The sequence below is a fragment of the Urtica dioica genome, chromosome 3 (assembly GCF_054948205.1).
Source record: "Urtica dioica subsp. dioica isolate 48M chromosome 3, U.dioica_male_clone48M_v1_H2, whole genome shotgun sequence".
NCBI lineage: Eukaryota > Viridiplantae > Streptophyta > Magnoliopsida > Rosales > Urticaceae > Urtica > Urtica dioica.
Genome location: NC_142758.1, coordinates 34,224,436 through 34,296,524, shown reverse-complemented (window position 1 = coordinate 34,296,524; position 72,089 = coordinate 34,224,436). Strand labels below are relative to the sequence as shown.

General features: G+C 42.8%; 3 protein-coding genes across 3 annotated transcripts; 1 reads left to right on the top strand and 2 right to left on the bottom strand.

The window, feature by feature from the left end:
* Positions 1-325: 325 nt before the first annotated feature.
* Positions 326-3,948, bottom strand: LOC149402634 (protein STRICTOSIDINE SYNTHASE-LIKE 10-like). The gene is made up of 3 exons (XM_089610125.1): positions 3,548-3,948; positions 2,127-2,396; positions 326-918 (listed from the first exon to the last, which is right to left on the bottom strand). The coding sequence occupies exons 1-3, from the start codon at positions 3,850-3,852 to the stop codon at positions 399-401; spliced, it is 1,095 nt and encodes a 364-aa protein (XP_089466251.1). The 5' UTR covers positions 3,853-3,948; the 3' UTR covers positions 326-398.
* Positions 3,949-25,210: 21,262 nt separating this feature from the next.
* On the top strand, positions 25,211-25,678 carry LOC149402633 (uncharacterized). The gene has a single exon (XM_089608467.1). The coding sequence runs from the start codon at positions 25,211-25,213 to the stop codon at positions 25,676-25,678; it is 468 nt and encodes a 155-aa protein (XP_089464593.1).
* Positions 25,679-47,042: 21,364 nt separating this feature from the next.
* LOC149402632 (uncharacterized) lies at positions 47,043-53,053 on the bottom strand. Its single transcript, XM_089608466.1, has 3 exons — positions 52,932-53,053; positions 47,318-47,465; positions 47,043-47,213 (listed from the first exon to the last, which is right to left on the bottom strand). Exons 1-3 carry the CDS (start codon positions 53,051-53,053, stop codon positions 47,043-47,045), a joined length of 441 nt encoding a protein of 146 aa, XP_089464592.1.
* Between the last annotated feature and the right edge of the window lie 19,036 nt (positions 53,054-72,089).

Sequence of the window (72,089 nt, the reverse complement as noted above, 5' to 3'; positions counted from 1 at the left end):
CTGTGGTGTGGTCGCCGAGACTCGACATACACGCGAGACCCACGGAGTGGGGAAACCCAAATGCAGAGAGAGAGAGAGAGAGAGAGAGAAATTAACTGAGACTTAAGTTTTTAGAATGAAATTTCCTATGATCTTGTTACTGCACTTATTCTCTTTAATGGCTCTTGAAATTATAGATGCTCTCTTTAATTCGCCTTCAGCTATACTATTCTTGCCTTCGGAAGAACCCCAAATGATCATCTCACCAGCCCAAAAGCAAGCTCAATTTATCTCAAAACTCATCTTACAGCCCTGGTTTTACTTTTTAATTCTTAATCAAACTCCCTTTCGCAAATTTTTTGAATTTTTTTAAATAACATTCATTACAAAAAAAATAAAAATATATATTACATGGATGCCTAGTGAGTCCGACGGATTACACCGACATAGTTCTTGACAGCGGAGCCGAGCCACAAGGCACCGCCGTGCTCGACGACCTCGCTGACGCTCTCGAGCGCGGCGGCTCCGGCGCCGTCCACGGCCTCCACCACGTTCCCGTCCCTGTCGAACTTGAGGGCCACCGGGTCCCTGATCCAGGCGGGCCCACCGGGGCTCTTTCGGATCAGGCTTCCGAGCAAGGCCCGGCCCGAGTTCAGGGCGACCCAGAACCCCCCGTCCGCGGATCGCTTGATGTTGTCCGGTGCCCTCGGCAGCTGAGCGAACAGCTCCGGCGACCCGGCCTTGGGACCGACCAGCCACACTCTGTAGATCTTGAACGTCGCCGACTCCGCCACCAGGAGAAACGACTTGTCGTTGCTTACTGCCACTCCGTCCGCGAACCCTAGCCCTCTCAGGAGGACTGTCGTTTTCTTGCTTCGTGGGTCGTATTGGATTAGCCTTCCCGTTCTGTCTCCGCTCAAGATTGATAAAATCCAATTCCTGCGTGTGTGTGTGCGCGTGCGTGTGAGAGAAGAGTATTATTAGGACGTCGAAGACTATCACGTCTCCAGAATATTTGTTTAATAAAATGTAGGAAAATTATTACGGGAATTTAAAATGTATTATTGCTCGATGTTAAAAAAAAAAAAAGCTACACACACATTACTGTTTTTTACACTTATACGTAGTGGGACTTTCTATCAGGTGAGTACACGACATTGAATACATTGTATAAAGTTAATGATGAGCATAATTTTAAAACTATATATATATATATTGTAGAAGTTTTCAAATCTATGAATGAAGGAAAGGGATTTATCACTAGGCAGTGAATTTACATGCATGCAATGAAAGGTAGTGGGGACTATGTCCAATATATGTCATGACAAAATCGTTACATTTTATCTGATGCATAATTGGGAGTTGTGACCCAACAATATATTCACTGATTCATGTTAAATCCTAAAAAACGATATGTCACACAACTGTCCTAGCTTGACGTACATTTCGCTGGAGATCGTGACCTACCTGTATTAAATGGTGGTATATTAAAGAAAATAAATAGTCGCTATTAAAACATATATATTTCTTAATACGCATAAAGTCTATGAGGGTTGGGTAGTCGGTAATTAAATTGAATGACGTTCTGCAAATTGGCGTTTGGTAATAATGAACGAAACCCCACACGTCAATTATGATTCTTGTAATAATAATTATTGTTATAATTCCTGTGTTTTCTAGACACCGCGAAATGTCAATACATATCACCTTAATTTATCTATTACAAAAAGGGACAGAAAGAAATCGTTAGTTTAGATTTGAATTTTTTTTTTGTCCCCAACGATTTTCAATCTGTGATTTTATACGGAAGTCTTCAATTAGCGAAACATTCCAGTGTCATAATAACTACGTATAGAGTTTCTCTCAAAAAAAAGAACTTCTATGTAGAGCAAAATATAAAATAGATATTTAACTTTTGAGATTTCAACTAACGTTAAACTTCTTAACTTATAAGAGTATTTTAAAGGCAAAAGACAAAATATACTAAACAATTCAAATATACATTTTTAAAAGTAATTTTTTTTTTGTGACAAAATATGCATTTTTTTACTAAAAAAAAAAAAGAAAAAAAAAGACACGCATTTTTGTCATGTCCAATTCTCAGTTACTAGCGAATCAAAAGGAGAAAGAAGAAAGCAGAAATTTACCTTCTTTGGTATTCAGTGCTGCTATCGGTAAAATAGACGACGCCAGTGTCGTCGTCGATGTCCAAAGCGTTTGTGAAACCGAAGGCACTTCCGTCTGCTGACGTGGCAACTTGTAGGGCCACACCTCCTTCTGGGCCCACAGAGAGGAGCCCAAAATAAGCATCAGCGATGTACAAGTTGCAAGAAGTGGGGTCGAACTTTAGGCCCAATGGTCTCCCACAGGCTGGTTCAGCTTCCGGATTTGTGGATCCATCGCACATCTCTCTAGGCCTATCAAGGAAAGAAAGGCCAATGCATCCTCATCACGCTAGTTACATATATATATATTATATATATATATGTGGTAAAATCAAAGATAGAAGACCATATATTTGTCATCTATCCAGAGCTAATCAAGTAATAAAATCATATATATATATATATATATATATATATATATATATTATTTATTGGGCTTGTACCGAGTTGCATGTGCCCTGTTATATACTTTAACTCGTTGAAATAGTTCATATATAATAATAATAAAAAACCTCATTGAAATAGCGAACTACTCTAGTCATAAGTATTAAAGGCCATGTACTTTTTCACAAATATTTGAATCCAACAAAGAATAATAGTATCCAAGGAATTAAACCTAACAGAAACTTCGCAAAGCAGTGAAAATGGAAACATAACATAACATTTAATATCATTTAAAAGTGTAAGGTCAAAGGAAGAGTTTTCCGAATTTTGTCCGAGTTACATATAGCAATTAGCAGCTGGCGTCCTCCTTTTTACACTTAAAAACATTATTTCAAGAAAAACATGCAATGTCTTAATTCATTTATGAAGATTCGTTAGTTGGTATAAAAACTCATTAATTCAATATCTATAAGGCAATAAGCTTCTTTTTTTTTTTTGACAAAATTAAAAATAATGTTCTACCATATCAATTAATTACCACTCCTAAAATTTGTCCTAACTAATCACAATCTCTCAACCTGCAAAACCCTTCGCTCGATATCTTGATCATCAACTTAATTTTTACTCTACTTCAACCGATATAGATTAATATTACCGATGCAAAAATTTCAGCACTGTTAAATCCTACTATTAAAAAGAAGCTAATAAAGCAAATTAGTCCATTCCTTTTTCTTTTTCTTTTCAAAATAAATCCTAGCTATTTAGTTTATGAAACACGTGGTACCTAGGATAGTCTAGTGGTAATTCCACACCACCTCTTGTGTGGAGGTCGTGGGTTCAATCCACACTGCAGCAAAGCTGCCCTAAAAAAAAAAAAAAAAAAAAAAAGTTTCTGAAACACACACACACACACACAATTAAGTAATTAAAATCAAACACAACGTTTACATGCACTTATACACACACACAAATATATATATATATATATATATATATATATATATAATGATAATAATTACCTATTTGCAGTAGTGATGGCAAACTCTTTCCAGCCAGATTTAGAGCCTTCCCATTTGAGGACTCTTCCATCAGAAACACTAGCATACGGCCCTTTTCCATGGCAGTCAAAGGCAAAGCTCTCTGGACCGTTGACCTTTGGAAGCTCAATCTGACCATAGTTCTCAGGGTACACAAGAGACTTATAGGCTTCAACTTGTAATATAGATGGACTTGGGCAGAAAATAGTGGAAGGGCTTATGAGGAAGATGAGAAACACAGGGACAACTAATGGGTGGATATCAAATAACAGTAATGTAGTTCTCATAGTGCTTTAAACTTAATATGATATGAACTTGAGGGTTTCTCAATATATAACTATTTAAATATTAGGGTTTCACTGCAGGATATGTAAATCCATGTGAAGTACTTATAAAACATTTTTCATACTCATCAATTGATGGTGTCCCTCTCCCAACTACTTCTCTGCCCGTAACTACTTGCAGAAATATTACATATTAGCTTTTACATTGGTGGAAAATATTTATTATTGATATTTTAATGTATGTGAGTCCCTGTATTTTTTTTTAATTAAATCCCTGTAGATTAAATGTATAAAATCTAGGAACTTAAACGATAAATTTACAAAGTGTATATATATATATATATATATATATATTTTACATTGGTGGAAAATATTTATTATTGATATTTTAATGTATGTGAGTCCCTGTATTTTTTTTTTAATTAAATCCCTGTAGATTAAATGTATAAAATCTAGGAACTTAAACGATAAATTTACAAAGTGTATATATATATATATATATATATATATATATATATATATATATATATATATATATATATATATATATTGAGATACAACATTTGTCTAACCGAAAATTAATGTATGCCGAACATGATATGCCGAATACATGAAGATTTAGGCCGGATTATCCATATAATAGACGAATCTAGTTACAAGGAGCATAATAAATAAATATTGAGGGTGCGGATGATAAGTGAGAGGCATTGCGGGTCTAAAAAAAATGAGATCGCCATTTTCCACTTTCTTGATGTCTTTATACAGTGCTTGGATTATCTATAACGTGGGTTGATCAGACCAACCCACGTTTTGATAGTTATACTGATAACAATTCATTTTGTGTGTGTGGAAGTTATTTTGATAATTGCTTTGGCTTATGTGATCAATTAGCGATTATCTAAAGTTAACGTTATCATTGTATACATTCTATTTTTACTAGTATTTTAGTAACCACTAATTTCTCCTATTTTCTCGGTTCTATTCAGGGATTATCAGACTTTAACTTATGGTCTGGTTCGTTTCTCATTCAAAGTTGCAGCAACATATCTGTTTGGCATATAATTTGTTATTCTGTATGTATTTGGCTGTTCGATCACTTGGACTGTTATATTTTTCCCTATATATATATATATATATATATATATATATATATATATATATATCAGCTTAAATAATTCAGATAGTTATTTCACTTTTCACTATATTTATATATACATTTTCATTTGATGTATTTATTAAAATTTGGTATTGCTGTTACTAATACTATCGCTATATTTATTCGGTATTGAACAACAATATATTCACTGACATATATATATATATATATATATATATATATATATATATATATATATATACATATACACACACTACAGAACGTACAAATTTAAAAAGGCTTGTGCCATTTTGTGTAAAATTAAACTGTTCCTTCCATAAAATAAAAAATTCAAAAAGTGTTCCCCCGAATTATTATAAGCTAAAAGATTAGAACGTTTGAGTTTCCAATAAAGGGCGCTGTTATTGATGGAATAGGGTGGAGAAATTTCACATAGTAAGCGCTTAATAATTAACAAAATATCATGTTTAGACTCGTTAGTTTAAAAATATCTAAAATATGATTTTTATCTCAAAAATGGACAAAAATATCATTCAGATCAAATGTTAATTAATTTTCTTCTTTTTTTTTCCTCTCATTTTCAATCTCTCTCCTTCTCACTCATCCAATCTCGTGAAGAAGTTTTACGATTTGACGTGAGTTTGACGTTCTCGCGTTGATTGGATCTCGTCCCCCGTAAAATGCCCAAAAAATTATGAATTTCTTTTTTATTTCGTATTCCATTGCTTCTAGATGATTTGGAATGATTTGGACTGAATTTGGTAAAGTTAGGGTTTTTGTTTGAATTTTCGAAAAATTACGATGAGATTGAAGAAAATACGATAATGTATGATGGTATACGATGCTATACGATAGTGTATGTTGATATTCAAAGGCTGAGATTTTTTTAATTTTTTTTTAATTATGATGATGTACGATGATATACGATGTTGTACGATAGTGTACAATAGTATACGATAGTGTACGATGACATTTAAAGGCTGAGATTTTTTTTTAAAACTTTTATTGAATTGTGATAGTCTACGATGATATACGATGGTGTACGATGATATTGTTGGAATTGATCTAGGGTTTAAGAAAAAGTTTAACGCTTCCGGTAAGCGACGGAATTTAAAAATTTTCTTTTTGACAAGTAAAACAATTTTACTAACCTAGACAAAAAGCAAGTACACGTAAATAAAAACTATTATGAGCATAATAAATTTACTAACCTTTTTAGAAGCTTGAACATTGAGAAGCTTTTGGAAAGTTGCAACGTTCGTCTATCCTCGCAGCACGTCTCTCTTCTTTCCTCGGCAACACGACTAACCACGATAGTTTCTATCACAAGAATCACTCGAAAGAAAAGGAATTAGTGAGTGGGCACTTTTAAACACGACGACTCGAGAACAAGTCTCAAAGTCGAAGAGCTAAAACACTAGGTCAAATGTGGACCTAGGTGCCAAAACAAAAACGAAATAACTTAGAGAGAGAGAGAGAGAGAGAGAGAGAGAGAGGATGGGCGGCCAAGCTAGAGAGAGAAGCTCTCAAATCTCTAAAACTTGGAATGAATCAAATGAGAAGAATAAGGCCCCTATTTATAGGAGAGGGATTACCTTCAATAAGGTACTTTCCTCTTCTATAGAATATCACATATTCATGAGCAAATATTCCTTATTTCCCTTTCTCATTTGGGCGTGTGACTTAAGCCTTCTAGAAGCAAAATTGTTTCCTCTTTTGCTTGCCTTGGTCGCCCAACATAGTTTCCTCCTAGAAGAAATTTGTTTCCTCTTTTTCTTTTGTCAAGTATCTTCATACATTAATGAACAAAATACGTAAGGTGTGAAATGGCATGTCTCATTTCAGGATTAAGGTAAGCACGATGCAATTCATACGTAGTGACTTCGAGACATAAGAGGTTAAATGGTTTGTTCTTATCTTGTCTCTAGAAGTGAAATGGTCAATTCAGTACCTTCGGAAGATACCTAGAAGAACTATAGAGTCTCCAACTCTCAATGTCCTATAACCAGACATCATAGATTCTCCTAACAATCGTACTGAGGTCAATAGTCCTTTGACCCGTAGATTGCGAATATATCTTTTTAAGCAAACATATATCAGGTCTAGTGCAGAGCATAGCATACATGAGGCTTCCTACGGCAGAGGCGTAAGGAATTTTCCTCATGTCTTCAATCTCTTGTGCAGTCTTGGGAGACTGGTCCTTAGAGAGTGAAACTCCATGTCTAAAGGGTATTTGGCCCTTCTTGGAGTCTTGCATCGAGAAGCGATCCATCATCTTATCAATATAAGATGCTTGAGAGAGCGACAATGTCCGGTTTTTCCTATCTCGAATGATTTGGATTCCTAGAGTGTACACGGCTTCTCTTAGATCCTTCATATCGAATTGCTTTGCTAGCCAGACCTTAACCTCAGATAACTTACCCACGCCATTACCAATGAGTAATATATCATCGACATATAGTACCAGAAACACAACTTTGCCTTCGTGTATTAACTTGTAAACACAAGGCTCATCTATTGACTGTTCAAAGCCGAAGCTCTTCACAGTTTCATCAAATCTAATATTCCATGACCTAGATGCTTGCTTGAGTCCATAAATGGACTTAAGTAACTCACAAACCTTGGTCTCTTGACCTTTATCCACGAAACCGTCTGGTTGAGCCATGTAAATGCGCTCGTCAAGATTGCCATTCAGGAAGGCTGTCTTGACATCCATTTGCCAGATCTCATAGTCGAAAGCTGCAGCTATGGATAGGAGTATGCGGATGGATTTAAGCATCGCGACTGGCGAGAAGGTTTCTTCATAGTCAATCCCTTCTTGTTACGTATAACCCTTAGCCACAAATCGTGCTTTGAACGTCTCGACGTTCCCATCCGGACCCCTTTTCTTCTTGTATATCCACTTACACCCTACTGGTTTAATCCCTTCAGGAAGGTCTACAAGTTTCCAGACTTTGTTGACATACATCGAGTGGATCTCAACTTTCATGGCGTCAAGCCAAAGGTTTGATTCAGAACAAGCCATCGCTTGGCTATAGGAAACAGGATCATCCATGTCAGAGACGGCTACAAGAGAGCCTCCATAGGACATGTACCTGTCAGGCTTTTGAGTAGCCCTCCCACTACGTCGAAGTACTACTTGACGAGATTCTGATGAGTTAGGTTATGTTTCAGTTGGGGTAAGAACAGTTCTTACAGATGAGGTAGAAGCTTCCTCACCCAACTTTTCTTCAAGCACAATTTTGCTTCTAGGTTTTGCATCCTTCATAAAGTCCTCCTAAAGGAAATGAGCATTCGTGCTGACGAAAGTCTTATCGTCCTCGGGACTATAGAATGTGAAACCTTTGGTTTCCTTTGGATATCCAACGAACATACACAATTCTGACCTACTAGCCAACTTGATAGTCTTTTGCCTTAGCACGTGTGCGGGGCAACCCCAAATTTTGATGTGGACAAGATTCACTTTACGGCCAGTTCATCGTTCATAAGGAGTACCAGGAACCGTTTTGGACGGAACTTGGTTCAGAATATAAGCGGCTGTTTCGAGGTCATATCCCCAAAAGGAAAGAGGGAGTGATGAGTAACTCATCATTGATCTAACCATCTCCATAAGAGTTCGGTTCCTTCTCTTTGACACTCCGTTTTGTTGAGGTGTGCCAGGTGCGGTAAGCTGAGAAGCGATACCTTCTTCTTTAAGAAAGTCATCGAACTCTCCAGACATATACTCACCACCTCGATCGGATTGAAGGGTTTTGATCACTTTGCCAGTTTGCTTTTCCACTAAAGCACTAAAGACCTTAAATACGTTAAATGTCTCAGATTTGTGTTTGAGCAAATAGACAAAACCATATCGCAAGCAATCATCGGTGAAGGTAACGAAGTATTCGTATCCTCCACGTGCCTGTTGGCTGAGCGGACCACATACATCAGAATGTACTAGTTCCAGCAACTCAGTGGCTCTTCGACCCTTATCGGAGAAAGGTCGCTTTGTCATTTTTCCTTCTATGCAGGAGTCACCAGTAGGTAGTGAACCTATTGCAGAGGCTTGGAGTGGAACGTCCCTCCCAAGTCTCTTAATCCTATCTAGACTGATATGACCAAGTCTTAAGGGCCATAGGTATGTTGAATTTGTTAGATCGGAGGATTCAGAAAGTTTGATCCTCTTTGGCTCCCTAATTAGATCATTATCTATTTCGGTGTCTAAGATGGAAGGTTGAGTAGGATAAATGTAAAAAAAAACCATTCTTCATACATGCATCAGTGACAAAAGAATTAGAAAAAGAAATACGAATTCCATTCTTTATAAACTTTAAATAATAATCTTGCTCTAAAAGTTAAGCAACATATATTAAGATTTTCCCAAAGGAAGGAACATAATAAACATTATTCAAATTTAAAGTGCATTATTCAAAAGATAGCGCCACGGATCTTACAGCCTTCGCAGACACAACGCTCCCATCACCCCACTTGAAGAAGAAGTCGCCATCCTCTTAGCTTTTGCTTTTCCTAAAACCAGTTAAGGAGCAGCAAATATGGTTAGTAGCGGCGAAGTCAATAATCCACGATGATACATTATCAGCTACTAAACAAGCTTCAGTAATAAGTACAATACCTTTTACTTTGGTTTTGAGGTAGGCAGGACAGTTCCTACGCTAGTGACCAGGCTCATTGCAGTCGTGGCACTTGTCGTCAGACTTGTACACCTTTGGAGCCTTTGGCGCTTTCTTCTTCATTTGAACCTTAGGTTGGTTCTTCTTCTCGGCCTTGCGAGGTCTCTTCTTAGATCCAGAGGTGGAGGCAGTAGCATGTACCTCTCCTTGAGCCCTCTTTTTCATAGTGAGTCCCTCAGCGGTTTGAAGTTCTTTCATAAACTCGGTAACAGTGTACTCTAGCTTGGTCATGGAGTAATTCAACTTGAAGGTATCAAAAGTTTCGGGAGAGTTTCCAAGATCATGTCTAATTTAGTCTCCCCATCAATCTCAGATCCAAGGATCTCTATTTCGTTTAGATAGCTAATGATCAGCATCATATGATCTCTAACGGGAGTCCCAGCCATCATGCGACGGTTCATAAACCGTAGGACCGCTTGTTGCCTAGCTTGACGTCCTTGCCCTCCAAACATCTCATGGAGATTGTAGAGCATATCAGTGGCAGTTTCGTAATCACGATGTTGTTGTTGCAACACATTGTTCATAGATGCCAAAATATAGAACCTCGCAATCTCATCGGATCGAAGCCAGGCCGCCAGGGTGTCTTTTTCCTCTTGTGTCGAATCTTCATTCGTTTGAGGACAAGGGGTGGTGAGAACCCATTTGTGCTTGTCGACAGTAAGGACTATGTCGAGGTTATGTTTCCGGTCGACGTAATTGTCGCCTTCGAGTTTATTCGAGGAATGAATGGTTGAGAGAGGGTTGAGAGACATTTTGCCTATAAAAGTTGAAACAAGTTTGTGATTAGTCTTTGGTTTAGGATTTAAGTTTTATTTAAGACTTGATAAAATCCAAAGGTGTTATAAACCAAACGATAATTTACTCCCTCAAGAGAAGGCCGCAAAAAATCTCCATTTATAAGTAAATGCACATCATTAATGCTTAGCCAAGATGTCAATACACCAATTTTGATTAGCCACCTTTTAAATTGGTTTGATCACTCACATCCTTTCGCAGAGACTCAAGGGAGGACGACTAGGGATTGAGCCTAAGTGTGCAACCAAGCACTTAGTCCAAAAGGTCAACTTTGAAAAACAATCCCCCAAGGGGAGGCCTTGTCTTCATTGTATCACTCTCGGACATAGCTCATTGAGCAATGATCGAGGCAAAAACGCCTTGGAGTACTCCCATTTAAGAGGGGGTCGCAAGAGCGGCTCTTTGTCCCACGTTAATTGCTTCTTTCATTAGTGTTGGGGATCGTGGGTTACAAACAACAAATATAACCCTCCCACTTAGTTTTTGGAGTTGGTTCATCGACTCTTATAAGTTCGGAAACGGATTTCCTAGTTAGAGAGCGACAGAGCGGACAAATAGAAGAGAATCCTAGATCTTCATGTTCAGAGCAGTGTTAGTGCATAAAGGCACAAGAGACAAATGTAGATTTGCATGAACAAACTCTTCGTAGTTTTCTTAAAACGATATATTCGCAATCTAAGGGTCAAAGGACTATTGACCTCAGTATGATTGTTAGAAGAATCTATGATGTCTGGTTTTGAGGCATTGAGAGTTGGAGACTCTGTAGTTCTTCTAGGTATCTTCCGAAGGTACTGAATTGACCACTGCACTTCTAAAGACAAGATAAGAACAAACCATTTAACCTCTTATGTCTCAAAGTCACTACGTATGAATTGTATCGTGCTTACCTTAATCCTGAAATGAGTCATGTCATTGCACACCTTACGTATTCTCATTTGAGAAAGTCAGAGTTCAGACTCACTATGTGATTCCGAACAAGGCCTATTGGTGAAATACTAAGTTGTGAGAATGTCATGAGTAACTTCGTGAAGTTCTCATAGATATGGAATTCATGTACAGGATTGCTGAAATGCAATGTATATCACCTCATGCTTTGTTCCTTGGAGTGTGAATAAATGAACTGGCCAGTGTCCAAATTGAGTCCTGACTCTTTTGGATGAAACAATGTGACTTGTTAGCTACTCGTCAATACATTGTTTCTAACCTATTCACAAGCGACAAAGGAGTTGAGGAAATAACAGCTACAAGGGTAAAATGGTAATTTTGTAAATCCTGACTAGCTGATGATATTCATGAAGGGTAAACAGTGATAATATTCTATGGATCCACTCATTACAATTAGGTTGAATTCTTGAGTAGAAAATAAATTCATTTGAACTGAGAGATTTTCAGTGTCAACTCTTTAGTGGAGTCAGTTGACATTAAGCTAAACTTGGAAAAGGTTTGTGAACTTTTGAGTCCAAGTATTTAGCTCAAGCTTTGTTCATTTGGATCCATGAGGTCACTGTCACGAATCACATCGAGTAGGAATAGTTAAACTAGAAACTAAGTCAAAACAAGAACGAAAATTGTCAAAAGGGTATTTTTGTCTTTTGAGACATAGGATGAAATGAATGTCAATAAATTTTTTTGACATGGTCATTTGATGACATGCATCCACTCGGCCAAGTTGATTTAATTGGGCCTTGTGGATTAATTTTATTTCATAAGAATTTTATTGAAAATTCTTAATGGCCCTTTTTCATGTTGTCATGAACGAATGGAAAAGCTTCTAGAAGGTCTTACTAGAAAGTGTTGGGCGCCCACTGTTGTCAATAGTGCCCACAAGAAGAGTTGTAATCTTTATATTGTACATTTGATGTAATATAGTCTCATGAAGACTCTTGCTTGTAACTGCTTATTTATTAATAAAAGTTGAAACGTTCATTCAATCTTCATTGTCTGAAGCTTTATGATAAAACCTTAGTCTTTTAGTCCATAAACAAACTAAACAACTTACGAAGAGACAAATGTAGATTTGCATGAACAAACTCTTCGTAGTTTGCATAAAACGATACATTCGCAATCTAAGGGTCAAAGGACTGTTGACCTCAGTATGATTGTTGGAAGAATCTATGATGTCTGGTTATGAGGCATTGAGAGTTGGAGACTCTAAAGTTTTTCTAGGTATCTTCCGAAGTTACTGAATTGACCAGTGCACTTCTAGAGACAAGATAAGAACAAGCCATTTAACCTCTTATGTCTCGAAGTCACTACGTATGAATTGCATCGTGCTTACCTTAATCCTGAAATGAGACATGTCATTTCACACCTTAGTATTCTCATTTGAGAAAGTCAGAGTTCGGACCCACTATGTGATTCCGAACAAGGCCTATTGGTGAAGTACTAAGTTGTGAGAATGTCATGAGTAACTTTGTGAAGTTCTCATAGATATGGAATTCATGTACAAGATTGCTGAAATGCAATATATATCACCTCATGCTTTGTTCCTTGGAGTGTGAATAAATGAACTGGCCAGTGTCCAAATTGAGTCTTGACTCTTTTGGAAGAAACAATGTGACTTGTTAGCTCCTCGTCAATACATTGTTTCTAACTTATTCACAAGCGACAAAGGAGTTGAGGAAATAACAGCTAGAAGGGTAAAATGGTAATTTTGTAAATCCTGACTAGCTGATGATATTCATGAAGGGTAGACACTGATAATATTCTGTGGATCCACTCATTACAATTAGGTTGAATTCTTGAGTAGAAAATCAATTCATTTGAACCGAGAGATTTTCAGTGTCAACTCTTTAGTGAAGTCAGTTGACATTAAGCTAAACTTGGAAAAGGTTTGTGAACTTTTGAGTCCAAGTATTTAGCTCAAGCTTTGTTCATTTGGATCCATGAGGTGACTGTCACGAATCACATCGAATAGGAATAGTTAAACTGGAAGCTAAGTCAATACAATAACGAAAATTGTCAAAAGGGTATTTTTGTCTTTTGAGACAAAGGATGAAATGAATGTCAATAAATTTTTTGACAAGTTCATTTGATGACTTAATGTCACTCGGCCATATTAAAATAATTGGGCCTTGTGAATTAATTTCATTTAATAAGATTTTTGTTGAAAATTCTTAATGGGCCTTTTTCATGTTGTCATGAACAAATGAAGAAGCTTCTAGAAGCTCCTTCTAGAATGATGTTGGGAATACTCAAAGAAAGAGAGAATAGTTTGTGCATAAATGTATCATGATACCTGCCAAAAGAAAAAGAGGAAACGAATTTCCCACACATGCATAGGGAATTTCGGCCACATGGGTCAAGGGAGAAGCAAACAAAAGAGGAAACAAATACAAGGACTTACTTGGTAAGTCTTGACCGTGCACCTCTATGAAGGAAAAGGGAAATTGGCTCATGAATATGTGATATTCTATAGAAGAGGAAACTACCTTATTGAAGGTGAGACCTCTCCTATAAATAGGAGCCTCATTCTTCACATTTCATTCATCCAAGTTTAAGAGATTTGAGAGACTCTCTCTCTAGAACTTGGCCGCCCCTCTCCTCCCTCTCTCTAGTCAATTTGGTTTTATTGTTTTGGCACCTAGGTCCTCATTTGACCTAGAGTTTAGCTCTGCGACTTCAAGACTCGTTCTTAAGTCGTATTGTTTAAAAGTGCCCACTCACTAATTCCTTTTATTTAGAGTGATTTAGTCATAGAAACTTTCGTGGTTGCTCGAGGTGCCGAGGAAAGAAAGAGAGACGTGCTGCGAGGGAGACGAGCGTTGCAACTTTCCAAAAGCTTCTCAAAGTTCAAGCTTCAAGAAAGGTTAGTAAACTTCTATGCTCATAATAGTTTTTATTTACATGTGCTTGCTCTTTGTCTAGGTTAGTAAAAACCGTTTTACTTGAAAAAGAAAATTTTTAAAAATTCCGCCGCTTACCGAAGCGTTAAACTTTTTCTTAAACCCTAGATCAATTCCAACAAATGGTATCAGAGCTATGGTCAAAGATATGCATGTACATGTATTAAAAATATGAGCTTGAAAATCGTTTTCGAAAGTTTACTAATTTTGTGACAAGTTAGAATTGTTTTCTTAGATTTTTTTTAATTTATTGCTCTTGCCTTTATATTAAAAATCATGTTGATTTTCTTTAAGTTTGGGATGTTATTAAAACACATTAGAATCAGTTCTAAAAGTTTTTAATTTTTTATATTGAAAAACGTGTTTTAAAGGTTTGAGAAATTTCGAGTAAATTCTGTGACTAGTTTTCTTGTCTTACTAATTTCTTTTATTTACTTGAATCGTTTTATGCATGTTGTTATTTCTTTTATATCATGTTATTACCTTGCTAATAAAACACCAATAAAAGCTTTAACAACATCCTAAAACGTTCCGTTACACTCGATTCTTTTTCGCACCTAAAGTTTTAATTATTTTTTTTTCTTTGAGCTGGAGTAAAACCCGAATTAAAAGTGGCATAACTCTCTTCTCAGAAATCTAAATTTAATGATTCTTAAATCAAATTAAAGCTCTGTCTGTCCTCTGTCCAATGCCACCGGTTTCAGGTCAAAAGGACATCGGAGCCTCCAGTTATGGCGATTTTACTCCGAGGTGCGCGGCTATTCCGAAAGTCCAATTTTTTTAGAATTCCGGATTTTCAGCCCCACTACCATGAGTTATAGAACTCTAATGAGAAAAATTTCTTGAGAAAAAATGTTTTTCATAAGATTATAAACATGATGTGTAAGATTAAAATGTTTTGATTTTTGAAAGTTTAATTGAAATTGAATTTTTACAAAACTAGTTTGAATTTTGAAAAACCGTTTTCGCTTTCAAACTTGAAAAATATTTTGTCATCCAAATCAAATAAATTTTCAAAATGTTTTCAAAACTATATCTATATCACATATGTTCAAAAATTTTATGCTCTTGAAAATTTAAGTGGGAGGTCACCTTGTAGACAAGCCGAAAAATAAAAAGATGTGTAATCTCAAACTTTCAAGTGTTCGAGTGAGTTGAAGTTCACACTTCTCTCACGCACTTTTCCGAAATAGAAAATATGAAAAGATCGAGTATGTACCTTGTGCCTTTATGCACTAATACTTCTCTGAACATGAATATCTAGGATTCTCTTAGTTGTCCGCTCTATCGCTCTATAACTAGGAAAACCGTTTCCGAACTTATAAGAGTAGATGAACCAACTCCAAAAACTAAGTGGGAGGGTTAAACTTGTTGTTTGTAACCCACGATCCCCAACACTAATGAAAAGTGCAATTGTCGCTAGACTAAGAGTCACCCTCGTGGCCCTCTCTTAAATGAGAGTACTCAAGGGCGCTTTGCACTGATCATTGCTCAAATGAGCTAAATCCGAAAGTGAGACAATGATGTTTTTCAAGGGCGGATTGTTTTTCAAAGTCAATCTTTTGGACTAAGTGGTTGGTTACACACTTAGACTCAATCCCTAGTAGTCCTCCCTCGAGGCCCTGCGAAAGGATGTGAGTGATCAAACCAATTTAAAAGGTGGCTGGTCAAAATTGGTGTATTGACATCTTGGCTAAGCATTAATGATGTGTCTTTTACTTATACATGGAGATTTTTTGCGGCCTTCCCTCGAAGGAGTAAATTATCATTTGGTTTATAACACCTTTGGATTTTATCAAGTCTTAAATAAAACTTAAATCCTAAACCAAAGACTAATCATAAACTTGTTTCAACTTATATAGGCAATATGTCTCTAAAACTTCTCTCGTTGATCCTTTCCTCGAACAAACTCGAAAACGAAAACTACGTAGATTCGAAACATAACCTCGACATAATAGTTACCGTTAACACGCACAAATGGGTACTCACCACCCCGTGTCCTCCTCTAACGAATGATGATTCGACTCAAGAGGGCAAAGACGCCTTAGCGGCCTGGCTTTGATCCGATGAGATTGTGAGGATCTATATCTTAGCATCAATGAACAATGTGTTGCAAGAACAACATCATGACATCAAGACTGCCGATGACATGCTCAACAATCTCCATGAGATGTTTGGAGGGCAAAGGCGTCAAACAAGGCAACAAGCAGTCCGACAGTTTATGAACTGTCGCATGAAGGCTAGGACTCCTGTTAGAGACTTTATGATACTGATCATTAGTTATATGAATAAAATGGAAATCCTAGGATCTGAGATTGATGGGAAGAATGTCATAGATATGATCTTAGAAACTCTCCCTGCATCTCTTGATACCTTCAAGTTGAACTACTCCATGAACAAGCTAGAGTACACTGTTACCAAGCTTATGATGGAACTTCACACCGCTGTAGGTCTCACTAAGAGAAAGAGGAATAAAGGAGAGGCACATGCTACTAAGCACAAAGCCTCCGCCTCTGGAACTAAGAAGAGACCTCACAAGACCGATAAAAAGAACTGTCCTGCCTATCTCAAAGCAAAGGAACATAGTATTGTACTAGTTAACGAAGATTGCTTAGTAGCTGATAATGTATGGATTCTTGACTCCGCTGCTACTAACCATATTTGCTGTTCCTTGAATGGTTTCAAGAAAACCAAAAGCTTAGAGGAAGGCGAGTTCTGTTTCAAATGGGGTGATGGGAGCCTGGTGTCTGCGAAGGCTATGGAATCTGTGACGCTGTCTTTTGAAGACCGCACTTTAAACTTGAATAATGTTTATTTTGTTCCTACTTTTGGGAAGAACTTAATATCCGTTGCTCGTCTTCTTGAGCAAGATTATTATTTAAAGTTCATTAAGAATGGAATTCGTATTTCGTTTCCTGATAATTCTTTAGTCACTGATGCATGTATGAAGAATGCTCTTTTCTACATCAATCCCACTCAACCTTCCCTTTTAGACACCGAAATAGATAACGATCTAAATAGGGAGCCAAAGAGGATCAAACTTTCTGAATCCTCTGATCTAACGAAATCAAGATACCTATGGCACTTAAGACTTGGTCATATCAGTCTAGATAGGATTAAGAGACTTGTGAGGGACGCTCCACTCCAAGCCTCTGCAACAGGTTCACTACCTACTTGTGAATCCTGCATAGAAATAAAAATGACTAAGCGACCTTTCTCCGATAAGGGTCGAAGAGCCACTGAGTTGCTGGAACTAGTACATTCTTATGTATGTGGTCCGCTCAGCCAACAGGCACGTGGAGGATACGAATATTTCGTTACCTTCACCGATGATTACTCGCGTTATGGTTTTGTCTATTTGCTTAAACACAAATCAGAGACCTTTAACGTATTTAAGGTCTTTAGGGCTTTAGTGGAAAAGCAAACTGGCAAAGTGATCAAAACACATCGATTTGATCGAGGTGGTGAGTATATGTCTGGAGAGTTCGATGACTTTCTTAAAGAAGAAGGTATCGCTTCTCAGCTTACCGCACATGGCACACCTCAACAAAACGGAGTGTCAGAGAGAAGGAACCGAACTCTTATGGAGATGGTTAGATCAATGATGAGTTACTCATCACTCCCTCTTTCCTTTTGGGGATATGCCCTCGAAACAGCCACTTACATTCTGAACCAAGTTCTGTCTAAAACGGTTTCTGGTACTCCTTATGAAAGATGGACTGGCCGTAAAGTAAGTTTCGGCTACATCCGAATTTGGGGTTGCCCTGCACATGTGCTAAGGCAAAAGACTAGCAAGTTGGCTATTAGGTCAGAATTGTGCTTGTTTGTGGGATATCCAAAGGAAACCAAGGGTTTAATCTTCTATAGTCCCGAGGACGATAAGACTTTCGTTAGCACGAATGCTCGTTTCCTTGAGGAGGACTTTATGAAGGATGCAAAACCTAGAAGCAAAATTGTGGTTGAAGAAAAGTTGGGTGAGGAAGCTTCTACCTCATCTGTAAGAACTGTTCTTACCCCAACTGAAACACAACCTAACTCATCAGAATCTCGTCAAGTAGTACTTCGACGTAGTGGGAGAGATACTCAAAAGCCTGACAGGTACATGTCTTATGGAGACTCTCTCGTAGCCGTCTCTGACATGGATGATCCTGTTTCCTATAGCCAAGCGATGGCTTGTTCTGAATCAAACCTTTGGCTTGACGCCATGAAAGTTGAGATGCACTCGATGTATGTCAACAAAGTCTGGAAACTTGTAGACCTTCCTGAAGGGATTAAACCCGTAGGGTGTAAGTGGATATACAAGAAGAAAAGGGGTCCTGATGGGAACGTCGAGACGTTCAAAGCACGACTTGTGGTGAAGGGTTATACCCAACAAGAAGGTATTGACTCTCTCTCTAGAACTTGGCCACCCCTCTCCTCTCCCTCTCTAGTCAATTTCGTTTTATTGTTTTGGCACCTAGGTCCTAATTTGACCTAGAGTTTAGCTCTGCGACTTCAAGACTCGTTCTTAAGTCGTAGTGTTTAAAAGTGCCCACTCACTAATTCCTTTTATTTCGAGTGATTTAGTGATATAAACTTTCATGGTTGCTTGAGGTGCCGAGGAAAGAAAGAGAGACGTGCTGCGAGGGAGACGAGCGTTGCAACTTTCCAAAAGCTTCTCAAAGTTTAAGCTTCAAGAAAGGTTAGTAAACTTCTATGCTCATATTAGTTTTTATTTACATGTGCTTGCTCTTTGTCTAGGTTAGTAAAAACCGTTTTGCTTGATAAAGAAAATTTTTAAAAATTCCGCCGCTTACCGAAGCGTTAAACTTTTTCTTAAACCCTAGATCAATTCCAACACCCACTACCCAAAGAGAAAGGGAGATTATTTTGTGTACAAATGTATCAAGATACTTGCCAAAAGAAAAAGAGTAAACAAATTTCCTCTATGAGGAAAGTAGGATTTCGGCCAAACAAGCAAGGAGAGAGCAATGAATAAAAGAGGAAACAAATCCAAGGTGTCATAAAGGCACATGTTGGCCGTGTGACTTGGATGGGAAGACAACCAAGAGAGAAACACAAGAGGAAACTAATCCCTTGAGGATTTGAATGAGATGGGCGCCTATGTTGATAGGAATGGGTGATGAAAGATTGCTCATAAAGGCTTGGAAAATAAGAGGAAACTACTTCTTTCCAAGGCCAACCCTTCTCCTATAAATAGGACCCTCATTCCTCTCATTCTATTCATTCCACATAAGTTAGAGATTGAGAGCCTCTCTCTCTAGACCTTGTGGCCGACTCCTCTCTCTCTCTCTAGTCAATTTCGTTTTATTGTTTTGGCACCTAGGTCCTCATTTGACCTAGTGTTTAGCTCTACGACTTCAAGACTCGTTCTTAAGTGGTAGTGTTTAAAAGTGCCCACTCACTAATTCCTTTTCTCTCGAGTGATTTAGTGATAGAACCTTTCGTGGTTGCTCGAGTTGCCGAGGAAGGAAGAGAGACGTGCTGTGAGGGGAGACGAACGTTGCAACCTTTTTTCAAAAGCTTCTCAACGTTCAAGCCTCTAAAAAGGTTAGTAAACTTCTATGCTCATAATAGTTTTATTTATATGTACTTGCTCTTTGTCAAGGTTAGTAAAAACTGTTTTACTTGAAAAAGAAAATTTTTAAAATTCCGCCGCTTATCGAAGCGTTAAACTTTTTCTTAAACCCTAGATCAATTCCAACAGACACGGCTACGAGGCTCGCCAAGCTCCTAGACCGCCCCGGCGTAGATAACGCACTTATTGCTGGCCTTCTTGGCTACGATGTCGAGGGTGGTCCCGATCATGGCGACTTCGACCCCGACTACAAGGGGGAGTCTAAGACTGACGAGGAAACCCCTAGCCTCGTGCGCTCCCGGTCCGAAAGGACGAGGGATTCCACGATCGGGCCAGCCCCGTCGGCCCACCAATGCTCGTGCTCCTACTTTTGGGGGTTCGCCCCCTCAGGCTCAAGAGGTGGCCGGACACGGCCCCCCGTTGGGGAAAGAGCTGCCCTCAGAGATGATGGGGCTAACAGTCGGGACGTCTGTCAAGCGACCTGACCTAGGGTTGCCTCGCCCCGCCGAGCGCAAAACGGGGACCTGAAGGAGTGTTTGACGGCTCAGAGGAACTCCCAAGGCGAGGACCTCCGTCAAAGGCTCAACTCCTAGAGGGACGCGCTCCCTACCACCACTCTCGGACGACCTCAGGCCAACGGTGGGGACCAAGCGTCCAATGAACGCCAACAGGCGACTCCCGCGGCCCTGGAGGTCAGCCCAACCAATGGGCTTGACATGGTGACGATGATCCAAAGCCTCCAAAATCAGATCATCGAGATGAGGGAGTCGGGAGGACATAGGCCGTACAGCGGGATCGACGACTGATACTCTCCCTTCGCCGCTCAAATCCTTGCACAGCCATGCGTAGGGAATTTTAACCTACCGTCCATCCCTCCTTACGACGAACAGACGGACCCGAACTTCCACATTCAGCACTACGAGACGTGGATGACGATGCAGGGACAGTCGGACGCCACCGTGTGCCAAGCTTTCAGCCTGACCCTCACCGGGTCGGGATTTGAGTGGTTCCGAAGCCTAAGGCTGGGGAGTATCTCGTCCTTCTGGGTCTTGCGAGAGGCCTTCCATGCTCGGTTTGCCACTCTGGTGGCGCAAAAGAAATCAAAGACGTACCTCCTGTTCTTCCGACAGAGGAGAGATGAGACCTTGAGGCAGTATCTAGCTCGCTTCACTGACGAATCCCACAAGGTCGAAGAATTCGATGATAAGGACGCCATCACGGCGATCACGGAGGCAGCTCGCACAAGCGACTTCCTCAAGTCTATTGTTGGAAAGGTCCCGCGGCATATGGCGGAGCTGATGTCGAGAGCCCGCAGTTACATGGGGATCGAGAACTACCTCGATGGCCGAGATGGCCGAAAAGCTGGGGGACAGGGCGGTCGCCGTTGCGACGATCAGGATGGGGATCGCCCCGACCCTCGAAAGAGGAGGAATAAGGGAGGCCAGGTCCCTAACGGTCGCTCCCTCCCTGGGCTGAGGCCTTCACATGTCGACAACTTCCGGAAGTTTTCGGCATTCACTCTGAACACTCCAAAAGAGCGGATCCTGGCTCTGCACCGCGACAAGCTAGGAAGCCCCGCTCCTCTCACGAAGGATCCCGCAAAGCAGGACCGAAGTAAATTTTGTGAATACCACCAAGACCACGGGCACCTGACGTCCGAATGCTATCAGCTCAAGCATCAGATTGAAGCCCTTAAGTTGAAGGAATACGTCCTCAGAACGATCGAGACGGCCACGGCAGGCGGAGAACACCCGCGGCAAGAAAGAAAGGGTCAGATGACGGTAACCGTCACTGATCGGACGGCGAACGATGAATCGGAGAGCTCGTAAATGCACGTTGTGGGCTTGATCATGGGAGGACCAGAGTTCGGGGACTTAAGCATGCAAAGAAAGAAGTACTTGCGAGAAGTCTCCCAAGGGAAAATAGCACACCATATCAACCACACATACGAGGCTCCATGTTCGACCCCATTCGAGTCCATGTTCTTCATCAACCAGGAGGCGGTGTGAGTGCTCCACTCGCACAATGACGCGATAGTCGTCTCGGCCCCGGTCGCTAACAACCTTGACCGAAGGATCCTGATTGACAACGGCAGCTCGGCCGACATCATCTTCAAATCAGCTCTGGACAGGATGAAGCTGACCGAGATGAGACCGACCTCGATCTCGACCCCACTCTTCGTCTTCTCCGGGGAGAGGGTCAGGAAGGAGGGCACTATCGACCTCCCAGTTACCTTCGGGACTCTTGGGGGGATCGAGGTCACCCACATTGTGTCTTTCCTGGTTGTGGATTAGCCATCCGCATACAACATCATCGTAGGTCGCCCGACTCTCAATCGGCTGAAGGCCATAACTTCCACCTACCATCTGATGATGAAATTCCCAACTGAGAAGGGGATCGCCATATTGTTGGTAGACCAATCAATGGCGAGAATGTGCTACATCCAAGGGGTGGATGGAAAAATGAAGGGAAAGATGGTGAGCACTGTCTTCCAACTCGGAGACAAATTACCATGCAAAATCGAGGAAGGAGGAACCTTCGAGGAAGTAGACCAAAGGGACGATGTCGAGTGTCGGAAGTTGGAGACCCTGGATGACCTCGTTCCCATTGTGCTGGACGATGCCAAGCCGGACCAAGTAGTCAAGGTAGACGCCCAGCTCCCGACCGAGATCCAACTCCAACTCCAACATGCCGACATACCAGGGATTGACCCCGAAATAATGGTACACCGCCTCAATGACGATAAAAGAGTGGCTGAACGCGTCCAACCAAGACGAGCGTTCAGCGGGAAGAGATACCAGGCCATTGGTGAAGAAGTTGAAAAGCTTCTCGCCGCCAACTTCATTAGGGAGGCGGAACATCCCAAGTGGGTGTCCAATGTCGTCATGGTGAAGAAGCCAAATGGGAAATGGCGGACCTACATCGATTACAAAGATCTCAACAAGGCCTGCCCGAAGGACAGCTTTCCTCTCCCAAGAATTGAGCAACTCGTAGATCCCACGGTGGGCAATGAACAGCTAAGCTTCATGGACGCCTACTCGGGATATAATCAGATCCGCATGCATGAGCCGGATTAAATCAAGACCACCTTCGTTACGAACCTCGGACTCTACTGCTACAAGGTCATGTCTTTTGGCCTTAAAAATGTGGGTGTGACGTACCAAAGGTTGGTAAATTGAATGTTCGCCAACCAGATTGGTAAGACAATGGAGGTCTACGTGGATGACATGTTAGTCAACAGCCTTAAAGCCCATGACAACGTATAAGACCTCTGGGAGATGTTCACAATCCTGCGGCGCTACAAAATGAGGCTCAATCGCAACAAGTGCGCTTTTGGGGTTGAGTCCTAAAAATTCATGGGCTACATGGTGAGCCACCGTGGGATCGAAGCTAATCCCGAAAAAATGAAGGAGATCTTGGAAATGAGGTTGCCGCATAAGGTTAAAGAAGTGCAATGTTTGACGGGAAGAATCACCGCCCTAACGCGATTCGTGTCCAAGGCCACCGACAGGTGCCAACCATTCTTTAAGGCATTGAAAAAGACCAACGGGTTCGTGTGGACGAAGGAGTAGGAGGAGGCATTCCGAGAAATGAAGACATACTTCAGCTCCCCTCCGTTCCTTGCAAAATCGAAAGACGGTGAGACCTTGTATGTCTATCTCGCGGTTTCCGACAGGGCCGTGAGTGCGGTTCTGGTACGCGAGGAAGACAGGGTCCAATGGCCAGTCTACTATGTTAGCAAAGCGCTCCTCGACGCCGAGACTCGATACCCAGAAATCGAGAGATTGCCCCTCGCCCTTGTCACGAGCGCGAGAAAACTGCGCCCTTACTTTCAAGCACATCCGATCGCGGTGTGCACGTGACATCCCATCGAAAAGGCTCTGCACAAAGGGACCTCGTCACGAATGGCCATATGGTCCCAGGAGCTAGGCAAATACAGGGTCGAGTTTCAACCGAGAACCGCTATCAAAGGCCAGGCCCTCACCGACTTTGTGGCGGAATTCACCAGCACGCCCCTAATAGACGGAGACAAGGAAGACAAGGAGAATGACCACGATGGGTCGTCGAAGAAGAGAACCGGTGACCCGATAGGGCCAGTCTGGGACTTGCATGTAGACAGCGTATTGAATGCCCGAGGGGATGGTGCCGGCGTCGTACTCACAAACCCCGATAGGGAAAAATTGAGGTATGCTTTGCGATTCGAGTTCAAGGCCTCCAACAACGAGGCGGAGTACGAGGCTCTGATCGTTGGCTTGGAGTTGGCAAACAAGCTAGATATCCGGAACCTGCGCATCCATTGCGACTCACAACTAATTGTTAACCAGGTGAAGGCCGACAACGCAGCCAAGGAGCCGAGCATGATCGCGTATCTGTCCAAGACTCAGAAGAACCTGGAAGCCCTGTCATGGTTCGAGATAGTCTACGTTCCTCGAGAGGCAAACATTGAGGCCGATGCCCTGGTGCGCCTTGGGTTAGGGATAGACGAAGAAGGAGAAGGCAATGTCCCAATAGAAGTGTTGACCCGACCCTACGTCTCGAGAAGCGACGTAGGGGTTATTGACAAAGTGCCACCCCCTTCATGGATGACGCCACTCGTGGAGTACCTCAAGCGAAGAGTCGTCCTTGAAAATAAGGAGAAAGCAAGAAAGCTGAAAAGCTTGGCGCCGAAGTACATGATGAGGGGGGACATCCTATTCAAGAGAGGGTACTCGATGCCCATTCTCTGATGCTTAACCGAGAATGGGCATCGAGCGCTCCACGAGGTGCACGAGGGGCTGTGTGGGAACCACGCCGTCGGACAGTCTTTGGCTCTGAAGATGCTAAGGCTTGGATACTTTTGGCCAACCTTGAAAAAGGACTCCCACGAGTGGGCCAAAAGGTGTGACAAATGCCAAAGATTCGCCCACATCCCGCGCCAGGCACCGGCTCCACTATGCCCGGTCGTTGTACCTCGACCCTTCGCAAAGTGGGGAATCAACTTTGCGAAACGGGTGGAAAGCAACTGCCTATGGCGCCGCGACAATACAATCACGCAATCGTAGCTATCGATTATTTCACGAAACGGGTGGAGGCAGAACCATTGGAAAAGATCACGGAGGCGAACACGATTAGTTTCATCTGGAAGAACATCGTCTGCCGCTTCGGGATCCCCGCATCGATCGTGACTGACAATGGAAAGCAACTCGACAATGCGCGTGTCCGCGATGTATGCGAACAGTTGGGCATCAGCAAGACCTTCTCCTCCCCCCGTCATCCTCAGGCCAACGGCCAAGTCGAAGCGGTCAACAAAACGATCAAGGAGAACCTAAAGAAGAAGCTAGAAGAAAGAAAGGGGGCATGGGCCGAGGAGCTACCCATGCTCTTGTGGGCGTACCGGACAACCGCGCGGAACACAACCGGCGAAACCCCGTTCGCGCTCGCATTCGGCATCAAGGCCGTGGTACCCCTCGAGACCAAACTCCTGACTTTCCGCATTGAAGAATTCGAAGAAACCGCCAATTACGAAGTAATGAGGCTCGAACTGGACCTCATAGATGAAAAGAGGGTAGACGCACTTATCCACCTAGCCGCACAAAAGAGGAAGGTCGAGAAGTATTACAACTCCAAGGTTAAGCTTCGGAAGTTTGCCGACGGAAGCCTCGTCCTCAGAAAGGTGTTTCAAAACACCAAGGTGCAAGGAGCGGGAGTCCTGGGACCCACTTGGGAAGGCCCGTATCGTGTGCACCGAGCCACATACGGTGGCACGTACGAGCTTGAGAACCTGGAACGGCTCGTGTTCACTCACCCGTGGAACGCCGAGCATATGAGGCAATACTACCTATAAAAACCCGCTCTCGACTCTTTATGCTTTTTTCGTTTATTTTCAATTTTGTTAAGTGACAATTTCAAGTTTGAATAAGGCCAATGGCCAAGGGGTGTAATTTTAATTTGTTTTGACACAATAATGGGATTACATTTCGCCTAAAAAGCTTTGTCATGCGTTGTTATAATTTCTAGTCTCCTCTACGAGTACACAAGAAACTCGGGGGGCTAACAGGTACACATCTTTTGTGCGACGCTCTCGCAGGATTCCACGCCTCGCACGCCGAAAGGTAGTGATGTTGTAATCGATCTAGGGTTTAAGAAAATAATTAACTCTTCGGGAAGCGGCGGAATTTTAAAAATTTTCTTATACAAGTAAAAACGGTTTTTACTAACCTAGACAAGTGCAAGTACATGTAATTAAAAACTAATATGAGCTAAGAAGTTTACTAACATTTCTTGAAGCTTGATCTTTTGAGAAGCTCTTAGAAATTTTCAACTCTCGTCTCGCCTCGCAGCACGTTTCTCTTTCTTTCCTCGGCACCTCGAGCAACCACGAAAGTTTCTATCACTAAATCACTCGAAATAAAGGAATTAGTGAGTGGGCACTTTTAAACACTACGACTTAAGAACAAGTCTTGAAGTCGCAGAGCTAAACACTAGGTCGAGTGAGGACCTAGGTGCCAAAACAAGAATAATCGAAAATAAACTAGAGAGAGAGAGAGAGGAATTTCGGCCACAAGTTCTAGAGAGAGTCTCTCAAATATCTTAAACTTGGATGAATGAAATGTGAGGAATGAGGCTCCTATTTATAGGAGGAGGATTACCTTCAAAAGATAGTTTCCTCTTTTCCTATTGCCTTGCACGTCCAACATGCCTCATGAAGGCTTAGGATTTGTTTCCTCATTTGATTTCCTCTTAGTTGGCCGAAAATGCACTTTCCTTCTTAAGGAAATTTGTTTCCTCTTTTTTCTTTTGGCAAGTATCTTCATACATCAATGCACAAAATAAACTCTCTTTCCCACTATGGCATGAACGGAATTCAGCCTTATTTTCCTTGGGTTGGACGAAATTTGAGCTTCTAGAAGGAGCTTCTAGATGTTTCTTCATTTGTTCATGACAACATAAGAAAAGCCCATTAAGAATTTTCAAGTAAAATTCTATGAAATGAAATTAATCCTCAAGGCCCAATAAACTATTAATGGCTAAGTTTTTTAAGTTTCATTTGTCATCAAATGACCTTGTCAAAAAAATTTATTGACATTCATTTCGTCCTATGTCCAAAAGGACAAAAATACCCTTTTGACTATTTTCGTTCTCGTTTTGACTTAGCTTCCAGTTTAACTATTCCTATCGATGTGATTCGTGACAGTGACCTCATGGACCCAAATGAACAAAGCTTGAGCTAAACACTTGGACTCAAAAGTTCATAAACCTTTTCCAAGTTTAGCTTAATGCCAACTGACTCCACTAAAGAGCTAACACTGAAAATCTCTCGGTTCAAATGAATTTATTTTCTACTCAAGAATTCACCTAATTATAATGAGCGGATCCACTGAATATTATCTATGCTACCCTTCATGAATGTCATCAGCTAGTCGGGATTTACTAAATTACCATTTTACCCTTCTAGCTGTTATTTCCTCAACTCCTTTGTCACTTGTGAATAAGTTAGAAACAATGTATTGACGAGGAGCTAGCAAGTCACATTGTTTCATCCAAAAGAGTCAGGACTCAATTTGGACACTGGCCAGTTCATTTATTCACACTCCAAGGAACAAAGCACGAGGTGACATACATTGCATTTCAGCAATCTTGTACATGAATTCCATATCTATGAGAACTTCACAAAGTTACTCATGACATTCTCACAACTTAGTACTTCACCAATAGGCCCTGTTCGGAATCACATAGTGAGTCCGAACTCTGACTTTCTCAAATGAGAATACTAAGCTGTGAAATGGCATGTCTCATTTCAGGATTAAGGTAAGCATGATGCAATTCATACATAGTGACTTCGAGACATAAGAGGTTAAATGGTTTATTCTTATCTTGTCTCTAGAAGTGCACTGGTCAATTCAGTACCTTCGGAAGATACCTAGAAGAACTATAGAGTCTCCAACTCTCAATGCCTCATAACCAGACATCATAGATTCTTCTAACAATCGTACTGAGGTCAATAGTCCTTTGACCCTAAGATTGCGAATATATCGTTTTAAGCAAACTACGAAGAGTTTGTTCATGCAAATCTACATTTGTCTCTTCGTAAGTTGTTAAGTTTGTTTATGGACTAAAAGACTAAGGTTTTATCATAAAGCTTCAAACAAAGAAAGAATGAATGAACGTTTCAACTTTATATTAATGAATAAGCAATTACAAGCAAGAGTCTTCGTAAGACTATATGACATCAAATGTACATAAATAGACACTACTACTCTTCTTGTGGGCACCATTGACAACAAGTGAGACGTCAACGGGTCGCATCTGCGCACCGGACCACTGATCCTAAGGTAGCAGTCAAAACCAAAAACATGACACGTGTACCGACAGGTACCGCGCTTGCTGGGAACTGCGCTTGCTTCAAGCCCGTCCTGGCGCATAACACCCACGCCAACATTTAGCGTACATGCCAGGAAAGAGGCATGCTAACCATCCAGCTCGTGCGCCGAGAGGCAGCGAGTCACTAGTGGATATCAAAGGCTCGCACCCGTGAGACGAAACTAGTCTAGCCAGCGTCCACGGGAAACTTCGCCACTAAGTATGGCACTAAGCCGTGCAGACTGGTTACGCTAGACATAGTAAACCGAGGGTCGTGAGACACGCACAAGCCGGGATGCGCGAATCGATTACGTTAAACATAGTAAATCAAGATAACAAGACGCATAATAAACCGGAAAAAGCTTTAATAAAAATAGTCAATGTTGCGGAAACAACCCAACAAAAGGAAAAAGAATGCGACCAATACCGGAAAGGAAAGCAACAAAGAAGACAAGCGCTAAACAAGTGCGCGGGAAACCGAAACAAGACCAACTACTCGGAACCAATATTGATATGCTCCTCATCAATCTCGGGTGGAGGGACGCCCGACCCGTCGGTGGCCTCTCCGTCAGGCGGGTAATTCGTAGACTGAGCGGCCTCCGCAAGAACTTGGGGCCAAGGGTCGTCCATCTGTGGCACGTCATCCAAGGGGGGAAACATGCCGTCGAAGAAAGAGAAGGTGGTTCCGCGAGATGCGTTCTCCTTCGCAGTTGCGTCGCGAACTCGCACGGCCGCGGCGTAACAAGCCTCCTCTAAAGCAATGTCCCAGTCATCCTCCAAGTCCGCCTTGGCCCGTACGGTGTCGTCCTTCTCTTCAATGAAGGCTTTCATCTCCACCAGTAAGGAGTCCCACTCCCACTCTGCCTTGACACGAGAGATCTCGCTCGCCGATAGTCGAGCGTGGACGATCTTCAACTCCTCATCTCGGCCTGAGAGTAGTGCTTGGAGTTTCCTCGTCTCCCCTAAGAAGGTGTCAGCCGACTGTTCCGCCTTCTCCCGAGACGCCTGATCAACCACCCGCAATGACCTCTCGGTGGCCAGCTCTGCACCTAGACGAGATACCTCCCCGCGGGCCCGCTTCGACTCATCCTCAAGTGCTCGAAACTCCTAGGCAGTTCGTACCCCTTCCGGGTTGGCGGCGTGGTCGGCCGCCGCGCTCTCCATGTCCGTCTTCATGATCTGCATCCGCCGCAACAAGTCTCGAAGAATGCGGTCGCCTCGCTCTTGATGTGCAAGCATCTGCAAGAGTGGGTGGCACATGCGCAATCGTGGTAAGTACGACGACTATATACAAATCAAATAACGATCGTACCTTCCGAGTGTCACTGATCTCGTTCTGGAAGTATTCGATGTCGCTTGTCATCAGGAGACCTTTGAAGTCTCTCAGAGGAGGTTTGAGGATTCTTTGGGAGCATTGGCCCCTCAACTCCGTCGCTTCTGCTAGAAGCATCGAGTCCATGCCATCTTGTGCCGCCGATGTGTGAGCGTGCTTCTGACAGGAGGGCGAGCTGAGAGAGACCGACGATGACGGTCGCTTGTTCGACGAGTTTGCCTCGTTCCTCGTCCACACAGGCAAGCCCCCACGGCGAGCCTCAACTCGAGAACGGGCCGCGGCCACGGCTACGGCAGTGGGTTACGCCCTATGCACTCTCGCACACGACCAATCTCGAACCATGGTACCTGTCATGAATGGGCATCAATCGATTAGAACAAGATAATAAACGTAAACGGCAGAGTAATGCGATTGCATAAAGAAAAGATATGGTTAGTACCCCCCACATCAGGGAGAGGGGCAGAAGAACCCCCTGCCTTAGACTCGAGGTCCACCGCGGCCTCCGCGCCAGGAATAAGGCGTCGGGGAACGTCATCACCAGGCACAAACCACCCGGTCGTGGCCATTAAGTCCAGACATTCAAAGAGCGACCCCTGTCGCCTCGAGTCTGGGACCACTTTGATCACGGCCACGAGCTCAGAATTTGATATCGTGAATGGTCGAGAAATCGGCCGCAAAGCCAAACACGAGAGGCGCTGACCCGAAGGTGGATTCGGATACCCATACCTAAGGATACCGATGCTTCGAGGAGACCTTGGTAATAATAGCGAGACGTTTTCGAGGGGTCGCTAGATAAAAGCCCGGTTTCTCGGGGACTCCGCGGACAACTACGAGATTTTGAATGTTGTCTGCAATGACGGCCCTCCTCTTTGCTCGATAGAGCATCATATGGCATGTCGCGATCACTCGATAGAAAGATGGAGACATCTGCGATGCGTGCACTCCCAGTCGGACCAACAACTCTTGACTTACTGGCTGGAAGGGCAACTGTAGCCCTCCGCAAAGGCTCGCCTCATGAATGGCGGCGTGCCCCTTTCGTGAGCGAGTTGGAAGATCATCAGGCAGCGGTCGCAAGATCGATATCAATTCTGGGATGCCGAATCGCTTCCTTAAACTTCGGAAGCTGGCGAGCAAGATCGATATCAAGGTCGTCGCAGATCGCCGACCCCCCGACCGAGAAGGCCAATGTTCGCGACTCCTGTTGGGCGGTCAACGTGAGCGTGGTGAGCGATAAGGCATGGCGACTCGACGACTCACCCGAGCACTCGACGTTGAGAACGGTCCTCGGATAGGAAAACTACTCGTGGAGATCGCCCGAATGAGCCAGACGGCCACTTGCGCGCCCGCTCGGCCTGGTAGGGCTTGCCCCCCGCATAACCGGCCCATCTGAGGCCCCCGCGCGCCCGTCCGGCCGAGTGGCGATTGCCTCCCCCGCGGTCGGCCCGACCGTGGGCTCTTCGCGCACATCTGACCTTCGAGCGGTCGGGCTGCCCTAGCCAAAGCCCGGCCCAAGTGGGCCTCCTTCGCACCCGCTGGGCTTTGGGCCGAACGGGCTCTCCTCTTGGTTTGCAATCGGCCCAGCCGCTCGGGCCAACCCTTGGTGGGTTGGGCCGTCCCCACATAAGCCCGGCGCAACAAGGGCTAGGGTTAGTATGGGGGCCAGGCTAGCCGCACCTCATGCCCGGCGCTGATCGGCCGGCACCGGCGCTCTCACGGACGATGCCCCCTGTTTCCGATGGCCCTCTACTGGCACGTACTTCCTCGGGGTAGGCCCATTGCCTAGGCCGCTCGGGCGTCCGTCATCTCCCGCCGCTTGCCGAACTACCCCACCCAGGCGGGTGGGGTCTCCCACGGCACCGAGACTAGCCCCAGTGTCGTCGGCATAGACCGACGGGCCATCTCCGGTGCCCACCTTGCTAGGCGCGACGTCTCCCGGGTCGCGCGCTCCACCGACGCTGCCCATGTGCAGCCAAACAGCCCTACACAGGCGGGTGGGGTCTCCGCCGATATCGAGACCTGCTCGAGCATCGCCGCCCAGGGCCGACACGCCATCTCCGACGCCCACCTCACCAGGCACGACGTCGACCGGGTCGCGCGCTCCGCCGGTGCTGCCCGTGCCAAACCCCCCCTGGCCGAGGGGGGTGTTCTCCGGCGTTGGCCCCAGCCCAGATGGCATCGCCCAGGCCGGCGCGCCTCCGTCTGCGCTCGCCTCACCGGGTCATGCGTCCCTCCGGCGCGTCCCAGGCACGGTCAAACACCCTCGCCTGGCCGATGGGGGTCTCTCCTGGCATCGGCCTCAGCCCAGTCGGCGCCGCCCGGGGTCGGCGCGCTACCTACGGTCCTGGCCTAACCTGATTGCTCTCATAGATATGTAATTCATGTACGAGATTTCTGAGATGCAATTTATTGTTGCAATCGATCTAGGGTTTAAGAAAAAGTTTAACGCTTCGGTAAGCGGCGGAAATTTAAAACTTTTCTTTTAACAAGTAAAATGTTTTTACAAATCTAGACAAAGAGCAAGCACATGTAAATATAAACTAATATGAGCATTAAAGATTACTAACCTTTTAGAAGCTTGAACGTTGAGAAGCTTGTGGAAAAAGGTTGCAACGTTTATCTCCCTCGCAGCACGTCTCTCTTCCTTTCCTCGTTAACTCGAGCAACCACGAAAGTTTCTATCAGTAAATCACTCAAGATGAAAAGGGATTAGTATGTGGGCACTTTTAAACACTACGAATTAAGAACGAGTCTTGAAGTCGAAGAGCTAAACACTAGGTCAAATGAGGACCTAGGTGTCAAAAACAAAAAACAAAATTGAATAGAGAGAGAGAGGAGAGGGGCGGCCAAGCTAGAGAGAGAAGCTCTCAATTTCTAAAACTTGGGATGAATGAAATATGTGGAATGAGGCTCCTATTTATAGGAGAGGTCTCACCTTCAATAATGTAGTTTCCTCTTCTATAGAATATCACATATTCATGAGCCAATTTCCCCTTTTATTTCAAGAGGCACACGGCCAAGACTTGCCATGCAAGTCCTTGGATTTGTTTCCTCTTTTATTTGCTTCTCCCTTGACTTCTCTTGGGCGCCCACATTGATTTCCTCTTAGGGGAAATTTGTTTCCTCTTTTTCTTTTGGCAAGTATCTTCATACATTCATGCACAAAATATTCTCTCTTTCTTTGGGTATGTTGGGCACCTATTTCAATTCTAGAAGGGGCTTCTAGAAGCTCCTTTATTTGTTCATTGCAACATGAAAAAAACCCATTAAGAATTTTCATTAAAATTCTTATGAAATTAAATTAATCCACAAGGCCCAATAAGACTAATATTGGCCGAGTGAAACATGTCATTAAATGACCTTGTCAAAAAATTTATTGACATTCATTTCATCCTATGTCTCAAAAGACAAAAATACCCTTTTGACATTTTTTGTAAAACTTATCTCGTTTTTGTTTTGACTTAGCTTCTAGTTTAACTATTCCTACTCGATGTGATTCATGACAGTGACCTCATGGACCCAAATGAACAAAGCTTGAGCTAAATACTTGGACTCAAAAGTTCACAAACCTTTTCCAAGTTTAGCTTAATGTCAACTGACTCCACTAAAGAGTTGACACTGAAAATCTCTCGGTTCAAATGAATTTATTTTCTACTCACGAATTCAACCAAATTATGATGAGCGGATCCACTGAATATTATCTATGTTTACCCTTCATGAATATCATCAGCTAGTCGGGATTTACGAAATTACCATTTTACCCTTCTAGCTGTTATTTCCTCAACTCCTTTGTCACTTGTTTCATCCAAAGGAGTCAAGACTCAATTCGGACACTAGCTAGTTCATTTATTCACATTACAAGGAACAAAGCATGAGGTGATATACATTGCATTTCAGCAATCTTGTACATGAATTCCATATCTATGAGAACTTCACAAAGTTACTCATGACATTATCACAACTTAGTATTTCACCAATAGGCCCTGTTCGAAATCACATAGTGAGTCCGAACTCTGACTTTCTCAAATGAGAATACGTAAGGTGTGAAATGACATGTCTCATTTCAGGATTAAGGTAAGCACGTGGCAATTCATACGTAGTGACTTCAAGACATAAGAGGTTAAATGGTTTGTTCTTATCTTGTCTCTAGAAGTGCACTGGTCAATTTAGTACCTTCGGAAGATACCTAAAAGAACTATAGAGTCTCCAACTCTCAACGCCTCATAACCAGACATCATAGATTCTTCTAACAATCATATTGAGGTCAATAGTCCTTTGAACCTTAGATTGCGAATATATCGTTTTAAGCAAACTACAAAGAGTTTGTTCATGCAAATCTACATTTGTCTCTTCGTAAGTTATTTAGTTTGTTTATGGACTAAAGACTAATGTTTTATCATAAAGCTTCAAACAGACAAGGAGGAATGAATGAACGTTTTAACTTTTTATTAATGAATAAGCAATTACAAGCAAGAGTCTTCATGAGACTTTATTACATCAAATGTACAATATAAAGACTACAACTCTTCTTGTGGGCACCATTGTCAACAAACTCCCACTTGACTCAAAGAAGATGTGTGTAGTCCTTCATGCCTAATCCCTCTCGATGTTGGTCGAAGACCTTGTTCGCTAGGGCCTTGGTGAATGGATCTGCCAGGTTGTCTACTGTTGAGATCTTCTTCACTTCCACGTCTCCGTGCTGCACGATCTCTCGAATCAAATGGTATTTCCTCTCAATATGCTTAGAGTGCTTATGGCTTCAAGGTTCCTTTGAGTTAGTGACAGCCCCACTATTATCACAATAAAGGGTCATGGGCTCGTCGACGTTTGGAACAACTTCCAAATACTTAAGGAATTTTTTTTAAGCCATACAGCCTCTTTGGATGCTTCACAAGCAGCCACATATTCCGCTTCCATTGTGGAGTCAGCAATGCAAGATTGCTTAATAATCCTCTACACGACAGCTCCACCATTAAGGATGAACACAGATCCCGAAGTGGATTTCCTGGAATCCTTGTCCGCTTGAAAATCGGAGTCTGTATATCCCGTCATAGTCAGGTCAGTACCTGAGTATGTAAGCATCAAGTTCCTAGTTCTTCGAAGATTTTTAAGAACATGCTTAACAGCAATCCAGTGCTCGGGTCCAGGGTTGGATTGGAAACGGCTAACTACGCCAACGGCGAAACAGATGTCAGGTCTAGTGCAAAGCATAGCATACATGAGGCTTCCTACGGAAGAGGCGTAAGGAATTTTCCTCATGTCTTCAATCTCTTGTGCAGTCTTGGGAGACTGGTCCTTAGAGAGTGAGACTCCATGCCTAAAGGGTGTTTGGCCCTTCTTGGAGTCTTGCATCGAGAAGTGATCAATTACCTTATCAATATAAGATGCTTGAGAGAGCGACAGTGTCCGGTTTTTCCTATCTTGAAAGATTTGGATCCCCTGAATGTACGCGGCTTCTCCTAGATCCTTCATATCGAATTACTTTGCCAGCCAGACCTTAACCTCAGATAACTTACACACGTCATTACCAATGAGTAATATATCATCGACATATAGTACTAGAAACACAACTTTGCCTTCGTGTATTAACTTGTAAACACAAGGCTCATCTATTGATTTTTCAAAGCCGAATCACTTCACAGTTTCATCGAATATAATATTCCATAACCTAGATGCTTGCTTTAATCCATAAATGGACTTAAGCAACTCACAAACCTTGGTCTCTTGACCTTCTTCCACGAAACCGTTTGGTTGAGCCATGTAATTGCGCTCGTCAAGATTGCCATTCAGGAAGGCTGTCTTGACATCCATTTTCCAGATCTCATAGTCGACAGCTGCAGCTATGGATAGGAGTATGCGGATGGATTTAAGCATCACAATTGGCGAGAAGGTTTCTACATAGTCAATCCCTTCTTTTTGGGTATAACCCTTCACCATAAGTCGTGTTTTGAACGTCACGACTCTCCCATCAGGACCCCTTTTCTTCTTGTATATCCACTTACACCCTACGGGTTTAATCCCTTCAGGAAGGTCTACAAGTTTCCAGACTTTGTTGACATACATCGAGTGCATCTCAACTTTCATGGCGTCAAGCCAAAGGTTTGATTCAGAACAAGCCATCGCTTGGCTATAGGAAACAGGATCATCCATATCAGAGATGGCTACGAGAGAGTCTCCATAAGACATGTACCTGTCAGGCTTTTGAGTAGCCCTTCCACTACGTCGAATTACTACTTGTCGAGATTCTGATGAGTTAGGTTGTGTTTCAGTTGGGGTAAGAACAGTTCTTACAAATGAGGTAGAAGCTTCCTCACCCAACTTTTCTTCAAGCACAATTTTGCTTCTAGGTTTTGCAACTTATCGTCCTCGGGACTATAGAAAGTAAATCCCTTGGTTTCCTTTGGATATCCAACGAACAGACACAATTCTGACCTACTAGCCAACCTGCTAGTCTTTTGCCTCAGCACGTGTGCGGGGCAACCCCAAGTTTTGATGCGTCCAAGATTCACTTTACAGCCAGTCCATCGTTCATAAGGAGTACCAGGAACCGTTTTGGATGGAACTTGGTTCATAATATAAGCGGCTGTTTCGAGGGCATATCCCCAAAAGGAAAGAGGGAGTGATGAGTAACTCATCATTGATCTAACCATCTCCAGAAGAGTTTGGTTTCTTCTCTCTGACACTCCGTTTTGTTGAGGTGTGCCAGGTGCGGTAAGCTGAGAAGCGATACCTTCTTCTTTAAGAAAGTCATCGAACTCTCCAGACATATACTCACCACCTCAATCAGATCGAAGGGTTTTGGTCACTTTGCCAGTTTGCTTTTCAACTAAAGCCCTAAAGACCTTAAATACGTTAACGGTCTCGGATTTGTGTTTGAGCAAATAGACAAACCCATATCGTGAGTAATCATCGGTGAAGATAACGAAGTATTCGTATCCTTCACGTGCCTGTTGGCTGAGCGGACCACATACATTAGAATGTATTAGTTCCAGCAACTCAGTGGCTCTTCGACCCTTATCGGAGAAAGGTCGCTTAGCCATTTTTCCTTCTATGCAGGATGCACAAGTAGGTAGTGAACCTATTGCAGAAGCTTGGAGTGGACCGTCCCTCACAAGTCTCTTAATCCTGTCTAGACTGATATGACCAAGTCTTAAGTGCCATAGGTATGTTGATTTTGTTAGATCGGAGGATTCAGAAAGTTTGATCCTCTTTGGCTCCCTAATTACATCATAATCTATTTCGGTGTCTAAGATGGAAGGTTGAGTGGGATAAATGTAAAAAAGACCATTCTTCATACATGCATCAGTGACAAAAGAATTAGAAAAAGAAATACGAATTCCATTCTTTATAAACTTTAAATAATAATCTTGCTCTAAAAGTTAAGCAACAGATATTAGGTTTTTCCCAAAGGAAGGAACATAATAAACATTATTCAAATTTAAAGTGCGATCTTCAAAAGATAGCGTCACGGATCCCACAGCCTTCGCAGACACCACGCTCCCATCACCCCGCTTGAAGCAGATGTCGCCATCCTCTAAGCTTTTGCTTTTCCTTAAACCAGTTAAGGAGCAGCAAATATGGTTAGTAGCAGCGGAGTCAATAATCCACGATGATACATTATCAGCTACTAAACAAGCTTCAGTAATAATTATAATACCTTTTACTTTAGTTTTGAGGTAGGCAGGACAGTTCCTACGCTAGTGACCAGGCTCATTGCAGTGGTGGCATTTATCGTTAGACTTATCCACCTTCGGAGCCTTTGGCGCCTTCTTCTTCGTTTGAACCATTGGTTGGTTCTTCTTCTCGGCCTTGCGAGGTCTCTTCTTAGATATAGAGGTTGAGGCAGTAGCATGTACCTCTCATAGAGCCCTCTTTTTCTTAGTGAGTGCCTCAGCGGTTTGAAGTTCCTTCATGAACTCGGTAACAGTGTACTCTAGCTTGTTCATGGAGTAATTCAGTTTAAAGGTATCAAAAGTTTCGGGGAGAGTTTCCAAGATCATATCTATTTTAGTCTCCACATCAATCTCAGATCCAAGGATCTCCATTTCGTTTAGATAGCTAATGATCAGCATCATATGATCTCTAACGGGAGTCCCAGCCTTCATGCGACAGTTCATAAACTGTCGGACCGTTTGTTGCCTAGCTTGACGTCCTTGCCCTCCAAACATCTCATGGAGATTGTACAGCATATCGGTGGCAGTTTCGTAATCACGATGTTGTTGTTGCAACACATTGTTCATTGATGCCAGAATATAGCACCTCGCAATCTCATCAGAGCAGAGCCAGGCCGCCAAGGTGTCTTTGTCCTCTTGAGTCGAATCATCATTTGTTTGAGGACAGGGGTTGGTGAGTACCAATTTGTGCTTGTTAACGGTAACTATTATGTCGAGGTTATGTTTGCGAGACATGTTGCTTATTTAAGTTGAAACAAGTTTATGATTAGTCTTTGGTTTAGGATTTAAGTTTTATTTAAGACTTTGATAAAATCCAAAGGTGTTATAAACCAAACGATAATCTACTCCCTCAAGAGAAGGCCGCAAAAAATCTCCATTTATAAGTAAATGACACATCATTAATGCTTAGCCAAGATGTCAATACACCATTAAGGCCGCAATCTCATCGTCGTCTCTTTCTCGGACGTAGCTCATTGAGCAATGATCGAAACAAAAACGCCTTGGAGTATTCCCATTTAAGAGAGGGTCGCAAGAGCGGCTCTTAGTCCCACGTTAATTGCTTCTTTCATTAGTGTTGGGGATCGTGTGTTACAAACAACAAATATAGCTCTCTCACTTAGTTTTTGGAGTTGGTTCATCGACTCTTATAAGTTCAGAAATGGTTTCCCTAGTTATAGAGCGATAGAGCGGACAACTAGAAAAGAACCCTAGATATTCATGTTCAGAGCAGTGTCAGTGCATAACGCCACAAGGGACATACTCGGATCTTTTCCTATTTTCTATTTCGGGAAAGTGCATGAGGGAAGTGTGAACTTCAACTCACTCGAACACTTGAAAGTTTGAGATTACACATCTTTTTATTTTTTGGCTTGTCTACAAGGAGACCTCCCACTTAAATTTTCAAGAGCATATAGATTTTGAACATATGTGATATAGATATAGTTTTGAAAACATTTTGAAAACTTATTTGATTTGGATGACAAAATATTTTCAAGTTTGAAAACGAAAACGGTTTTTCGAATTTCAAACTAGTTTTGTAAAAATTCAATTTCAATTAAACTTTCAAAAATCAAAACATTTTAATCTTACACATCATGTTTATAATCTTATAAAAAAACATTTTTGCTCAAGAAATTTTTTCTCATTAGAGTTCTATAACTCATGGTAATGGGGCTGAAAATCCGGAATTCTAAAAAACTGGACTTTCGGAACAGCCGCGCACCACGGAGTAAAATCACCATAACTTGCGGCTCCGATGTTCTTTTGACCTAAAACCAGTGGCAGTGGACAGAGGACAGACAGAGCTTTAATTTGATTTAAGAATCATTAAATTTCGATTTCTGAGCAGAGAGTTATGGTACTTTTACTGTAGGTTTTACTCGAGCTCGAAGAAAAAGAAATAATTAAAGCTTGGTCCTTTTAAGGTGCGAAAAAGAATCGAGTGCAACTGAACGTTTTAGGATGTTGTTAAAGCTTTTATTTGTGTTTTGTTAGCAAGGTAATAACATAATATAAAAGAAATAACAACAAGCATAAAACGATTCAAGTAAGAATAAGAAACTAGTAAGACAAGAAAACTAGTCACAAAATTTTACTCGAAAATTCTCAAACCTTTAAAACACGTTTTTCAATATAAAAAAATTAAAAACTTTTAGAACCGATTCTAATGTGTTTTAAAAACATCCCAAACTCATAGAAAAACAACATGATTTTTAATTTAAATACATGAGCAATAAATTAAAAAAAAATCTAAGATAACAATTCTAACTTGTCACAAAATTAGTAAACTTTCGAAAACGATTTTCAAGCTCATAATTTTAAATACATGTAAATGCATATCTTTGACCATAGCTCTGATACCATTTGTTGGAATTGATCTAGGGTTTAAGAAAAAATTTAACGCTTCGTTAAGCGACGGAATTTTAAAAATTTTCTTTTTCAAGTAAAACAGTTTTTACTAACCTGGACAAAGAGCAAGTACATATAAATAAAACTAATATGGGCATAGAAGTTTACTAACCTTTTTAGAGGCTTGAACGTTGGGAAGCTTTTGGAAAAAGGCTGCAATGTTCGTCTCGCCTCGCAGCACGTCTCTCTTCCTTCCTCGGCAACTCGAGTAACCACGAAAGTTTCTATCACTAAATCACACGAGAGAAAAGGAATTAGTGTGTGGGCACTTTTAAACACTACGACTTAAGAACGAATCTTGAAGTCGCAGAGCTAAACACTAGGTCAAATGAGGACCTAGGTGCCAAAACAAAAAAATCAAAAATTAACTAGAGAGAGAGAGAGAGAGAGAGAGGATCGGCTACCACAAGGTCTAGAGAGAGAAGCTCTCAATTTCTAACTTATGTGGAATGAATGAAATGAGAGGAATGAGGTGGGGTATTTATAGGAGAAGGGTTGGCCTTGGAAAGAAGTAGTTTCCTCTTATTTTCCAAGCCTTTATGAGCAATCCATTATTGCCCAATTCCCCAAAATGGGCGTCCACCTCATGCAAATCCCCAAGGGACTAGTTTCCTCTTTTGTTCCATGCCTTGCCTTTGACTCTATCTTGGCCGAATATCCTCATGCATGCATCGGAAATTTGTTTCCTCTTTTTCTTTTGGCAAGTATCTTGATACATTTATGCACAAAATATTCTCTCTTTCCTTGAGTATGTTGGGCGCCTATTTCACTCTAGAAGGAGCTTCTAGAAGCTTCTTCATTTGTTCATGACAACATGACAAAGGCCCATTAAGAATTTTAAATAAAATTCTTATGAAATGAAATTAATTGACAAGGCCCAATGATCAAGTCATGGCCGAGTGTTATTGAGTCATCAAATGACCTTGTCAAAAAATTTATTGACATTCATTTCATCCTATGTCTCAAAAGACAAAAATACCCTTTTGAGAATTTTCGTTCTTGTTTTGACTTAGCTTCTAGTTTAACTATTCCTACTCGATGTGATTCATGACAGTGACCTCATGGATCTAAATGAACAAAGCTTGAGCTAAATACTTGGACTCTAAAGTTCACAAACCTTTTCCAACTTTAGCTTAATGTCAACTGACTCCACTAAAGAGTTGACATTGAAAATCTCTCGGTTCAAATGAATTTATTTTCTACTCAAGAATTCAACCTAATTGTAATGAGTGGATCAACAAAATATTATCAGTGTTTACCTTTCATGAATATCATCAGCTAGTCGGGATTTCCAAAATTACCATTTTACCCTTCTAGCTGTTATTTTCTCAACTCCTTTGTCGCTTGTGAATAAGTTAGAAACAATGTATTGACGAAGAGCTAACAAGTCACATTGTTTCATCCAAAAGAGTAAAGACTCAATTTGGACACTGGCCAGTTCATTTATTCACACTCGAAGGAACAAAGCACGAGGTGATATACATTGCATTTCAGCAATCTTGTACATGAATTCCATATCTATGAGAACTTCACAAAGTTACTCATGACATTCTCACAACTTTGTACTTCACCAATAGGCCCTGTTCGGAATCACATAGTGAGTCCGAACTCTGACTTTCTCAAATGAGAATACGTAAGCTGTGAAATGGCATGTCTCATTTCAGGATTAACGTAAGCACGATGCAATTCATACGTAGTGACTTCGAGACATAAGAGTTTAAATGGTTTGTTCTTATCTTGTCTCTAGAAGTGCACTGGTCAATTCATTACCTTCAGAAGATACCTACAAGAACTTTAGAGTCTCCAACTCTCAATGCCTCATAACCAGACATCATAGATTCTCCTAACAATCATACTGAGGTCAATAGTCCTTTGACCCTGAGATTGCGAATATATCGTTTTAAGAAAACTACGAAGAGTTTGTTCATGCAAATCTACATTTGTCTCTTTGTAAGTTGTTTAGTTTGGTTATGGACTAAAGACTAAGGTTTTATCATAAAGCTTCAGACAAGGAAGATTGAATGAACGTTTCAACTTTTTATTAATGTATAAGCAATTACAAGCAAGAGTCTTCATGAGACTTTATTACATCAAATGTACAATATAAAGATTACAGCTCTTCTTGTGGGCACCATTGACAGCATGAAGATATTTGCCAAAAGAAAAAGAGGAAACAAATTTCGTCTACAACGAAATAGATTGGGCGGCCAAGGCAAGGGAAGAACAAAAGAGAAAAAATCCAAGTCCTTCTAAAAGGCATGTTGGACGTGTGAAATGAAGGAAGGGGAAGCAAATATTTGCTCATAAATATGTGATATTCTATAGAAAAGAGGAAACTACCTTTTGAAGGTAATCCTCCTCGTATAATACCCCACCTCATTCACAACTCACAACACACAATTTTGAGATTGAGAGCCTATCTCTCTCTTCTTTGTGGCCACCCCCTCCTTTTCTCTCTCTCTCTCTCTAGAATTCCCTTTTCATTTTTATGTTTGGCACCTAGGTCCTCATTTGACCTAGCGTTTTATTTTAGCTCTTCGACTCTAAGACTTGTTCTCGAGTCATCGTGTTTAAAAGTGCCCACACACTAAATCCTTCTTCACTCGAGTGATTCATGTGATAGAAGCTTTCGTTGTTACTCAAATTCCCGAAGAACGAAAAAAGGCGATTCAACCTCCAATAGCTTCTCAACGATCAAGCTACGCAAAGGTTAGTAAACGAGTAATTTCTCTTTAATAGTTTTAATTTAAAATGACATGCTCTTTGTCTAGGTTAGTAAAAATCGTTTTACTTGTTTAAAGAAATTTTTATATTCCGCCGCTTGAAGACGCGTTAAACTTTTCTTAATCCTAGATCTATTCCAAAAGTCCACTTGACTCCATGCGAAGACATCCTTGAATTCCCGGAGGAAGGCAGTAAGTTGAGTCTTGATGGTGAGTGGAAGTTGGGCGTTGATCTTTACAACCTAGTGAGGTTTGGATTTGTCTAGCATGACCAACGTGAGATCGTCGGACGTTTCAACTTTAAGTCTCTCGATTTCGTCCGCATGAGTCCATGCGAAGATGTCCTTGAATTCCAGGAGGAAGGCAGTACGTTAAGTATTGATGGCGAGTGGAAGTTAGGCGCCGATCTTTACAAAATGGTGAGGTTTGTATTTGCTAGCATGAGCGATGTGAGATTGTCGGAGGTTTCGACTTTAAGTCTCTCGATTTCATCCGCATGAGTCCATACGAAGACATCCTTGAATTCTCAGAGGAAGGAAGTAAGTTGAGTCTTGATGGAGAGTGGAAGTTGGGCGCCGATATTTACAACCTGGTCAGGTTTGGATTCGTCTGGCATGACAGATGTGAGATCGTCGGAGGTTTCGACTTTAAGTCTCTCGATTTCTTCTCGAGAGTCTAGTTCTCCGAACTTCCCTGCGTCCCTTAGGTCGCATGGATAATGATCTTCTAGTTGGAAGATCGTGTTAACCATTTTTCCATCGGATTTACCGTTGACTCCGTCTATTGTCGCACGAAAATGAACAACGATTTAAGACTTTGGGCGGTTCGATCCAAGGCCGGACCAAGTGAGCGCGCCCGAGCCCAAGTGTGAACTCGAAGACCGAGTTGCACCTTCCAAACCTGAAGGTGTGTTTTGGGAGGTGTGACCTTGCCAAATGTTGGCTGCCTACATACCCATAGTCCGAGATCAGGTCAAAACGTAGTTCAATGTGGAGGTTGTGACTATCTTAGAGTCAAAGGTTGAGAACTTAAGACTTTAGAGAAGGACCGGGCTTGTAGCTTCTATTGAAGATTTTAGAGTGTTACTTGACTCGTGGCGCAGAGTTCTAACTCAAGGGTCAAGAGGCGAGGGCGCAGCTTGTGCGTTGTGAATACTCGGGTCTCAAAATTGGAACGTGCTCCCTGTTGTCAAAGGGGGTTCTTAGATTTCTGGGCCGAGCTTGAAGAGGGGAATAGAACTCTTGGAATGTCACAAGAGAACGGTGAGGGTAGAGAGATTTGTCTCTAAAAGAGATTTTTTCAATGTCCCCTTCAAGTGAAGAGGGGGGGTAGTATTTATAGAGGTTGGAGGAAGCTATGGCCTCTATGGGGGCCCATTGGATGGTTGGGCGCGGGGCGCGGTGTGTGTGCGGGCAGCAGCCTCTGCTAGGGGCGGGCCGTGCACGGGCATGAGGCCCGGCCGGGCGCGGGCTGCGCGCACGGGCAGAGGGCCTGGCCGAGCGCGGGGCGCGCGATCGGGCCGGCACATCGGCAGGGATGCGCCAGAGCACGTGGAGGGAGGCCCGGTCGGCGCCTGGCGTGCGAGAGGCGCGAGCGAGCAGGAGGCCCGGGAAGCATGGTGCACGGCTGAGGGAGCAAGGCGCGTAGGCGATGGAGCAGGGCGTGCGCGACCAGGGGAGCGGGGCGAGCGCGACCGGGTGGAGCAGGGCGCGCGCGGGCCGGATGCGCTGGGCGCGTGCTGGCCGGTGGGGCGGGGGCGTAGGGGCATGCGCGGGCCAGAGGGCCGGGGGCGCAGGGGTACGCGGGGACCGATGGGACGGGGGCGTAGGGGCGTGCGAAGGCCGATTGGTCGAGGGCTAGATTGAGGCGCGCGTGGGCTGGGAGCCCGGAAAGGTCGTGCGCGCGTGGGCCGCATGTGCATGGCCGGGGCCCGGCGGGCGATCCGGCCGGCCCAAAATGTTTTAGTTTTTTTGGTTTCCTGAAAATGACCGATAACATTAGTCCCTCAATTTCATAGTTCGTGAATCGCGAGTCATGAAGTTTAATTTTCAAGGGCGTTAAAGGTCTTTTTTTTTGCTGGCAAGGTTCGGACCCATGGTGGTCGGACTGCTGGGGCCGGCCCAGGTCCCAGCCGACAGGCTGGTCAACAAGACCCGCGGGCCGCACGCGGCATGCTAGCTGGCAAGCCCGCGTGCGGGCGCGAGGCCGGTGGCACGGGCCGGGCCTTGCGCGCGCGCATTGGGGGGAAGGGTAGGAGTTGGTCTCTTACTCCTTCCTCTCCTATAAATAGGAGAGCTCCATTCCCCTTTTCTTCACTCCTGGTGGCATCCCGATCGACAGAGATTTTCCGGACCAAGGTTACCGAACTCCGCCGACAGCTGGATGCCCGGTCAGATGCCATGGAGACTTCCCACAGCTAGCTTACTTCGAGCGAAACATCGCGTTTTCGGGCAGAGCGCGAGCGCGACTCTTTGGCAGAGGAGAATGCTCGCCTTTCCTCTCTACTCACTGAGGCAAAGCGACGAGCATCTGATTTGTAGGACGACTACGATATCAGGACCGAGGAGGCCTGTCATGTCAGGGCGGTGGAGTGCCGAAAGGTGACCGCGACTGAGAACGAGACTCGGGGGGAGGGGTTACCTTCGATTTTTTCGATACTTTGTTTCCCCCTCTCGATGAGGGCGTCTTGTGAGCCGAGTGGCTTCTTTACAACGCATATGTTTAGCGCTTTTGTTTTTTTTTTAGTATTTTTCCCTTTTTAGCGCACGCTTTCTGGGATTTGTTAGAGCGGTCGCTCTTTTATTTATGAGATATTTTATTTTCTTTCAAGTTGAATGCTATATCTTTGTTGATTGTTTAAGCAATTTTGCTTGTACGTGCCTCTTATTTGAGCTGATGTAGTATGTCTCAAAGAGCTTGTAACCTTGTCAATAGTTTTGACAAGTTTGTGTCCTTAGTCGGGATTCATCCTTCACTCGTTTAGCGTTATGACTCATCGTCACTTAGCGTTCGAGGTGGGCGGCGTTGGTGCCTGGTTAGGCATCGCTCAATTTTTGTTGTTAGGGGCAACTCGATGCGGTCTATTGACCCATCTTGAATGGCAATACTGGTGTGTCGAGTTAGGCCGACAGTTTGCCTAGTTTTGGACAGCAAATTTTGTTTCGTGCCATTTGGCGACCGAAGGTGTGGCTCTGATTTGGCCGTTGCGTCGGGTATGGCCCAGCAACTTTTGTTTCGTGCCATTTGGAGACTGAATGTGTGGCTCAAATTTGGCCGTTGCGCCGGGGTGGCCCAGCGACTTTTGTTTCATGCCATTTGGCGACCGAAGGTGTGGCTCTGATTTGGCCGTTGTGCTGGGTGTGGCCCAGCGACTTTTGTTTCGTACCATTTGGCGACCGAATGTGTTGCTCAGATTTGGTCGTTGCGCCGGGTGTGGCCCAGCGACTTTATTTCGTGCCATTTGGCGACCGAATGTGTGGCTTAGATTTGGTCGTGGTGGAGGGAGTGGCCAAACTGCCTTTACATGCGCCTTTATGCGTATTACGGCACGCTGGGTTAGGCCGACGATTTTACTCAAACCCGTGTGTCTCGTGCCATTGGCAACTGAATGTGTAGCTCAGATTTGGCTGTTGGGGTTTGAAGCAGCACCTTTACGTGACTTACATGCGTTGGGAGTAGCCCAACAACTTTCACATGCGCCTTTACGCGATTTACAGCACTCCAGGTTAGGCCGACAATTTTACTCAAACCCGTATGCTCGAAGGGCCGACGAGGTTTGAGCTTTTTAAGTCCTTATTCTTGTGTGTGTGTGCGGGTAACTTAAGTGTGTATGTGGCGATCTCGCTTCATGCCATTTCGCGACCGAAGGCGTGGCTCAAATTTGGCAATTGCGTCGGGAATGGCCCAACGGCTTTTGCTTCTTGCCATTTGCCGACCAATGGTGTGTCGAGTTAGGTCGACGATTTTTGAATGACGATTTTGGCTCTTTTAAACCCTTATTCCCGTTTTCATGTGGGGGACCTAAAACTTTCTTCCTTGGGCCGTGTATTTTTTAGTGTACATTGTACGAATCACTAACCTCCCAATTATTAGTTTACATGCCGTGACTTGTTGACTAAAACTTGATAAAGTGGATTTTCGAAAAAAGAGAAAAACCTCAAACTTTATTATTATTGCAAAGGGATAAAATCCTCAATAATTGGCGCGTGGGTGTTATTAAATTTGGGAAATTAAAGCAATAACCGGGTGTAGCGCTTGTCACTGGTAGTACTGCCTCAAGTGTTCGGCGTTCCAAGGAAGCCGAATTGGGGTCTCGTCCGTGTGTTTGATGTAATAGGTTCCGTCGTGTATGAATTAGCGAACTCTATACGGTCCTTCCCAATTCCGGCCAAGGACATAGGCGCCTTGTACCTGAGTGTTTTGGAATACGCACCTGCGTACAAGGCTGCCGACGGTGAAGATTCGTCTTTTGAATTTGGTGTTGTAGTATTTCTCGACTTGGCGCTTTTGTGCGGCAAGCCGAGTGAGAGCTTCAGATCTTTTCTCATCGATTAGGTCCAGCTCAAGACGCATGGCCTCGTTGTTTTCTTCCTTGTCGAAAGTGTCGATTCGGTATGTAGGGACCTCGGTTTCCACGGGCACCACCGCTTCAACCCCGTAAGCTATGAAGAAGGGGGTCTCTCCTGTGGCGTTTCGAACAGTTGTCCGGTAGGCCTATAGGATGAACGGTAGCTCTTCAGCCCATGCACCCTTCTTGTCCTCGAGCTTCTTTTGGAGATTGCTCTTGATCATCTTGTTGACAGCTTCCACCTGGCCATTAGCCTGTGGATGTCGCGGGGACGAGAATGTCTTGTTGATCTGATCCCTAGTTGGGTGCAGATCTCTCTAACCCGGGCGTTGTCGAATTGTGCACCATTGTCGGTTATAATTGACGCTGGGATTCCGTGTCAGCATATGATGGACTTACAGATGAAGTTTGTTGTATTGGCCTCGGTGAATCGGGTTAGAGGCTCGGCTTTGACCCACTTGGTGAAGTAGCCGATAGCGACGATGGCGTATTTGTACTTTCTCGGAGCTTTAGGAAGCTTGCCGATTATGTCCACACCCCATTTTACAAAGGGGCATGGCACGATGATGCTGCCCAGGGGAGATGGCAGTTGCCGTGGAACGTTAGAGAAACATTGACACTTGTCGCACTTTCTCGCCCAGTTGCAGGCATCTTTCTTCATCGTGGGCCAGAAATAGCCTCGTCAGAGCGCTTTGAGCACGAGGGATCTCCCAGCAGAGTGGTTGCCACAGATGCCCTCGTGAATTTCACGGAGGATCTTGGTCAGGTCAACACTATTGAGGTACCAGAGTAACGGGGTCGAGTACCCACGCTTATACAGGGCTTCCCCTCTTAACACATACTTAGATGTGAGGGCCTTTAGTTTTTCGGCTTCCTTGCGGTCTTCGGGGAGTATCCCTCCTCGCAAGACGTCTGTAACCGGAAGTCATCCAAGTTGGATGAGCAATATTCTTGATCATTTTAACCTCAGCCCGTGAGACGGATGGTCGCGAGAGAGACTCGACCGGGATAGTTCCTGACCCGTCTACGGTGATGCCGAAACTGAGGCGAGCAAGAGCATCAGCTTCGGTGTTCTCTTCCCTTAAGATCTGGATGATCTAAAACCAAGAGAGGCGTCGAGCTTGGCATTTATCTTTGCCAAGTAGGCAATCATGTTAGGCTCTTTGGCGATGTAATCGCCCTTGACCTGGTTTACGATCAACTGTGAGTCACAGTGTATTCGTAAGTTCTATACGTTGAGCTTTAGAGCGAGCTCTAGTCCCACAATGAGGGCTTCGTACTCGGCCTCGTTGTTGGAGGCTTGGAACCCGTAGTGGAGGGCATAGCGAAACTTTTCCTGATCGGGATTGGTCAAAATTACGCCTGCACCGGCCTCTTGAGTGTTGGACGCTCCGTCTACATGTAATTCCTAGAAGGGACCTGTAGGGTAAACCTTTCTCTTTCGAGCCGACAAGTCGTTGGTCGAGTGATCTTCCTCTCTTCCCATGTTGGGAGTATAGGAGAATTCTATCATGAAATCAGCTAGGGCCTGAGCCTTGATTGCCGTTCTTGGGTGCAACTCGATTTCGTACTCGCTCAATTCTTAGGACCAGATCGCCATGCGAGTCGATGTTCCCTTTTGAAGAGCTTTACCGATGGGGTGTCCTGTTCGGACCGCAATAGGGTGAGCTTGGAAGTAGGGATGTAGCTTTTTGGCGGCTACGAGGAGAGCCAGAGAAAGTTTCTCTATCTCTGTATAACGCGTCTTGGCGTCGAGTAAGGTTTTGCTCAAGTAGAAGATAGGCCATTAAACCTTATCCTCTTCGCGGACTAAAACAACGCTTACTGCCCGTTCGGAGAAGGCAAGGTAGACGTAGAGCATCTCGCCTTCCGTTGGCTTTGAAAGAAACGGAGGTGTTCCAAAGTAAGTCTTCATTTCTTGAAGGATTTTTCCAACTCGTCCGTCCACACAAAGCCATCCGTCTTGTTGTCGCAGTTTTTCGGACAACGATTTAGGAGTCACAGATGGTCAGACCCAACGCCGGACCAAGTGGTCTCGTCTAGACTCGAGCGTGTCGGGCTTGGTCTCCCAAGCCGTGCCTTAGCTGTAGGTGTTGTGTATCTCGTCCAAGCACCTGAAAAGCAAGCAGAAAGGTGTGAACTACAAAGGGGAAACAGAGGGGTTGCTTCTGTTTACCTCTCCGACGCTCAACATTAGTAGGATTGAGGTGGATATAGGAGGTTTAGATGTTTAGAGGCCGAGACTTGAGAGAAACGAGCGAGGTACGAGTTCGACAGCGTTTCAGTACTCAAGAATGGATTACCTGGACTAGGGGAGCGGCCCCTGTATTTATAGGCGGCCAAGAGGTGGTTTGAAGACCCCTTGGCCGAGTGAGCATGCTTGAGTCGGCCATTGACCCCCTCAATGGTTGGGTCGGCCAATGGTCGAGTGAACATTGTGGCGAGGTTCACTCGGCCATTGGCCGAGTGAAAAGCTTGGGCCGGCTGAGGTTCACTCGTCCATTGGCCGAGTGAACTGCTGGAAGGTTCACTCGGCCAATGGCCGAGTGAACTGCATGGTCGGCTGAAAGGTTCACTCGGCCATTGGCCGAGTGAACTGCTGGAAGGTTCACTCGGCCAATGGCCGAGTGAACTGCATGGCCGGCTGAAAGGTTCACTCGGCCATTGGCCGAGTGAACTGCTGGAAGGTTCACTCGGCCATTGGCCGAGTGAACTGCTGGAGGGTTCACTCGGCCATTGGCCGAGTGATCAGCCTGGCCGGCTGAGGATTTCAGTCAGCCATTGGCCGAGTGAAGGAGTTGGACCTTCGGCCGGCCATTGGCCGGCTTACCCTTGGGTCGGCCATGGCTGGCTGAACCTGACCCTTGGGCCGGCCATGGGTTGGCTGGGCCTCGGGCCGGCCATGGCCGGCCGAGCCTTGGGCCGGCCATGGGTTGGTTGGGCCGGCCAGTGGCCGAGGCAAGGTTTCGCCGTCCGAGGCCTCACGCCGGTCGTGCGGGTCGAAGTGACACCATTGTCCTCGTAGGTCCGAGACGGGCCAACAACACGTCTTGTTTATAGCGTTGAAGAACGCTTGACACTTGTCGGTTGCCTTAGCCACAAGACGTGCGAGGGAGGTAATCTGACCGTTCAGACTTTGGACCTCCTTAACTCGTCACAAAGATTTCATATCGAGGAGTGCCTTGATTTTCTCAGGGTTCGCTTCGATTCCTCTTCGGCTAAAAATAGTCTAGGAACTTTCCGAACTAAACACCAAACACGCATTTGTTGGGATTAAGAACATCTCCCTTAGGTTGTGTACGTGATTAGTAGACAGTAGGCTTTTAACGAGCATGTTGTCCTCGTATACTTCCATAGTCTTGCAGATTTGATCAGCGAAGATCCGGTTTACAAATCGTTGGTAAGTAGCTCCCGCATTCTTAAGGCCAAAAGGCATGACCTTGTAGCAGTAGAGACCTCGATCAGTGACGAAAGTTTTCTTTATCTGATTGGGCTAGTGCATTCGTATCTGGTTGTAACCCGAGTAGGCGTCCATGAAACTTAGTATCTCATATCCGGTCGTGGCATCGACCAATTGTTCAATGCGTGGAAGTGGAAAATAATCTTTTGGGCAGGCTTTGTTAAGTTCTTTGTAGTCTATACAAATGCGCCACTTCCCATTAGGCTTTTTAACCATGACCACGTTGGCCACCCACTTGGGGTATTTGGCTTCTCATATGAAGCCGGCGGAGAGAAGTTTTTCAACCTCTTCGTTTATTGCCAGGTATCGTACAGGATTGAACGCACGTCTAGCTTGTACTTTTTTGGCGACATTTTTATCGTCGTTCAACCGGTGCACTATCAAACCGGGGTCTATTCCGGGCATGAATGCATGAGTCCACACAAAGACATCCTTAAACTCCCGAAAGAAGGATGCGAGTTGAGTTTTGATGGCGAGAGGGAGTTGTGCGCCGATCTTCACAACGTGGCCAGGTTTGGCTTCGTCGAGAACGACCGAAGTGAGATCATCGGGGGTGTCAACTTTCAACCTCCTGATCTCATCGCAGGGATCTAGTTCCTCAAATTTCCGTGTGTGTTTTTGGTCACACGGGTAGTCATCTTCCATTTGGTAGATCGTGTTAATCCCTTTTTCAGCTGGCTTGCCATCCACACCTTGGACGTAGCATATCCTCGCTTGGGTTTGATCTCCAGCCATGACGCCAATTCCATCTTCGGTAGGGAATTTCACGAGTAGGTGATATTGTTGTCAATGGTGCCCACAAGAAGAGTGGTAGTCTTTATTTTGTACATTTGATGTAATAAAGTCTCATGAAGACTCTTGCTTATAATTTCTTATTCATTAATAAAAAGTTGAAACGTTCATTCATTCTTCCTTGTCTGTTTGAAGCTTTATGATAAAACCTTAGTCTTTAGTCCATAAACAAACTAAACAACTTACGAAGAGACAAATTTAGATTTGCATGAACAAACTCGTCGAAGTTTGCTTAAAACGATATATTTGCAATCTAAGGGTCAAAGGACTATTGACCTCAGTAAGATTGTTAGAAGAATCTATGATGTATAGTTATGAGGCATTGAGAGTTAGAGACTCTATAGTTCTTCTAAGTATCTTCCGAAGGTACTGAATTGACCAGTGCACTTCTAGAGACAAGATAAGAACAAACCATTTAACCTCTTATGTCTCGAAGTCACTACGTATGAATTGCATCGTGCTTACCTTAATCCTGAAATGAGACATGTCATTTCACACCTTACGTATTCTCATTTGAGAAAGTCAGAGTTCGGACTCACTATGTGATTCCGAACAAGGCCTATTGGTGAAATACTAAGTTGTGAGAATGTCATGACTAACTTTGTGAAGTTCTAATAGATATGGAATTCATGTACAAGATTGCCGAAATGCAATGTATATCACCTCATGCTTTGTTCCTTGCAATGTGAATAAATGAACTGGCCAGTGTCCAAATTGAGTCTTGACTCATTTGAATGAAACAATGTGACTTGTTAGCTCACTACTACAAATTAACATATTGGGTGCGGAAGGGTATTAGGTGCGACATGTCGCACCTAAATGTCGCACCTAAGAACATATTAGGTGCGACATGTCGCATCCGATAGTCTTCCAATCGCCTAAAAATTTCGCTGATGATTATGGCTATCCGGTGCGACTTTGTCGCACCTGATATGCAATTGTCGCACCGGATACTATTGGGTGCGACATATGTCGCACCTAATACCATTGGGTGCGACTTGTGTCGCACCTAATGGGTTTAAAAATTTAAAACGGTCAGAAATTCCCCCCGAATATTTTGGGTTCTTGAATTTCACATTGGGTGCGACAGTGTCGCACCTAATAGTCATATTAGGTGCGACACTTATGACTATTAGGTGCGACTGTGTCGCACCTAATAGGTTTAGGGTATGTTAAATACCCGAACGTCTTCTTCTTCGCCCAAACCGCCTCTCTCACTCTCTAACTCTCTCTTCTCTCTCTCTCTCTCTCCGACGCTCGTCCCCGGCGCCACCAGCCCCGCGTCCAGCCCGACGCTCGTCCCCGGCGCGACCAGCCACGCCTCCAGCGCCCGACGCTCGTCCCCGGCGCGACCAACCCCGCCTCCAGCCCGACGCTCGTCCCCGGGCGACCAGCCCCGCCTCCAGCCCGACGCTCGTCTCCGGCGCGACCAGCCCCGCCTCCATTCCCCGGCGCCGTCCTCCAGGTACGCCTCACAATCTCTCTTTCTCTCTCTGTCTCACTCTCTCTCCGTCAATCTCACTCTGTCTCTCTACGACCAGGCCCGACCCACCCGACCAGGCCCGACCAACTCACTCCCTCACTCTCTAACTCTCTCTTCTCTCTCTAACTCTCTCTCTCTCGCTTCACCGGAGACGAGCCGAGTCATCGTCACCCTTCACCATTCACGCGTTCCGGCTGAAGATCGAGACTGAGTCACAGTCTCCATGACCAAGCTCCGGCCGGTAATCTCTCTCTCTCTCTCTCTCTCTCTCTCTCTCTCTTTCTCTCTCTCTCAGTGTACCTCTCAATCTCACTCTCGCTGTCTCTGCGAGCCTCGCTGCCCAAAACAGGCTCTCGCTGCGAGACAGTCCCTTCGTCCGAGGACGTCTCAACACAACCCCGAGCTTTTCTCCGTTGCTCCATCGCTCACAGCCTCAAGCCACCGTCTTTGCTCGTCGACTCTTCAAGAGGTTAGTTCATTTATTTATATTCTTATATGTGGTCTAATTAATTAGAAAGTTAATTAGATAGCTAGTTTAGTTTAGTTAGGTTAGTTTTATATGTAAATTATAATTTGAAATGTTAATTTACACATTTTAGTTTGTTAGTAATGTTATATTGTAAATGTTATGTTAATTTTAGTAATGTTAATTTGAATTAATTTAATAACATGTTTAGATTGTATAGTCAAATGCTTAGGTTTGCGATTTAGTAAATGATATATTTGATTGAATTAACAAATGTTATGTTGATTTTAGTAATGTTAATTTGAACTAATTTAATAACATGTTTAGATTGTATAATAAAATGCTTAGGTTTGTGATTTAGTAAGTGATATGTTTGGATTGAATTAACAAATGTTATGTTGATTTTAGTAATGTTAATTTGAATTAATTTAATAATATGTTTAGATTGTATAGTAACATGTTAAATTTAATTTAAACTTATTGAAAATTTATTGCAATGGAGCTACGAAGGTTCAATTTAGTATTTAGTATGTTAATAAGATAGTCTTGGTTGGTTATATATGTGTTTTTTTTTAGTTGCAGATTTTGGTTACTCAATATTTTAGGGGAAACTCTGCCGAATTTTCGGTAGAATAAAACGTATTTCTCAAGAAAATTAACTCTTTTGATAATATATTTTAACGAATTAACTAATTTGTCGAAATTGGTTAACTCGTTAATGAAATCAGTAGTGAATTTGTATATATTAACGAATTCTAACCACTTTTCAAAATTAATACATGTCAATCACAATTTCTCTTTCATTCTTACAAATTCGCTCTCGAATCTTTCAAATATTAAAGATCCACTATCAATTTCCTAACAATTCATCACTCTCAATTTCATAATAATTCACTCTAAATTTCAAATATTAACGATTCACTCTCAATTTTACCTCTCAATTTCCTAATAATTCATTCTTACAAAATGAATTCTAACGATTCAGTTTTATCCCCCAATTTCCCGTCTCATTCAGAAGAATGTCAAATCCAAGTAGGGACTGGATTACCGAGAACAATCGGTTGAGTTTGCAATATAAAATAGGGGTTAACGAGTTTATCCGCGTTGCAAGCAGACTCCCGAACGAAAACGGTCATTATCATTGTCCTTGTAAGTCTTGCAATAACGTGAGATGTCTGGACATCGGGGTCGTAAAGAATCACCTTTTGAACAAGGGGTTTACTCCGAGATACACCGAATGGTATCATCACGGCGAACGTCGAATGGTAGAAGATGCCAACGAGACTAACCAAAGAGGAGTCGGTGGATTGCACGATGCTCTCCATGATATAATGGATCACGAGGACTTCGACTATTTTACGGATCCGACTCCGAGTGAAGTGCGTGCAGATGAGCAAGTGGAAGATTTGTTCGCTGAGTTGGAAGCAGAATTGTACCCTGGGTGCAAAGAGTTTTCGTCTTTGTCGTTCTTGGTTTCGTCGATGCACATCAAAGTCACGAACCATTGGACGAACAAGTCGTTTACAGAATTGTTGCAGCTCTTGAGGAAGTCTCACCCAATTGGTAATCGAATTCCGGAAAAACACTACGAGGCAAAGGCGAAGCTGAAGCGTTTCGGCATGGGATACGATATGATTGACGCGTGCATCAACAATTGTGTGTTATTTCGAAAAGATCTCGAGAAAGATGAAGTGTGCCCAATTTGCAATGAGAGCAGATGGAAGCCAACGGGGAAGAATGTATCACAAAAGATATTACGATACTTTCCCTTGAAAGATCGATTGAAGCGATTGTACGCTTCTCGACACACGTCGCTTGAGATGCAGTGGCATGAACGAGATCGCGTCAAAGAAGAAGGCGTTTTGCGACATCCGGCAGATGGTTCGACGTGGAAGAATCTAGATGAGAGACACCCAAATTTCGCTGCAGAGCCTCGTAACGTACGTCTGGGACTAGCTTCTGATGGGTTCAACCCGTTTGGGGAAATGAGTCTAGCGTATAGTATGCTACGGCCGAGCTTGTTAATGTCGTTGAAGATGATGAAGAAGTGGATGAAGAAGATGAGGCGCTTGCCGTTTTTGAGGGAGGCGATGTTGATGTCGATACTAACATTACATCGAGTGACAACGATGAATGACTAACACCATGTAATAACCGTAGTCGTCGAATAGTAATTACATAGTAATTAAAAATACTAACTACAATTCATTTTGCAGGATGTCTTCTTCAGGTCAGGACCCATCAGGAGGAGAGCGTGACCCCCCGCAGATGCCGAGGAAGAAGCGGGGACCAACGACTGGCGTCGTTTCTGCGAGAGCTCGTGTTGGGACCCCTGGAGCGAACACAGTTCGCTACGATCAGAATGCGCAGGCGTTCTACCAAGACGTCAGGGAGCAAAATCCGTTGATCGGGACGTTCCAAAACCGATTAGGAAACCTGATCAAGAGTACCATTCCAGTCGACCTCCCAGACTGGAATCATGTGCCTGCGCAGAGTGTGGCGGCTCTTATGAACTCGATTCATAACGAGTATAACTTCGTTTATGCACATCCCGAGAGTGGCGAGCTTGTGCTTGCAGATCCTATTCGCAACGAGATTGATATGGCTATCATTCGCGATGCGAAGAGGATGCGTCGTGGCCAGAAGTCGAGGTTGTCGCAGCTCTTCTTCAAGACATTTTGCGGGAGTAAGGATCTCGCTAAAAATGAAACTCCCGATGGCTACAACCAGGAAGCCTGGTTGAAAGCAATAGAGGCGTTCGACTCGCCAGAGCATAAGGTATGAGTTGAACTTCCGATGATTATTCGAATTTCTTAAAATTAAACTTCACGTATTTATGTCTTGCAGGCGAAATCTCTCCGCAACCGGGAAAATTCGAAGATGAAGAAGACGAAGGCGAGGCAAGGCTCGCTTAGTTTTTTTGGTCATCGCTCGAGGAACGTAAGTCTCTTAAAATTAATATGTAATATATATGTGATTCATATTTTAATGTTGAAAAATTACAGCGAAGAGAAGATGGGAGTATAGGCTCGGCTTTAGCGATATGGTTAGAAAAACACCAGGACGCTAAGGGATCGTGGACGACGGACTTCGCGAAGACGCAATACGTAAGTTAATTTTTTTTATTTACTATATTTAATTACTTTATTTCTTCTTATCTGATAAGTTTTTTGTGGTTTTATTTTGAAGGATCAAGTCACCGCCCAGACGATAGATATTTTGCGGCAAGCGGAGGAGCAAAACATCGTGATCTCCCAAGAAGATGCGGAGATGTACGCGGTGCGCGATGTTTTGGGAGTGCGCAGAGACTGGGAAGTCGGTTTATGGCCTTCGATCCCAAGGTCATCGTTGGGTGTTGCCCAAACGCTAGATGGAGGCTCGTCAAGTTCGTCATCTCAGACCGATCCATTGGTTGCCGAGATGCGAGCTCAGATGGATGCCCAACAAGCCGAGCTGCAACTGATGCGGCAACAGATCGCCTTCCTCAGCCAGCAGCACAACCAGCCTCCCACGACTCCTCAACCTCCGCCTGCATCGCAACCAGGTGGGACGGATCAGCAGACGCCAGGTTCCACGCCGGGTTCTATGGATTACTTCCGAGACCGTCCTTACGGAAGCGGCGGAACGAGCGGCAGTGCGTCAGGCAGCGGTGCACGAGGACGCGGAAGCGGTTCTCGAAGTTCTGGCAACTTATTCGGTAGAGGAAATTCTACTATCGATAAGTTTTATAAGAAAAAAAATAGGAATTCATTTTTTTCGTTTTTTGGAAAGAATTTGTATTTTTAATTAAGAATTCTATTTTCAGAATATTATTTCTAATTCAATTAGAATTTTTTTTAATTAATATTATTTGAATTTTTATTTTTAATTCATTTAGAATTATGTAATTCATTTTTATTTTGTTAATTTACTTTTTTTAATTTTGTATTTTTTTTAATTAAACAAACATATTCGGTGCGACATTGTCGCACCGAATACCATGGCGCGAAAACTTTCAGGTGCGACATGTCGCACCCGATATGCATTTACCCGCCAATTCTATAAAATTTGGCAGGAAAATAACTTGGGCATTAGGTGCGATAAGTCGCACCTAGAAGTGTCGCACCTAATGGGGTTCCTATTAGGTGCGACATGTCGCACCCAATACCTTCTGCGACGGGTTATCAGGTGCGACATTGTCGCACCTAATGTCGCACCTAATAAAGCTTTAGGTGCGACATTTGAGGCATTGGGTGCGGCATTCGTCGCACCGGATAACGTCTTTTGTCCTAGTGGCTCCTCGTCAATACATTGTTTCTAACTTATTCACAAGCTACAAAGGAGTTGAGGAAATAACGACTAGAAGGGTAAAATGGTAATTTTGTAAATCCCGACTAGCTGATGATATTCATGAAGGGTAAACATGATAATATTCTGTGGATCCACTCATTACAATTAGGTTTAATTCTTGAGTAGAAAATAAATTCATTTGAACCGAGAGATTTTCAGTGTCAACTCTTTAGTGGAGTCAGTTGACATTAAGCTAAACTTGGAAAAGGTTTGTAAACTTTTGAGTCCAAGTATTTTAGCTCAAGCTTTGTTCATTTTTGTGCATGAGGTCACTGTCACGAATCACATCGATTAGGAATAGTTAAACTGGAAGCTAAGTCAAAACAAGAACGAGACAAGTTTTACGAAAATTGTCAAAAATGTATTTTTATCTTTTGAGACATAGGATGAAATGAATGTCAACAAATTTTTTGACAAGGTCATTTAATGACATGTATCACTCGGCCAAAATTAATTTTATTGGGCCTTGTGGATTAATTTCATTTCATACGAATTTTATTGAAAATTCTTAATAGGCCTTTTTCATGCTGTCGTGAACAAATGGAAAAGCTTCTAGAAGGCCTTTCTAGAGCATGTTGGGCGCCTACTACCCAATGGAAAGAGAGAATATTTTGTGCATGAATGTATGAAGATCACTGTTTAGCTCAAGCTTTGTTCATTTGGATCCATGAGGTCACTGTCACGAACCACATCGAGTAGGAATAGTTAAACTAGAAGCTAAGTCAAAACAAAAACGAGACAAGTTTTACGAAAATTGTCAAAAGGGTATTTTTATCCTTTTGGACATATGATGAAATCAATAAATTTTTTGACAAGGTGGTTTGATGACTTAATGTCACTCGGCCAAATTAGATTAATTGGGCCTGGTGGATTAATTTCATTTCATAACAATTTTATTGAAAATTCTTAATGGGCCTTTTTCATGTTGTCATGAACAAATGAAGGAGCTTCTAGAAGCCCCTTCTAGAATTGAAATAGGCGCCCAACATACTTAAAGAAAGAGAGAATATTTTGTGCATGAATGTATGAAGATACTTGCCAAAAGAAAAAGAGGAAACAAATTTCCCCTAAGAGGAAATCAATGTAGGCGCCCAAGAGAAGTCAAGGGAGATGCAAATAAAAGAGAAACAAATCCAAGGACTTGCATGGAAAGTCTTGGCCGTGTGCCTCATGAAAGAAAAGGGGAAATTGGCTCATGAATATGTGATATTCTATAGAAGAGGAAACTACCTTATTGAAGGTGAGACCTCTCCTATAAATACGAGCCTCATTCCACATATTTCATTCATCCCAAGTTTTAGAGATTGAGAGCTTCTCTCTCTAGCTTGGCCGCCCCTCTCCTCTCTCTCTCTCTATTCAATTTCGGTTTTGTTTTTGGCACCTAGGTCCTTATTTGACCTAGTGTTTAGCTCTTCGACTTCAAGACTCGTTCTTAAGTCGTAGTGTTTACACGAATCCCTTTTCATCTTGAGTGATTTTGTGATAGAAACTTTCGTGGTTGCTCGAGTTAACGAGAAAAGGAAGAGAGACGTGCTGCGAGGGAGACGAACGTTGCAACCTTTTCCAAAAGCTTCTCAACGTTCAAGCTTCTAAGAAGGTTAGTAATCTTTTATGCTCATAATAGTTTTTATTTACATGTGCTTGCTCTTTGTCTAGGTTAGTAAAAACGTTTTACTTGTTAAAAGAAATTTTTTAAAATTCTGCCAATTACCGAAGCGTTAAACTTTTTCTTAACCCTAGATCGATTCCAACAGATATGTGGACATGATGGCCCTTAGTCTGTTCAATGTAGGTCGCCCAATGATAACATTGTAGGGCGACTCCTGGTCAACCACAAGGATGGGAACCATGTGAACGACTTCAATACCTTCGGCAGTTCCGAAGGTATCCGGTAAATTGATGATTCCTTCGGTCATGACCCTTTCTCATGTGAACCCAAACAATTGTGTCTGGGTCGGGACGGTGCGTAGCTCCCCGAGCTTTATGCGCTCTAGGGTAGTGTTAAGATTATATCGGCTGCACTGACGTTATCAATAAGGACCCTTTTCACAAAGTTGTTAGCCACTTGGGCCTTGAGGACTATTGCGTCATTGTGTGGATACACAACTCGCTTAGCCTTCTCATTGGTGAATTGTATCGTCTCGTATGGTATGGACGGAGGTTTCTCATAGGTTAGGTTAATCTACCCGGCACAACCTTCTTTAGAGGTAGCCCTCAGGAGCTTTTTCTTTGCCGGGCTGAATCCTCGTCTTGCAGGCCACCTAGTATGGTGGTGACGACGTGGAGTTGTGTGTCGGCTGTATCTACGACCGTACTATTGGAATTGATCTAGGGTTTAAGAAAAAGTTTAACGCTTCGTTAAGCGGCGGAATTTTAAAATTTTTGTTTTAACTAGTAAAACGATTTTACTGACCTAAACAAAGAGCAAGCACATGTAAATAAAAACTAATATGAGCATTAAAGATTACTAACCTTTTTAGAAGCTTGAACGTTGAGAAGCTTTTGGAAAAGGTTGGAACGTTCGTCTCCCCTCGCAGCACGTCTCTCTTCCTTCCTCGGCTACTCGAGCAACCACGAAAGTTTCTATCACTAAATCACTCGAGAGAAAAAGGAATTAGTGTGTGGGCACTTTTAAACACTACAACTTAAGAACAAGTCTTGAAGTCGAAGAGCTAAAACACTAGGTCAAATGAGGACCTAGGTGCCAAAACCAAAAATGAAATGGAATAGAGAGAGAGAGAGGAGTCAGCCAAGCTAGAGATAGAAGCTCTCAAATCTCTAAAACTTGGATGAATGAAATGAGGAGAATAAGGCTCCTATATATAGGAGAGGTCTCACCTTCAATAAGGTAGTTTCCTCTTCTATAGAATATCACATATTCATGAGCAATATTGCCTTATTTCCTCTTTCATTTGGGCGGCCAAGAGGTTCCATGCATAGCCTTGGATTTGTTTCCTCTTTTATTTGCTTCCCCTTTACTTACTTGGCCGATTTCCCCTTATTCCTCTTAGAGGAAATTTGTTTCCTCTTTTTCTTTTGGCAAGTATCTTGATATATTCATGCACAAAATATTCTCTCTTTCCATTGGGTAGTAGGCGCCCAACATGCTCTAGAAAGGCCTTCTAGAAGCTTTTCCATTTGTTCATGACAGCATGAAAAAGGCCTATTAAGAATTTTCAATAAAATTCGTATGAAATGAAATTAATCCACAAGGCCCAATAAAATTAATTTTGGCCGAGTGATACAAGTCATTAAATGACCTTGTCAAAAAATTTGTTGACATTCATTTCATCCTATGTCTCAAAAGATAAAAATACATTTTTGACAATTTTCGTAAAACTTGTCTCATTCTTGTTTTGACTTAGCTTCCAGTTTAACTATTCCTAATCGATGTGATTCGTGACAGTGACCTCATGCACAAAAATGAACAAAGCTTGAGCTAAAATACTTGGACTCAAAAGTTTACAAACCTTTTCCAAGTTTAGCTTAATGTCAACTGACTCCACTAAAGAGTTGACACTGAAAATCTCTCGGTTCAAATGAATTTATTTTCTACTCAACAATTCAACCTAATTGTAATGAGTGGATCCACAGAATATTATCATGTTTACCCTTCATGAATATCATCAGCTAGTCGGGATTTACAAAATTACCATTTTACCCTTCTAGCTGTTATTTCCTCAACTCCTTTGTCGCTTGTGAATAAGTTAGAAAGAATGTATTGACTAGGAGCTAACAACTCACATTGTTTCATCCAAAAGATTCAAGACTCAATTTGGACAATGGCCAGTTCATTTATTCACATTCCAAGGAACAAAGCATGAGGTGATATACATTGCATTTCAGCAATCTTGTACATGAATTCCATATCTATTTGAACTTCACAAAGTTACTCATGAAATTCTCGCAACTTCGTACTTCACCAATAGGCCCTGTTCGGAATCACATAGTGAGTCCGAACTCTGACTTTCTCAAATAAGAATACGTAAGCTGTGAAATGGCATGTCTCATTTCAGGATTAAGGTAAGCATGATGCAATTCATACGTAGTGACTTCGAGACATAAGAGGTTAAATGGTTTGTTCTTATCTTGTCTCTAGAAGTGCACTTGTCAATTCAGTACTTTCGGAAGATACCTAGAAGAACTATAGAGTCTCCAACTCTCAATGCCCCATAACCAGACATCATAGATTCTCCTAACAATCGTACTGAGGTCAATAGTCCTTTGACCCTTAGATTGCGAATATATCGTTTTAAGCAAACTACGAAGAGTTTGTTCATGCAAATATACATTTGTCACTTCGTAAGTTGTTAAGCTTGTTTATGGACTAAAGACTAATGTTTTATCATAAAGCTTCAAACAGACGAGGAAGAATGAATGAACATTTCAACTTTTTATTAATGAATAAGCAATTACAAGCAAGAGTCTTCATGAGACTTTATAACATCAAATGTACAAAATAAAGACTACAACTCTTCTTGTGGGCACCATTGACAACACGTACCATGGTTGGTGTTAGTGTTGGTTCCTCCATCCTTCCCAGGCTGTTGCCTGTTAGTGGTGGGGACCGCAACACTTATCGTTCGGATAACCAACTCTTTGAGCTCACCTCTTTGAATCAATGCCTCAATCTGCATCTTGAGCGTGAAGCATTGGGCGGTCAAATGACCGTAATCCTGGTGGAACTCACAATAGCGGGACCGATCGTGAGACGGGGGGTCTTCTTTCATTGGAGCCGGAGTGGTGAATTTGTCACGCGGTTTCTGAGACGTAGGGGGTTGGCTATCAGAAGCTTGACCTCCCTTATTCACATTCTTTCAGGGGTTGCCCTGCTCATTGTCGGTCTCGTCTCGACGGCATGAGCTTTGTTTATTGCTCATGCGACTATCGAGGTAATCTTCAACCCCTATGAAAGTCTTGGCTCGGTTCATTAACTCGGCCATTGTAGATGGGACTTTAGGAAGTCTCCAGTGTGCAAGCCCTCAATGATGGCTGTTATTGCGTCACTGTCGTCGAAGCGGTCGACCTTTTTCGATTCCATGGTGAATCGAGTGAGATATTGTCTCAAGGACTCATTGTTTTCTTGCCTGTTGACCATAAGTACATCTTGGTTTTCTTTTGAACCATCGATGTACCAAATCATGCGAGGAACAAGTCCTTCAGGTCTTTGAACGATTGGATGCTTCCTGATCTTAAATTCTTAAACCACTCAAAACCAGGTCCGGTAAGGGTAAGACTAAAAGCTTGGCAAAGAGCCCCAGGTGCAACACCCTGCATCATCATCCAAGTTTCGTAGTATTGGATGCGGTAAGTTGGGTCGGTTTTTACACTGTAGAGAGGGAGGTTCAGGAGTTTGAAGTTTCCTATGCATACCTCAGCAAGGATCTGGGCAGTGAATGGCGAGGAATGTTCTATTACGACCACTTACGTACCACCAGCCAAGCCGCCTTCACGTAGATCACGTACTTCATTACGAAGATTATGAATCATGGTGACGACGTCAATGCCAGTGTTTGGGGTCACTCCCTATTCAGGAAGATTCACTTGGCGCCTTTCATTTGACCCTTGTGCCGTGCGGGGGTCCCCATGGACTGGGGCCGCGGGGTTGTGACCCTGGCAGGCACGACAGTTTTGTTGGGCGGTAATCCGATCCCTTAGGTCTCAGTCAGAGGCACGGGGGCGTGAGTTTTGAGTAACACGCCTCACTCGCCGAGTTGTATGGACTTCCCTGACATTTCCTCTTTGACCAAGTCAACGATGGGCTAAACGTCGGGAAGTCTCCTCTTGGGAGGAAACAGGTATCACCTTTTTCTTAGGCGGTGGATTCGAAGGACCGACTTCAATCTCTACGGGGAGTTCCCCATCTTTAGTGAGAGAAGTCTCTATATCCGCCAAAATTTCCAATCCTTCGTATCCAGGATCATAGTCATGTACTTCATCTACGAGGTCTTCGGCTTCCCCTTGAGGAACGTCTTTCATAGGTCCCTTACCCACCAATTGGCGGTGGTACCTTGCATTCCCCGCCTTTAGTTGGTAGATCTTCTCCTCCATCTCAAGGATGCGGTTATCCATGCTATCCTGAGGCGAAGAAGGTGAAGGAGTGTGACTCTCATCGTTTAGAGACTCCTCGTCGCCATGCACTCGGGAGCACAAGAAGTATTTCTTTACTCCTGTTGCATTCTCGGGGTTATTCACGCCCTCAGAATGAACGGGTGGCTGCTCGCTCATGTCTTTTCTCAAGTCGAGAAAGAGGAGACTATGATAGTAGGAGGGATTTCGAGTTGTATAAGTTAGGAAGTGCCCTCCTTCTAGCGCAAAAATGTTGTCACACGAAAATGAACAACGATTTAGGACTTCCGATGATTCGATCCAAGGCCGGACCAAATGATCGCGCCCGAGCCAAAGTGTGAACTCGAAGACTGAGTTTCACCCTCCACACCCAGAGGTGTGTTTTGGTAGGTGTTACTGTGCCAAATGTTGGCTACCTACGTACCCATAGTCCGGGATCAGGTCAGAACATAGTTCAATGTGGGGGTTGTGACTATCTTGGACTCAGAGGTTGAGAACTTAAGACTTTAGAGAAGGACCGGGCTCGTAGCTTCTATTGAAGACTTTAGAGTGGTCTCTTGACTCATGGATAATAGTTCTAACTCAAGGGTCAAGAAGCGAGGGCGCAGCTTGTGCGTTGTGAATACTCGGGTCTCAGAATTGGAACGCGGTCCCTGTTTTCAAGAGGGTTCCCGAATTTCATTGCCGAGCTTGGAGATGAATGTCACAAGAGAGCGGTGAGGGTAGAGAGAATTGTCTCCAAAAGATATTTTTTTCAAGGTCCCCCTCAAGTGAAGACAGGGGTGGTATTTATACAGGATGGAGGATGCTATGGGCCGGCCTCTATGGGGGCTGACTTGATGGCCGGGTGCGGGGCGGGGCGAGCGTGCGGGCAGCAGCCTCGGCCAGGGTGCGGGCCGCGCACGGGAATGAAGCCCGGCCGGGAGCGGGGCGCGCACGGGCATGAGGCCCGGCCGGGCGTAAGGTGCGTGCACAAGCAAGGGGCCTCGCCGGACACGGGGTGCGCGATCGGGATGGAACCTCGGTAAGGGTGCGTCGGTGCACGTGGAGAGAGGCCCGATCGGCGCTTGACGCGCGCGAAGCACGAGCGAGCATGAGGCCGGGGAGCAGGGCGCGCGCGACCAGGGGGACAAGGCACGCACGGGCCAGAGGGCCGGAGGCGCATGGGAGTGCGCGGGCCGATGGGCCGGTGGCGCAGGGGCGTGTGCGGGCCGATGGGCGGAGGACCAGAATGAGGCGTGCACGGGCTGGGGCCCTCTCGTGCGCGCGTGGGTTGGCATGGGCATGGGTTGGGGCCCGGTGGACAATCCGGCCGACGAAGCCCGCCCGGCCCAAAACATTTTTGTTTTTCCGGTTTCCCGAAAATGACCGATAACACCCTCTTCGATAGGGAACTTTACTAGTAGTTGGTATATTTAAGTAATAGCCCCTAGTCGGTTCAGCGTGGGTCGCCCAATGATGACATTGTAGCGCGACTCATGATCAACCACTAGGAATGGGACCATGTGAACAAGTTCAATGCCTCCGGGAGTTGCGAAGGTGACCGGCATATCGATGATGGTCTTGAAGATTTTGTTGGCAATGAAGCAAATAAGGTTGTTTGGGTCGAAGTTGGGCGTAGACTATGAGATCTGGCAAATAGATGTCAAGACGGTCTTCCTGAATGGCAATCTTGATGAGCGCATTTACATGGCTCAACCAGACGGTTTCGTGGAAGAAGGTCAAGAGACCAAGGTTTGTGAGTTGCTTAAGTCCGTTTATGGATTAAAGCAAGCATCTAGGTCATGGAATATTAGATTCGATGAAAATGTGAAGAGCTTTGGCTTTGAACAATCAATAGATGAGCCGTGTGTTTATAAGTTAATGCATGAAGGTAAAGTTGTGTTTCTAGTACTATATGTCGATGATATATTACTCATAGGTAATGATGTGGGTAAGTTAATGCACGAGGTTAACGTCTGGATGGCAAAGCAATTCGATATGAAGGATCTAGAAGAAGCCGTTGTTTTCAATGGTGCCCACAAAAAGAGTTGTAGTCTTTATTTTGTACATTTGATGTAATAAAGTCTCACGAAGACTCTTGCTTGTAATTGCTAATTTATTTGAAACGTTCATTCATTCTTCCTTGTATGTTTGAAGTTTTATGATAAAACATTAGTCTTTAGTCCATAAACAAACGTAACAACTTACGAAGAGACAAATGTAGATTTGCATGAACAAACTCTTCGTAGTACTTTGCTTAAAACGATATATTCTCAATCTAAGGGTCAAAGGACTATTGACCTCAGTACGATTGTTAGGAGAATCTATGATGTCTGGTTATGGGGCATTGAGAGTTGGAGACTCTATAGTTCTTCTAGGTATCTTTCGAAGGTAATGAATTGACCAGTGCACTTCTAGAGACAAGATAAGTACAAACCATTTAACCTCTTATGTCTCGAAGTCATTACGTATGAATTGCATCATGCTTACCTTAATCCTGAAATGAGACATGCCATTTCATAGCTTACGTATTCTCGTTTGAGAAAGTCAGAGTTCGGACTCACTATGTGATTCCGAACAGGACCTATTGGTGAAGTACTAAGTTGTGAAGATGTCATGAGTAACTTTGTGAAGTTCTCATAGATATGGAATTCATGTACAAGATTGCTGAAATACAATGTATATCACCTCATGCTTTGTTCCTTGGAGTGTGAATAAATGAACTGGCCAGTGTCCAAATTGAGTCTTGACTCTTTTGGATGAAACAATGTGACTTGTTAGCTCCTCGTCAATACATTGTTTCTGACTTATTCACAAGCGACAAAGGAGTTGAGGAAATAACAGCTAGAAGGGTAAAATGGTAATTTCCTAAATCCCGACCAGTTGATGATATTCATGAAGGGTAAACATAGATAATATTCAGTGGATCCTCTCATCATAATTTGGTTGAATTCTTGAGTAGAAAATAAATTCATTTGAACCGAGAGATTTTCAGTGTCAACTCTTTAGTGGAGTCAGTTGACATTAAGCTAAAGTTGGAAAAGGTTTGTGAACTTTTGAGTCCAAGTTTTTAGCTCAAGCTTTGTTCATTTGGATCCATGAGGTTACTGTCACAAATCACATCGAGTAGGAATAGTTAAACTAGAAGCTAAGTCAAAACAAGAACGAGACAAGTTTTTATGAAAATTTTCAAAAGGGTATTTTTTTTCTTTTGAGACATAGGATGAAATGAATGTCAATAAATTTTTTGACATGGTCATTTGATGACATACATCACTTGGCCAATATTAGTTTTATTGGGCCTTGCTGATTAATTTCATTTCATGGAATTTTATTTGAAAATTCATACTGGGCTTTTCTTATGTTCTCATGAACATGTGACGAAAGTCTAGAAACGTCTTCTAGAAGCCCCATGTGGCCGCCCACCCAATAGAGAAATAGGAGAGATTATTTTGTGCATATATGTATCAAGATACTTGCCAAAAGAAAAAGAGGAAACAATTTCCTCTAAGAGGAAAGTATAGTTTCGGCCAAGACAAGGGAAAGAGAGAGACAAAACTAAATGAGGAAACAAATCCAAGGCTTCTTGAAGCCTATGTTGGACGTGCAAAGCAAGGGAAAAAGAGGAAATAAGATTTCCTCATGAATGCTTGGAAAAAGAGGAAACTACTTCTTTTCAAGGCCAACCCTTCTCCTATAAATAGGACCCTCATTCCTCTCAATCTATTCATTCCACATAAGTTAGAGATTGAGAGACTCTCTCTCTAGACCTTGTGGCTGAACTCCTCTCTCTCTCTAGTTATTTTTCGTTTTTGTTTTGGCACCTAGGTCCTCATTTGACCTAGTGGTTTTAGCTCTTCGACTCTTAGACTTGTTCTAGAGTCGTCGTGTTTAAATGTGCCCATACACTAATTCCTTTTTCTCTCGAGTGATTTAATGATAGAAACTTTCGTGGTTGCTCGAGTTGCCGAGGAAGGAAGAGAGATGTGCTGCGAGGGGAGACGAACGTTGCAACCTTTTCCAAAAGCTTCTCAACATTTAAGCTTCTAAAAAGGTTAGTAATCTTTAATGCTCATATTAGTTTTTATTTACATGTGCTTGGTCTTTGTCTAGGTTAGTAAAATCGTTTTACTTGGTAAAATTTTTTTTTAAAATTCCACCGTTTACCAAAGCGTTAAACTTTTTCTTAAACCCTAGATCAATTCCAACAGTCGCGTACAGTCTGGGGATCCAAATCTTTTGAGATAGGAAGAACTGGACTCTGTCGCTCTCTCAAGCATCTTATATTGATAAGGTGATGGATTGCTTCTCGATGCAAGACTCCAAGAAGGGCCAAACACCCTTTAGGCATGAAGTCTCACTCTCTAAGGACCAGTCACCCAAGACTGAACAAGAGATTGATGACATGAGGAAAATTCCTTACGCCTCAGCCGTTGGAAGCCTCATGTATGCTATGCTTTGCACTAGACCTGATATCTGTTTCGCCATTGGCGTAGTTAGCCGTTTCCAATCCAACTCTGGACCCGAGCACTGGATTGCTGTTAAGCATGTTCTCAAGTATCTTCGAAGAACTAGGAACTTGATGCTTACATACTCAGGTACTGACCTGACTACGACAGGATGTACCGAAACCGATTTTTAAGCGGATAAGGATTCCAGGAAATCCACTTCGGGATCTGTGTTCATCCTTAATGGTGGAGCTGTTGTGTGGAGGAGTATTAAGCAACCTTGCATTGCTGACTCCACAATGGAAGCAGAATATGTGGCTGCTTATGAAGTATCCAAAGAGGCTGTGTGGCTTAGAAAATTCATTAAGTATTTGGAAGTTGTTCCAAACGTCGACGAGCCCATGACCCTTTATTATGATAATAGTGGGGCTGTCGCTAACTCAAAGGAACCTCGAAGCCATAAGCGCTCTAAACATATTGAGAGGAAATACCATTTGATTCGAGAGATCATGCAGCGCGGAGACGTGGAAGTGAAGAAGATCTCAACAATTAACAACCTCTTAGATCCTTTCACTAAGGCCCTAGCGAACAAGGTCTTTGACCAACATCGAGAGTGATTAGGCATGAAGGACTACACACATCTTCTTTGAGTCAAGTGGGAGTTTGTTCTCAATGGTGCCCACAAGAAGAGTTGTAGTCTTTATTTTGTATATTTGATGTAATAAAGTCTCACAAAGACTCTTGCTTGTAATTGGTTATTCATTAATAAAAAGTTGAAACATTCATTCATTCTTCCTTGTCTGTTTGAAGCTTTATGATAAAACAATGTGACTTGTTAGCTCCTCGTCAATACATTGTTTCTAACGTATTCACAAGCGACAAAGGAGTTGAAGAAATAACAGCTAGAAGGGTAAAATGGTAATTTTGTAAATCCCGACTAGCTGATGATATTCATGAAGGGTAAAGATAATAATATTCAGTGGATCCACTCATTACAATTAGGTTGAATTCTTGAGTGGAAAATAACTTCATTTGAACCGAGAGATTTTCAGTGTCATCTCTTTAGTGGAGTCAGTTGACATTAAGCTAAACTTGGAAAATGTTTGTGAACTTTTGAGTCCAAGTATTTAGCTCAAGCTTTGTTCATTTGGATCCCTGAGGTCACTGTCACAAATCACATCGAGTTAGAATAGTTAAACTAGAAGCTAAGTCAAAACAAGAATGAGACTAGTTTTACGAAAATTGTGAAAAGGGTAATTTTGTCTTTTTGGACATACGATGAAATGAATGTCAATAAATTTTTTCACATGGTCATTTGATGACTTACATCCACTCGGCCAAATTAATTTGTTTGGGCCTTGTGGATTAATTTCATTTTATAAGAGTTTTATTGAAAATTCTTAATGAGTCTTTCTCATGTTGTCATGAACAAATGAAGAAGCTTCTAGAAGCCCCTTCTAGAGATCCTTGGCCGCCCAACCCATAGAGAGATAGGGATATTATTTTGTGCATAAATGTATCAAGATACTTGCCAAAAGAAAAAGAGGAAAAAAATTTCCTCAAAGAGGAAAGTACAATTTCGGCCAAGACAAGTTAAGGGAGAAGAAAAATAAAAGAGGAAACAAATCCAAGGTGTCATGAAGGCTTATGTTGGCCGTCTGACTTGGATAGAGAAAAGGGAAATATTTGTTCATGAATATGTGATATTCTATAGAAGAGGAAACTACTTTATTGAAGGTAAAACCTCTTCTATAAATAGAGCTCTCATTCCTCTCATTTTATTCATTCCACATAAGTTAGAGATTGAGAGCTTCTCTCTCTAGACCTTGTCGCCGATCCTCTCTCTCTCTCTCTCTAGTCATTTTCGGTTTTTGTTTTGGCACCTAGGTCCACAATTGACCTAGTATTTTAGCTCTTCGACTCTAAGACTTGTTCTTGAATCGTCATGTTTAAAAGTGCCCACTCACTAATTCCGTTCTTTCTCGAGTGATTCTTGTGATAGAAACTTACGTGGTAGCTCGAGTTCCCGAGGAAAGAAGAGAGACGTGCTGCGAGGGGAGACGAACGTTGCAACTTTCCAGAAGCTTCTCAACGTTCAAGCTTCTAAAAGGTTAGTAAATTTATAATTCTAATAATAGTTTCTATTTACGTGTACTTGCTCTTTGTCTGGGTTAGTAAAATCGTTTTACTTGTCAAAAGAAAATTTTTAAAATTCTTCCGCTTACCCGAAGCGTTAAACTTTTTCTTAAACCCTAGATCAATTCCATAAAATGATATCAGAGCTATGGTCAAAGATATCCATGTACATGTAATTAAAATTATGAGCTTGAAAATCGTTTTCGAAAGTTTACTAATTTTGTGACAAGTTAGAATTGTTTTCTTATATTTTTTTTAATTTATTGCTCTTGCCTTTAAATTAAAAATCATGTTGATTTTCTATGAGTTTGGGATGTTATTAAAACACATTAGAATCAGTTTTAAAAGTTTTTAATTTTTTATATTGAAAAAGTGTTTTTAAGTTTGAGAAATTTTCGAGTAAATTTTGTTACTATTTTTCTTGTCTTACTAGTTTCTTTTATTTACTTGAATCGTTTTATGGTTGTTGTTATTTCTTTTATACCATGTTAATAAAACTCAAATAAAATCCTTAATAACTTCCTAAAACGTTCCGTTACAGTCGATTCTTTTTACGCACTCAAAGATCGAACTTTAATTATTTCTGTTTTCTTCGAGCTAGAGTAAAACCCGCAGTAAAAGTGGCATAACTCTCAGCACAGAATTCTAAATAGAATAATTCTTAATTAAATTAAAGTTCTGTCTGTCCTCTTTCCAATACCACCTGTTTTAGGTCAAAAGGACATCGGAGCCACCAGTTATGGCGATTTTACTCCGAGGTACGCGGCAGTTCCGAACGTCCAGTGTTTTAGAAATCTGGATTTTCAGCCCCACTACCATGAGTTATAGAACTCTAATGAGAAAATTTTCTTGAGAAAAAATGTTCTTCATAAGATTATAAACATGATGTGAAAGATTAAAATATTTTTATTTTTGAAAGTTTAATTGAAATTGAATTTTTACAAAACTAGTTTGAATTTTGAAAAACCATTTTCGTTTTCCAACTTGAAAATATTTTGTCATCCAAATAAAATAAGTTTTCAAAATGTTTTCAAAACTATATCTATATCACATATGTTCAAAATCTATATGCTCTTGAAAATTTAAGTGGGAGGTCTCCTCGTCGACGAGCCGAAAAAATAAAAAGATGTGTAATCTCAAACTTTCAAGTGTTGAGTGAGTTGAAGTTCACACTTCCCTCATGCACTTTCCCGAATAGAAAATAGGAAAAGATCCGAGTATGTATCTTGTGCCTTTATGCACTAACACTCCTCTGAACATGAAAATCTAGGATTCTTTTCTAGTTGTCCACTCCATCGCTCTATAACTAGGAAATCCGTTTTCGAACTTATAAGAGTCGATGTACCAACTCCAAAAACAAAGTGGGAGGGTTATACTTGTTATTTGTAACCCACGATCCCCAACACTAATGAAAGAAGCAATTAACGTGAGACTAAGAGCCGCTCTTGTGGCCCTCTCTTAAATGGGAGTACTCTAAGGCGTTTTTGCTTCGATCATTACTCAATGAGCTACGTCCGAGAGTGAGACGATGATGACAAGGCCTCCCCTTGGGGTATTGTTTTTCAAAGTTGACCTTTTGGACTAAGTGGTTGGTTGCACACTTAGGCTCAATCCCTAGTAATCCTCCCTTGAGGCTTTGCGAAAGGATGTGAGTGATCAAACTAATTTAAAAAGTGGCTAGTCAAAATTGGTGTATTGACATCTTGGCTAAGCATTAATGATGTGTCATTTACTTATAAATGGAGATTTTTTGCGTCCTTCTCTTGAGGGAGTAAATTATCGTTTGGTTTATAAAACATTTGGTTTTTATCAAGTCTTAAATAAAACTTAAATCCTAAACCAAAGACTAATCATAAACTTGTTTCAACTGAATTAAGAAACATGTCTCTCAACCATCTCTGAATCATCCTTTCCTCGAACAAACTCGAAAACGAAAACTACGTAGATTCGAAACGCAACCTCGATATCGTCCTTACCGTTAAACAAAGACAAATGGGTACTCACCACCCCGTGTCCTCCTCTGATGAA

Bases quoted from the DNA above. Each gene is read 5' to 3' on its own strand.
- LOC149402634 (XM_089610125.1), bottom strand. From the start codon at position 3,852: ATGAGAACTACATTACTGTTATTTGATATCCACCCATTAGTTGTCCCT. The intron at 2,397-3,547 runs GTAATTATTATC...TTTCCTTGATAG, and splicing joins GCCATCACTACTGCAAATAG to GCCTAGAGAGATGTGCGATG. The intron at 919-2,126 runs GTAAATTTCTGC...ACACACACGCAG, and splicing joins AGCACTGAATACCAAAGAAG to GAATTGGATTTTATCAATCT.
- LOC149402633 (XM_089608467.1), top strand. From the start codon at position 25,211: ATGCTCTTGTGGGCGTACCGGACAACCGCGCGGAACACAACCGGCGAA.
- LOC149402632 (XM_089608466.1), bottom strand. From the start codon at position 53,053: ATGGAGCAACGGAGAAAAGCTCGGGGTTGTGTTGAGACGTCCTCGGAC. The intron at 47,466-52,931 runs GTACACTGAGAG...TCCCCTGGGCAG, and splicing joins AGCGAGAGTGAGATTGAGAG to CATCATCGTGCCATGCCCCT. The intron at 47,214-47,317 runs GCCAATACAACA...CGCCCGGGTTAG, and splicing joins CTCTAACCCGATTCACCGAG to AGAGATCTGCACCCAACTAG.